This window comes from Gossypium hirsutum, chromosome A11, assembly GCF_007990345.1.
Source record: "Gossypium hirsutum isolate 1008001.06 chromosome A11, Gossypium_hirsutum_v2.1, whole genome shotgun sequence".
Lineage (NCBI taxonomy): Eukaryota > Viridiplantae > Streptophyta > Magnoliopsida > Malvales > Malvaceae > Gossypium > Gossypium hirsutum.
Genome location: NC_053434.1, coordinates 118,398,280 through 118,470,368, shown reverse-complemented (window position 1 = coordinate 118,470,368; position 72,089 = coordinate 118,398,280). Strand labels below are relative to the sequence as shown.

General features: G+C 34.7%; 3 protein-coding genes, 1 non-coding gene and 1 pseudogene across 4 annotated transcripts; 4 read left to right on the top strand and 1 right to left on the bottom strand.

Moving 5' to 3' along the window:
* Nucleotides 1-16,144: 16,144 nt before the first annotated feature.
* Nucleotides 16,145-18,418, top strand: LOC107902547 (indole-3-acetic acid-amido synthetase GH3.17). Its single transcript, XM_041080077.1, has 4 exons — nt 16,145-16,502; nt 16,618-16,719; nt 16,873-17,672; nt 17,748-18,418. Exons 1-4 carry the CDS (start codon nt 16,207-16,209, stop codon nt 18,302-18,304), a joined length of 1,755 nt encoding a protein of 584 aa, XP_040936011.1. The 5' UTR covers nt 16,145-16,206; the 3' UTR covers nt 18,305-18,418.
* An 11,209-nt stretch (nt 18,419-29,627) lies between these two features.
* On the top strand, nt 29,628-35,030 carry LOC121210095 (uncharacterized). Its single transcript, XM_041082196.1, has 6 exons — nt 29,628-29,924; nt 32,750-32,899; nt 32,979-33,156; nt 33,265-33,404; nt 33,547-34,483; nt 34,690-35,030. The coding sequence occupies exons 1-6, from the start codon at nt 29,628-29,630 to the stop codon at nt 34,731-34,733; spliced, it is 1,746 nt and encodes a 581-aa protein (XP_040938130.1). The 3' UTR covers nt 34,734-35,030.
* Nucleotides 35,031-44,212: 9,182 nt separating this feature from the next.
* Nucleotides 44,213-46,720, top strand: LOC107902538 (indole-3-acetic acid-amido synthetase GH3.17-like; annotated as a pseudogene).
* An 11,570-nt stretch (nt 46,721-58,290) lies between these two features.
* LOC107906082 (indole-3-acetic acid-amido synthetase GH3.17) lies at nt 58,291-60,702 on the bottom strand. The gene is made up of 4 exons (XM_041082195.1): nt 60,449-60,702; nt 59,948-60,049; nt 58,965-59,764; nt 58,291-58,829 (listed from the first exon to the last, which is right to left on the bottom strand). Exons 1-4 carry the CDS (start codon nt 60,700-60,702, stop codon nt 58,291-58,293), a joined length of 1,695 nt encoding a protein of 564 aa, XP_040938129.1.
* A 10,011-nt stretch (nt 60,703-70,713) lies between these two features.
* On the top strand, nt 70,714-70,819 carry LOC121210466 (small nucleolar RNA R71). The gene has a single exon (XR_005905582.1). It is a non-coding gene; the product is annotated as a small nucleolar RNA R71 (small nucleolar RNA).
* The last annotated feature ends 1,270 nt before the right edge of the window (nt 70,820-72,089 follow it).

Below are 72,089 nucleotides of genomic sequence, written 5' to 3'. Positions count from 1 at the left end.
GATAAATAAATAAAAATAGATAAAGAAAACAAATAAAACAGCTTGTAAAAAAATAAAAATAAAATTGAAAGTAAGCAAATAAATAAAAGAATAAAGAAATGTTAAATAAAATAATTTAAAAAGATAATAATAATAATAATAATAATAATAATAATAAATATTGAAAATTAATATAACAATACAAGCATAAAGTGCACCGTAGATAAAAAAAATACAAATATAAATAAAATAAATAAATAAGTTAAATAAAGTAGAAATAAAAATAATAATCTAAAGAACCCAAATTAAATGAATAGGGACTTAATTATAACCAAAATTAAATTAAAAGAATAAATTAAGATACAAAAAATGAATAGCGGACTAAAATGAAGACTACGAAAACTATTGAGGACTAAATGGGAAAATAACCCGAACCCCAGGAAAAATAAAAAGTTTAATTTTTTAGTTTTTTTGGCTCCCGAGCGGAATACATCGTTTTTCATCAGAAACGACAAACCTCGACTACCCCGGCGGCGCAAAACACAAGAAAATGTGAGTTTTTGGCTCATTTTTGCTCTTTGTTCGTTTCTTTCAAAACTAAAAGCAAAAATCAAACGAAAAAAATAAAATAAAATAAAAAGGAAACCTTTAATATGCTGAATGTTTCTTTTTATATTTTCGAAATAGTGTATTCGTAAAAAAAAAAAAAAGACCATACATTGGTTGTTTGTGGCTTTTTATAGTCGAAAGAAGAGAAAAAATACAATGTTTTGCTATTTTTTGCTACTATTTTCCTCTTTCTCTGTGTTGTCCTTGTAGGTACTGAGCCAGCTGTGGCATGCGGTGGTAGTACGGCGTGTTGACGTGGAGGCATAAGCTGCGACGACAGCTAGGGTGCTGTCTTTTTGGCTGAAAATTACTTAAGCTGTTGGGCCATTAAGCTTTTAGAATTTTTTAATTTTGGATTTGTATTGGAGTTGGACATTTTATTTATTTTGGGTTTTATTTTATAAATTGGGCCAGGTCAAAATTGGCCTATTACATATACATATCAGCTTACTTTGTTCATTGAGTGCAACTATATAGAATCTGCCATGATCAAGCTTGGTAAAATGTGAAGGAACATGTATGAAGAAACAAAGAAAAAGAGAAAAAAAAAAATCTATCATATTGCAAGCAATGGAGTTGTTATCTCAGTATCCAGCATCAATCCAGCTAAGAACACAAGAATCTAAAAAGCAGAACATTTGAACATAAGGAGAAGAAAAAAAAGCACAAAGATGAGCCTTATTGCTAAATATGCTAGGCAATTTTAGACATAATATGGAAACAGGATACGAGCATAAGACATTTCAATAAACACAACATGCCAAGTTTAATATCACATCAACATTTAGGATTTTGAGACATTAAATCATTTATGTTGTGGATTTATATTTACATGGTTTAAATGAAAATAAAGAACACGAGATGCTACATACATACAAAGATTTCCAAGTTTACTATTCAAGTTATATGAAAAAGGATGAACTAAAGAACAAGATTTTGAAACACTCACCAAACTGTTGCTGAAGAGGGAAGGCCAATTTCAAGTTTCCGAAGATGTAGTGAAATTATTCAAGAGAGAATCTTCTTCATATTGAAACTGAAGCTGCCTTGGCAGCTTATTTGAAACCAAGACTTGTCTTATTCACCAAAGAGTACACCATCCCAAAATGAATGCCCAATGGAACCAAAGACAATAAAAGAAATGCCAATGTCAGTAATGAAGTGCTCCTTTTTATCTACCAGAACCTGAAGAAGTGCTCCAAAAGAATCTTGGCATCAGGATGATCCCATTCCATTGATTCCCACCGCTCCTTCGGCTTTAGATAACAACGAAGAGAGAGACCTGCAGATGTTCGAACATGATCAAGTTTGGGAAGATTAATAGGCATTCTTTTTAGTGTCGGACAATTTAGTACGCAAAATTTTTCAAGGAATTCCAGCTTTTTCAATCCAGCAATCTCTTCTCCTCTTATAGATGTTTCATTAATATTAAAGCATTGGAGGCGAGTAAGTTTTGATAATATTCCACCAGGGATCCTATTTAGTTCTGAGTATCAAACATATTTAGGTATTTGAGATTCAAATATTTTTTCATCCCATGAGGGAGCTTCTTGATATTTGTTAATTCAAGATTCTGTTAGAATTTATAAAATAAATCTACAATATAACTTAATAAACCAGGCTCTGTCATGTCAAATCATTAAGAATAAATCAAGAACAAAATTAGATGCGGAAGCGCACCTGAATCTATGGATTCCTTGAAACTTTTTGGAACTTGGGAATTTGATCTTCCAAATTAGCACATAAGAAATTTATAGAATATCTGCTCTCTCTTTCCTAATGATGGGATATTAGAAAATATATCTTATGTATAATTTGGGGACCATAACCCTAATATTTATAACCTTAGCATATTAGTTCTAATCGAATTCTAATTAGCCTATCATTAATTAGAATTTGATTAGAATAGTATCTACTCATATTTGACCCATATTTTATTTAATAATTAAAAGCCCAATAAAATTCTAACCAAATTAGATAACTTTTAATTTGGGCTAACCTATCATGATAGTAAATAATAACATGTAATTATCCTTATTATATATGTGATGTCCAAATTTTCCAACAATCTCCCACTTGGACCACATATATGTTGAATATTGGCAATATCCCACATTAGGAAAAGATAGAAATGGAGGGGGTTTGGTTTGTTATATATAGAACCCCTCCCCCTTTGGTTGTATCATCCCAAAATCTTCTCCTTTGTAATATTTCTAGAAGAAATATTGATTTGGTAGTGTCCGAGGACGTAAGCTAAATTGGCCGAACCTCGTTAAATCTCTGGTATTTTATTTCTTATTTGTTTGCTTATATTTAATAGCTTTATGTTGGTTATATTTATTTAGTTATTATTGCTATAAATATCTAAGTGAGTTCTGTCTAGTTGTTGGGTTTTAAGCGGGACCATTTGTGACCCCTCCAATTTAACTGGGAATTTTCTTAGTATAATTGTTGGCATTATAATTATCTAAATATTTCTGATAATATTGTTATTAATATTATCGTCGCTTCCGCAACAATTGGTATCCGAGCCAAGGTTTTGTAGTATGCTCTGTGTTTGCAGCTTAGTCTGATCTTACACATCAGAAACATTTCCGAAAGCTTGTGGGTATTCCGCATTTGGTGGCTATTAAATAGAAGCTATGGCAAAAATGACAGAAGAAAAACCATCCATATCAACAACTTCCACCTCGTACATCTTGTCGAGGGTTGGAACTGCAAATACGAGATTTGTAGTGGAAATTTTTGATGGAACAGGTCATTTTGGCATGTGGCAAAGTGAGCTTCTAGATGCCCTCTTTCAACAGGGTCTAGATATTGCCATTGAGGAAGAAAAACCAGAAGGGGTTGATGATAAAGAATGGAAGACCATCAACCGATTGGCATGTGGTACAATTCGATCATGTCTTTCCAGAGAGCAGAAGTATACAGTTAGTAAAGAGACTTCTGCAAGTAAATTGTGGAAAGCATTGGAGGAGAAATTCTTGAAGAAGAACAGTCAAAATAAGTTGCATATGAAGAAAAGACTGTTTCGTTTCAATTATGTTCCTGGTACCACGATGAACGAGCACATTACCAATTTAATCAGCTGGTGGCTGATTTGTTGAATTTGGATGTGACTTTTGAAGACGAAGACTTGGCGTTAATGTTGTTGGGATCGCTTCCTGAGGAGTTTGAGTACCTTGAAACTACTCTACTTCATGGAAAATCGGAAGTAACTTTCAATGAAGTAACTGCTGCATTGTATAGCTATGAACTACGCCGAAAGGATAAGTTGAAAGGTTCAGGTGAAGCAGCAGTGGAAGCATTGGTAACAAGAGGTCGTCAGCAAAGTCAGTCTAAGGGGAAGAGTAGAAAGTCCAAAGGTCGAGCTGTTGCCAAAGATGAATGTTCCTTTTGCAAAGAAAAAGGACATTGGAAGAAAGATTGTCCAAAATTGAAGAAAAAAGGGAAGACTCCGCAAGATGCAAATGTTGCAGAATGCAATAGTGAAGCAGAGTCAGACTTTTCTCTTAGTATGACATCTTCAACATCACATGCAGATGAGTGGATCATGGATTCTGGTTGTTCCTATCATATGTGTCCCATTTGGGAATGGTTTTTTGAATTTCAAAAACTAGATGGAGGGGTTGTTTACATGGGTAATGATAACACATGTAAAATAGCCGGGATAGGTTCAATTAAACTGAGGAGTCATGATGGATCTACTAGAATTTTGCGGGATGTACGATATGTCCCAAAGTTGAAGAAGAATCTCATCTCTTTGGGGTCGTTAGAATCTAAAGGCCTAGTTGTGACAATACGAGATGGAGTTCTTAAAGCAACTTCAGGAGCATTGGTGATGTTGAAAGGCATAAGAAAGAACAATCTGTATTACTACCAAGGTAGTACAGTGGTCGGGACAACAGCAGCAGCAATTACGAGTACCAAGAAGGACGCTGAGGCAACACAGCTGTGGCATATGCGTTTGGGCCATGCTGGTGAAAAATCCTTGCAAACTCTAGCCAAGCAAGGATTATTGAAAGGTACAAAGACTTGCAAACTTGAATTTTGCGAGCATTGTGTTCTGGGAAAACAACGAAGGGTGAAATTTGGCACTGGGATTCACAATACTAAAGGTATTCTGGATTATGTGCATTCTGATGTATGGGGACCGTCCAAGACTCCATCACTTGGAGGAAGACGTTATTTTGTCACCTTTATTGATGATTTTTCCAGACGAGTTTGGGTGTTTCCTATGAAGAACAAAGATGAGGTGCTTGAAGTTTTCCTTAAGTGGAAAACTAAAGTTGAAAATCAGACAGGAAGGAAGATTAAGGTTCTCCGATCAGACAACGGTGGAGAATATAAAAGCGATCCTTTCCTGAAGATATGCCAAGATTGTGGCATAGTAAGGCACTTCACCGTAGGTGGAACACCGCAACAGAATGGGGTGGCAGAGCGTATGAATCGAACGCTTGTGGAGAAAGTTCGATGTATGTTATCTAATGCTGGATTAGATAGAAAGTTTTGGACTGAGGCTGTGACGTACGCTCAACATCTCATCAATCATTTGCCATCATCTGCTATAAATGGCAAGACTCCTTTGGAGAAATGGTATGGAAAACCTGCTACTGATTATGACACCTTGCGCATTTTTGGTTCTATTGCATATTATCATGTGAAAGAATCAAAGTTAGATCCAAGAGCAAAGAAGGCTCTATTCATGGGCTTCAATGCTGGTGTTAAGGGATATCGTTTGTGGTGTCTAGAGGCAAAGAAGACGATAATCAGTAGGGATGTTACCTTTCATGAATCTGCCATGTTGAATAAGGTAAATCCAGAAGGAGTGAGTAGTACTTCGCAGCAGGTGGAGTGTACTCCGCAGCAGGTGGAGTTTGAGCAGAGTGTGGTAATTCCAGCAAAAGGTACCACTAGTGATTCTTCATTGGCAGATGCAGAGTCAGATGAGGAAGAGGTTTCTACCCAAGAACCTCAACAGCAATCAGAGCCAATTGCAGTCAGAAGGCAGAGACGAGAAATTCAGAAACCTGCTCGTTTCACTGACATGGTAGCTTATGCACTTCCAGTTGTTGATAATATTCCATCCACTTACACCGAAGCCATTCAGAGTTTAGAGAATAATAGATGGTTAGGTGCAATGGAAGAGGAAATGCAATCTCTAGAGAAAAACAAGATGTGGAAGCTGGCACAACTACCAAAAGGGAAGAAGGCGATTGGTTGCAAAATTGAAGACACTATTGAAGTTTGTGTTATGAGAAGATGTTCGAAGATGTGGAATATCGCCAAGGTGGAGATTTGTTGAATATTGGCAATATCCCACATTAGGAAAAGATAGAAATGGAGGGGGTTTGGTTTGTTATATATAGAACCCCTCCCCCTTTGGTTGTATCATCCCAAAATCTTCTCCTTTGTAATATTTCTAGAAGAAATATTGATTTGGTAGTGTCCGAGGACGTAAGCTAAATTGGCCGAACCTCGTTAAATCTCTGGTATTTTATTTCTTATTTGTTTGCTTATATTTAATAGCTTTATGTTGGTTATATTTATTTAGTTATTATTGCTATAAATATAAGCAAACAAATAAGAAATAAAATACCAGAGATTTAACGAGGTTCGGCCAATTTAGCTTACGTCCTCGGACACTACCAAATCAATATTTCTTCTAGAAATATTACAAAGGAGAAGATTTTGGGATGATACAACCAAAGGGGGAGGGGTTCTATATATAACAAACCAAACCCCCTCCATTTCTATCTTTTCCTAATGTGGGATATTGCCAATATTCAACAAATCTCCACCTTGGCGATATTCCACATCTTCGAACATCTTCTCATAACACAAACTTCAATAGTGTCTTCAATTTTGCAACCAATCGCCTTCTTCCCTTTTGGTAGTTGTGCCAGCTTCCACATCTTGTTTTTCTCTAGAGATTGCATTTCCTCTTCCATTGCACCTAACCATCTATTATTCTCTAAACTCTGAATGGCTTCGGTGTAAGTGGATGGAATATTATCAACAACTGGAAGTGCATAAGCTACCATGTCAGTGAAACGAGCAGGTTTCTGAATTTCTAATGCTGGGGTGGCAGAGCGTATGAATCGAACGCTTGTGGAGAAAGTTCGATGTATGTTATCTAATGCTGGATTAGATAGAAAGTTTTGGACTGAGGCTGTGACGTACGCTCAACATCTCATCAATCATTTGCCATCATCTGCTATAAATGGCAAGACTCCTTTGGAGAAATGGTATGGAAAACCTGCTACTGATTATGACACCTTGCGCATTTTTGGTTCTATTGCATATTATCATGTGAAAGAATCAAAGTTAGATCCAAGAGCAAAGAAGGCTCTATTCATGGGCTTCAATGCTGGTGTTAAGGGATATCGTTTGTGGTGTCTAGAGGCAAAGAAGACGATAATCAGTAGGGATGTTACCTTTCATGAATCTGCCATGTTGAATAAGGTAAATCCAGAAGGAGTGAGTAGTACTTCGCAGCAGGTGGAGTGTACTCCGCAGCAGGTGGAGTTTGAGCAGAGTGTGGTAATTCCAGCAGAAGGTACCACTAGTGATTCTTCATTGGCAGATGCAGAGTCAGATGAGGAAGAGGTTTCTACCCAAGAACCTCAACAGCAATCAGAGCCAATTGCAGTCAGAAGGCAGAGACGAGAAATTCAGAAACCAGCTCGTTTCACTGACATGGTAGCTTATGCACTTCCAGTTGTTGATAATATTCCATCCACTTACACCAAAGCCATTCAGAGTTTAGAGAATAATAGATGGTTAGGTGCAATGGAAGAGGAAATGCAATCTCTAGAGAAAAACAATACGTGGAAGCTGGCACAACTACCAAAAGGGAAGAAGGCGATTGGTTGCAAATTTGAAGACACTATTGAAGTTAGTGTTATGAGAAGATGTTCGAAGATGTGGAATATCGCCAAGGTGGAGATTTGTTGAATATTGGCAATATCCCACATTAGGAAAAGATAGAAAGGGAGGGGGTTTGGTTTGTTATATATAGAACCCCTCCCCCTTTGGTTGTATCATCCCAAAATCTTCTCCTTTGTAATATTTCTAGAGGAAATATTAATTTGGTAGTGTCCGAGGACGTAAGCTAAATTGGCCGAACCTCGTTAAAACTCTGGTATTTTATTTCTTATTTGTTTGCTTTTATTTAATAGCTTTATGTTGGTTATATTTATTTAGTTATTATTGCTATAAATATCTAAGTGAGTTCTGTCTAGTTGTTGGGTTTTAAGCGGGACCATTGTGACCCCTCCAATTTAACTGGGAATTTTCTTAGTATAATTGTTGGCATAATAATTATCTAAATATTTCTGATAATATTGTTATTAATATTATCGTCGCTTCCGCAACAATATATATACTAATTACTTTATAATTACATGTCATTATATAACCTTATGAGCTCAAAATTTTACTATCATATCCAAAAGGCATTCCGTACAATCTCGTCCATTAATTATGTTAACATAGAACCAAGGTGACTTTCGTTACAAATATCGTAACTAAATCCATCCATGATCACGTACATTAACACAACCAAATAACATAGATCAAGTATGGATGTGTAGCATGGAAATTACATGCAATATGATCTAAACATGTCTATTTCCAATTGGTCCTCCTTAAACTTAAGTGAGGTCAATTTCAAAATAATAAACAGAGTGAATAAACTGAACACTTCATTTCTGATCAGAAAATAACCAAATACAAAAATGTTTGAAATATAAACTCCCACTAAATCATGATATCCTCAAACAATGTAACACCCATGTGAGCAGTGTACTCATGAAAGACCTTGGGTGGTAAACCTTTTGTGAGCGAATCCGCTATCATGGAGTTTATCCCAATGTGCTCTATTTATATTTGACCATTTTGTACTCTTTCTTTTACAACTAGGAACTTTATGTCAATATGCTTTGACTTAGATGAACTCCTGTTGTTATTGGAATACAGCACTGCTGACTTATTGTCACAAAATAATTTGAGTTGTCTTTCTACATTCTCCAAAATGCGTAGCCTTGTGACAAAGTTCCACAACCATATTCCATGGTTTGATGCCTCATAGCATGCTACAAACTCTGCTGCCATAGTGGACGAAGCTACAAGTGTCTGTTTGACACTTTTCTAAGATATAGCTCCTCCGGCTAACAGGTAAATATAGCCTGATGTAGCTTTCCTACTATCTTGGCATCTAGCGAAATCAAAATCAGAAACCCTATGACCTCCAAAAGATCTGATCTCTTATAAGTAAGCATGTAATCTTTTGTTCTCTGAAGATATCTCATAACCCTTTTGGCTGCTATCCAATGTTCTATACCAGGGTTGCTTAAATATCTGGCTAACATCCCAACAATGTACGCAATGTCCGGACGCGTACATACTTGAGCATACATTAAACTCCCAACAGCTGATGCATAGGGAATCTTTTGCATTTCCTGAATTTCAAGGTTACTTTTAGGGCATTGAGTAAGACTAAATTTGTCTCCTTTAGCGACAGAGGTGTCACCTGGTCTACAATTCTGCATGCTAAACCTTTTGAGTACTTTATCGATATAGCTCTTTTGTGATAATCCAAGAATACCTCGGGATCGATCTTGATGTATCTAAATTCCTAAAACAAAAGAGACGTCCCCAAGATCTTTCATCTCAAAATTCTTGGATAAAAATCTCTTGGTTTCGTGCAATAAGCCTATATCATTAGTGGCAAGCAAAATGTCATCAACATATAGAAGCGGAAATATGTACTTACTCCCATTAAATTTGTGATACACACAATCATCAACAATATTCATCTCAAAACCAAATGAAACAATTATTTGATGAAACTTGTGGTACCATTGACGGGAAGCTTGTTTGAGTCCATAGATGAATTTTGTCAATTTGCAAACCATATTCTTTGAGTCAAAATTTTTTGGTTGCACCATATAAATTGTTTCTTCAATGTCGCCATTAAAAAACGTAGTCTTAACATCTATCTAATGTAACTCAAGATCAAAATGAGCAACAAGTGCCATGATTATTCTGAAGGAGTCTTTCAATGAAACTGGAAAAAAGGTCTTTATAAAATCAATGCCTTCTTTCTAAGTATATCCTTTAGCTACAAGACGTGCCTTATACCTTTCCATATTACCATTTGCATGTCTCTTGGTTTTAAATATCCATTTACAACCAATTTGCACCTTTAGGTAATGGGACAAGTTCCTAAACTTTATTGTCTTGCATAGATTTATACTTATCTCTCATGGCATCAATCCACTTTTGAGAATTAGAACTTTTCATGGCCTGATGAAAGTTGATTGGATCATCTTCCATCATTCTATTATCATCCTCATGTTTTTGGAGAAATACAATATAATCATCTGGAATAACATTTCTCCTTTCTCTTGTGGACCTCCTTAATGGCACTTGTTCTTGAGGTTGTTGAGTTTGTTCTTCTGAAACAATTACCTCATTTTGAATGAAAAATTGTTCAACATTGTCTTGTAGAGGTTCTGGATTCACTTTTTGATCAATGATAGGTATAAGAACCTGAACATCATTAAAAGTGATAGTAGGAATCAAGTTAGAATCCAATTCCTCCTCAAAAGCAATGTCTCTAACCTTATTTCTCCCTCTAAACTCAACATCCTCAAAAATTGTTGCAGTTCCTGTCTCAAAAATATTCCTTATTATGGGATCATAAAATATATATCCCCTAGATCGCTCAGAATAGCCAATAAAGTAGTTACTTACTATTTTGGAGTCTAATTTCTTTTTATGTGGCCTATAAGGCCTTGCCTCAGCTGGACATCCCCAAATGTGAAAGTCCCTTAGACTAGGCTTTTGACCTGTCCAAAGCTCATAAGGTGTTTTTGCAACTGCTTTATTGGGTACTCTATTCAAAATGTAAGCTGCTGTCTTTAATGCTTCTCCCCAGAGGGAATCAGGTAAGGTAGAATGAGCAATCATGCTTCTTACCATATCTTGAGTTTTGTTTCGTCTTTCAGCTACACCATTCATACTTGGTGATCCTGGAATGGTGTACTGTGGGACAATACCACATTCCTCTAGGAATTTCGCAAATGGTCCTGGACATTGTTCACCTGAGCCATCATATTTACCGTAGTACTCACCACCACGATCAGATCTGGCATTTTTAATTCTTTTCTTGAGTTGATTCTCAACTTCAGCTTTATAAGTTTTGAACACGTCCAAAGACTGAGATTTCTCATGAATGAGATATAGGTACCCATAACATGAGTAGTCGTCTATGAATGTTATGAAATATTGTTGACCGTTCCATGATGCCGTAGGAAATAGCCCACAAATATCTATATGAATTAATTCTAAGACGTCTGAAGATCTGTTGGCACCCAATCTCTTGGTTTTGGTCTGTTTTCCCTTGATGTAATCGATACAAACATCAAAATCTATGAAGTCAAGGGACTTTAAAATACCATCAGACACAAGGCATTCAATTCTAACTTTTGAGATATGACCTAAGCACCTATGCCATAATGGTGCTGAATTTTCCTTATTTAATTTGCGTTTAATACCACGTAATTCCACATGCAAGGTTTCATTATAGGATGCAACTGTTTCTAGCAAATAAAGGTTGTCATAAGTATTTAAATAACCGGTTCCAATAATATTTGAATTTAAAGACAAATTAAATTGATTGTTTCCGAATGAACAATAATATCCAAATTTGTCCAATGAAGAAACAAAAACTAAATTCCATCTAAATGACGGTACAACAAAAGTGTTTTTTAAATCCAAATAAAAACCAGTTCCTAATAACAACCTAAAATGCCCAATTGCTTCCACTTCTACCGATTTTCCATCACCCACAAAGATGTATCTTTTACCATCACTTGGCTTTCGGTAACTCAGGCAACCCTGCATAGAAACACTTATGTGAGTAGTAGCACCAGAATCTATCCATCAAGTGTTTCTAGATACTGAAGCTAAATTTATTTCAGAACATACCAAATTAAGAATTATACCTTTCTTTACATGCCAAGCATGATATTTGGTACAATCTTTCTTTACGTGTCCAGACTTATTACAAAAGAAACAACTCTCTATAGCTTGTTGTTGTTTCTTTTGAGCTGGACCCTTAGCAACTTCATTATGATATTTTCTTTTCTTGCCCTTGTCCTTAGGGGCATTGGCCAAATGAGCACTTTCAGACTTATCACGCTTCAACCTTTCTTTCTCTTGCATACAATGAGAAATGAGCTCATTTAGGGTTTATTTCTCCTTTTGACAATTATAACTAATTTTAAATTGGTTAAACTGTGCAGGAAGCGATACCAAAACCATAAGAACAAGAAATTCCTCAGAAAGCTCAATCTTAAGTGCCTTAATTCTTGAAGCAATATGGAACATCTCCATAATATACTCCCTTACATTTCCTTGACCCTTATACTTCATAGACATCAAAGAAGTCAAAAGTGATGTCATCTCAACCTTATCGTTTTTGGCAAAGCCTTTCTCAATTTCATCAAGGAAACCTTTGGCCTGAGTAATCTCTTCAGATTCTATGCCCCTAAAGGCTTTTGGAATGCTGTGTTTCATGATCATTAAACTCATGCGATTTGAACGATCCCACCTCTCAAAGTCCCTCTTAATATCAGGGGTGTTTTCCGTAGTGAGAGGTGCAGGTTGTTCTTTCCTTAGTGCAAGGTCTATGTCCATACAACCAAGCATTATAAGTAAATGCCTTTTCCATTCTTTAAAATTAGTTCCATTAAGCATGGGTATAGAATATATATTAGCAGATATTGTGGCAACAGAAGATGAATTAGCTGAATAGAGAACAAAACAAGCTTCATAAGTAAACAATAAATTCAAGATAATGGCTAATCCCATCTCAAGATACCAAATACTACATTAATATCAAGTCTTTGGACAGTAATATTAACAGTAAGCGGTACTCTTGTTGTAGCAATCAAACATTGACAATAAACTATGTCAAGCAATGAATTAATCTTTGGACTAACTTAATACTCACGTAAAATACCTTATAATTGTCACACATTTATCACCACAGATGTCGTTGAAATTCTGCCAAATATTAACTTACCTTTGGGTCAATCAATAAATGCATGAATTAAAAAAACATATAACCATCTTAATATTTCAAATAAACTAGTCTACACAAAAGAGGTCACTTTGGCGGCATTTTGTTTCAACTAATTTATTTAAAATATTAGATATCCTTAATTAAAAGCCAAAATCTAAATTTATTTATTCCAAAATATTTACCTTAATTTCATCTTTCAATCAAATTAAAAGATAAAACATATATATATAATTTTCCAAAACATTAAACCAATCAAAGCATGCATATGTTATATATTTATATAAACAAACAAAACATATATATGAATCAATTTCTTTATATATATTTATATATATATATATTTAAATGTCATATGGATTAAAATAATAATAATCACATGCCTTGCAAATACACAGGAACTGGATCACAATATTTTCAAATAAAGCTTAAAAACGTAGGTATCAAATAATATTACACAAATATTTTAAACTTTATAATTGAATCTATTAATTTGAAAATCACCCAATTTTTATTATTATATAAATTCAAGATAATAAAAAACTTTAATATAAATCTTCAAAAAACAACATATATATCTGAAATATAAAACCCATGAAATTTCATGAATCAATTATTCAAATAAAGAACCTGAATCAATTCCCAATGATTTGATATGACGAGGCTCGGATGCCACTTGTTAGAATTTATAAAATAAATCTACAATATAACTTAATAAACTAGGATCTGTCATGTCAAATTATTAATAATAAATCAAGAACAAAACTAGATGCGAAAGCGTACCTGAATTCATGGATTCCTTGAAACTTTCTAGAACTTAGAGATTTGATCTTCCAAATTAGCACACAAGAAATTTAGAGAATATCTGCTCTCTCTTTCCTAATGATGGGATATTAGAAAAGATATATTGTGTATAATTTGGGGACCATAACCCTAATATTTATAACCTTAACATATTAGTTCTAATCAAATTCTAATTAGTCCATCATTAATTTGAATTTGATTAGAAGAGAGTCTACACATATTTGACCCATACTTTATTTAATAATTAAAAGCCCAATAAAATTCTAACCAAATTAGATCACTTTTAAATTGGGGCTAACCTATTATGATAGTAAATAATAACATGTAATTATCCTTATTATATATGTGATGTCTAAATTTTCCATTAGATTTAACACCTTTAAAACCCTCAAGTTTTGACAATGATGGTACATTTTCTAAATTTTGACAGTAAGCAAGCAATAATGCAGTGGGATTCTTCAAATTTGATACGGAACTTGAGAGATTCTCTACAGGATTTTCTGAAAGATCAAGAACCTTGAATCCATGCATATGCATAAAGAAGCCTTCTGCAATACTCTTAATATCGCAATCAGACGACAACAATGTTGTGATCATCGGACATCTTGGCGGTGGTTTTTTCAAGGGATAAAGAACTTGTAACTCCCAATTCTTCATCAATGAAATCTTCTCTAGATCCTCCTTCCATTCTTGCACATCGGGTGGCTCCATTAATCTCATGCCAGCTTCTACCAAGAACCGAGGTGTTCCACTTGTGATATGTAATGTCATGTCCCTTACACGACCATGCATCTTTACACATTTTTTAGATATCTATGCCTTGCTTATGAATTTGGTTGTTAAAAATGGCATAATATCATAACGATCCTGAAGTTTATAAAATATATGAATATAATCCCTGCACTTTAGAATTATATATGAATATGTGTGTTGGAATATTAGAATCTATCTTATTCAAACGGCTAACCACAAATCTCCAAAATGAATAGTTTTTTTATATATTGTAAAACGTATGATTATACAAAAAAAAAAATTCAAAATCAGGTTCATTATTTAATATTTTTTTGGTTATAGAAAAATTAAATTTCATTAATTTTCTACTAAAAATTTAAAATGAGATTATTTAAATTTTTTATAAAATAGTATATTACCATTTAAAATAGGTATAATTAGTGACTTATTTGCTCCTCCAACTTTATAAAAAAAAAATCATTTTATCCCTCTATTTATTTTTTTGCCCTTAAACTTGTATTGTTTATCAAATTACCCAAAATAGATTGAAAAGTTAATGAATGTTAACTTTGTTGACATGACATCCACATGTATGCCACACCAATAATTATTTTTTAAAATTCAAAAAAAATATAAAAATCATTAAAAATATAAAGTTATTAAACAATATAAAAATATTTAATAATGAAAATTATAATAATATTCTATAGTTTTTGAAATTTCTTTAAAAATATGAATTAATTGCTAACATGACATATATGTAAAATGCTATGCTAGTGAGATATATAACAAAAGAGATAAAAAAAATTAAAAATAAAAAGGTTAAAATAAATTTTTTTAAATTGGAAGGCCAAATATGTCTTTAAAATATTAATTTTTATATTTTTTAATTAATTAAATAATATATTTTTATCATTTCAAAAATATATATGTATACTAAAAGTAAAAAAAAATTGATAGAATAAAATAACACTTTAAAAATAAAGGTAAAGTACAAGAATATTCACTAAACTATTTGGTTTGTTTTATTATGATCACTCAATTATTAATTTTTCATTTTAGTCACTATTTCATTTCATTAGTTGTCTAATAGAAGTCTAACATATGCCTTGTTTTATTGGTCTATTAATAAATTTAACTCTTCAATGTTTACACATTCTATGAATTTAATCTTAAATCTAAAAAAAAATTTAATAAATCTATCTCTCAATGTTTACAAGATTTGTCAATTTAATCCTAATTATAAAAATATTTTAAAAAAGAATAAAATATTTTAACAAAAATGATATTCGAAGTATTTTTGTTTTATTTATTTAACATTTGCCTTTTGGTTGAATAAGGTGATGTAAGTTTTGTTGGACTAATTTGGCTTTTCGTTTTCATTTGATGGAACTTCAAGATTTTTGGTGGCACTAAAATTAGCCATAATGATTTCTATTTCAACCCAAAAAAATTATTCCATCCAAAATACTAATACCAAAGTCTAACCCAATAAATTGAAGAAAATTCCAAGTCCAACCAACAATTATGTGAATGATGGTGTTAGGTTTGGAAGTTTATATTCTCTTAATTTAACTTTTTTATATAAATTAATAATTTGGGGGATGGCTGTGTCCTTTGGGTCTTCTCCAAATATTTTTAAATAACCTAACTTCGTCGCCATTAGCAAAGTGATGGAGGGAAGGCCCCATAAGAAGCAATCATTGAAATAACATGATAAGATTGAGAGGTAATAACCAATAAATATATTCTTTTAATATTTCTCTAATGGCAATGGGACATATATTACTTATATCTTGAATTGATATGTTCTTGTCTAAATCTAAATTAAATATTTCAAATTTATTTATATATAAAATCAATATAAAAAATAAAAAATAGTATATTATCTTATATATTAAATATTAATTTGTTCTTACATTTGTTTTCCTTTTCTTCGAGTTTTCCTCTCCGATGTCTTCTTTGTTCTTTTCACTGTCCCAACAACTGTGATGGCTAGCGAGAAAGAAATAAAGGAAATATATGAAAATGGAATGAATATTTTGGAAGATTTAACCAACAATGTTCAGGAAATACAAGAACAAGTGTTGGAGGAGATACTGAAGAGCAATGCAGGAACAGAATATCTAAGCAGATTCTTCCCCAATGGCGAAGCTGACAACCAAAGCTTCAAAACAAATGTACCCATTATTACTTATGAAGATATCAAGCCTTACATCGATCGGATTGCTAACGGAGAGACCTCATCTATCCTTCTGGCTTATCGCATCATCCAGTTCCTCCTAAGGTACATATATATATATATAATCCAATTCTGGCATTCAAAATTAAAATTTGTTTCCTCTCTCTCTTGGAAAGAATTCCATAACTTTTCAAAGTAAACCATTTAATTTATGAAACAGCACTGGTACTTCTGGGGGGCAGCCGAAGTTGATACCTATGACAGCTGAAAGTTTTGAGAAAAGGATGTCCGATCTTCTTCTGTCTGACCTTGTGACCAGAAAGTAAGTACATTCAATCAGCTATCATTACAGTGAAGTACCAATAGCGGTCGTAATTCGATAATAATATCTTTTACTTCATGTTCTTTTTTTTTTCTTCAATATTCAACATAATCAAACAAATAAGTAATAAACGTTTTTCCATTTTCTTGGCAGATGTTTTAGCGGTTCAGATGAAGGCAAATCGTTGTACCTATATTTTATCAAACCAGAGATGGAAACTCCATCTGGATTAAAAGCATCATTCTTCACAACTTTCTATTTCAAGACCGAAAGCTTCAAAAATGGCCTGGCTAAGTTTTTCACAAGTCCTATCGACACCATCTTATGTTTGGACAACAAGCAAAGTATGTTCTGCCAATTGCTTACCGGTTTACTACAGCGCGATGAGGTCGTACGGTTTGGTTCGACCTTTGCATCGGTTTTGGCAAGGACCATCAAGTTCTTAGAAGATTATTGGAGAGAATTATGTTGTAACATTAGAACAGGTTACATCAGTGATTGGATTATTGACCCTGGTTGCAAAAATGCCATGTCATTGATCCTTACTAGGCCAAACCCCGAATTGGCTGATTCGATTCAACAAATATGTGAAGATAAATCATGGGAAGGGATCATTGTGAAACTTTGGCCTAAAATCAAGTATATCCATTGCATCATTACCGGTTCCATGAGCCAATATGTTTCATTACTTGAATTTTATGGAGGAGGGATCCCTTTAGTTTCACCAATTTATAATTCTTCGGAATCTAGTTTTGGGATCAATTTAAAACCACTAAGCAAGCCCTTTGATGTCTCTTACACCTTTCTCCCAAATACGGCTTACTTTGAATTCCTCCCTGTGGGTAAAGATGGTGAAGGGAAGACTCAAGAAACTTGGACCGACGACGAACCGGTCGATCTTGCGAATGTGAAGCTTGGTCGATATTACGAAGTTGTGGTCACAACTTTGGCTGGTAAGGTTTCTTTAACTCGGCCTCAATGCTACTAGTGGTATGCACCTAATAAAAGTGTTGTAATCGTCTTTCCAGGTCTATACCGATATAGAGTCGGAGATGTTCTCAAGGTAACCGGATTCCGTAATAAATCTCCTCAGTTTCAATTTGTGGAACGACGAAATGTGGTTTTGAGTATTGATGTGGACAAAACAACTGAAGAAGACCTTTCAAAAGCAATCATGAAAGCAAAACTCATCCTCGAACCACTCGGCATCATGTTAACCACATGTAGTAGCTACGCCGACACCTCGTTGACACCAGGTCGATATGTATTATTTTGGGAGCTGAAGATGAAAGGCAGAAATGATTTACCAAAACTCGATGCAAAGATAATGGAACAATGCTGCTGTATAGTGGAAGAATCCTTTGATTTTACGTATAAATCACATAGGAAAGGTGGTGCAATTTCAGCTTTAGAGTTAAGGGTGGTTAAACATGGAACCTTTGATGAACTCATGGATTTCTATGTATCGAAGGGAGTTTCCGTTGCCCAGTACAAGCCACCTAGTTGCCTTAAATCTGAGGAAGCCGTAAAGATATTAAATTCAGGGATGGTGGGGAAGTTTTTCAGCCCCAAAACTATGTTTTAAGCTGGATATTGCAGGTATGGCTTGACAATACTTAAAATGTTGTTTTTTGTTAGATTCAAAACAACCTTTGGATTAAATACTATTTATATTTGAATTAAATAATGGAATACGATTTAAATTACATGCGTTAATAAATTTATGTTAAAACATATTGAATCAATCTTTCAACAACTTACCAATCATACTGGCGAATGCGCATAGCAAAACGATAATAATACTCCTGAATGCGTACAGCCATTTGCACATTAAACAATAGTAACAAAGAAAATACCTATATTCTTCGACATGTTGACTATGCATACATATTCGAACATTCAGCCAACATGTACCGTCTAAACATAGAGTATGCCTTTCATACCATTTATGCACCATACATACAATTGCATCTATTACACAACATACATCAGGCCAAAACACTCATCACTTCAATCATGATCAGATTCATTCAAACGGTATTTGCATTCAATACCCCAAATACACGTAAGGCATAAACACTTCTCCACAAGTTGATTCACTATTGGTAAAACATTACTTCATCATATCTAGTATATTAATGACACAAAATACATCCATTTAAGATTTGAGTCCGAGAATTCACCTGTGCGTCATCGCCAATTCTATTTTCTAAGTCTTTTTCCTTGCTACACGAGCCTCCTTAATCAATACAACACAACAACTATATTAAAATCTAACTGAGACCATTCATTATCACAAAAGTCATAATTTATTTGCATGCAGATGCCATTTGAATGATTATTCGCCATTTTATCCGAAACAAAATAGAACCAATAATTTACTAAAATCATTAACTACCTTCTTTTTTGTCTTGAATATACTAATGCAAAGAGATTAGAAAACTTACCTGTTGAGTATGACTCCTATTTCAGTCAAATTTGAGAAATAATTTTTGAGTTAAACTCTTGTTATTTATTTTAATCAAACTCTGATTAGTTTAGATTATTTTATTATTATTTGACCTATGAATTTAGCCTATAAATAGGCTATTTTACAACATTAGAAAATACACCCATTAGAGATTACAACTCATAACGCTTTTAGAGAATTTTGTATTTATGTTTTGAGGGTTCTTTGTTTTTGGGTTTTTGGGGTTTAGTTTTTATCTCCATCTTTTGTACTCTTCGTTTTTTTGTCATTATAGTAAAATTATCTTTGCTCTTGGTTTTTTATCCTCTTTGGAGGGGTTTTTTTCATTTTAAATTTGTGATACGGATAAGTCCCAAGAGCTACCAAGAGCTGACATGGATCCACTCGAGCTACCTTTAGGTCCAATAACCCGAGCTCGGGCTAAGAGGTTCAAAGACGCAATAGTAGCCTTAGTTGATAAAGTGTGGGGCGAAACTGTTGTTGGCATTCTTGAAAGCTCTTGGACCAGCGAGTCAAGCAAGCCTTGCAATCTCCTTCAAGCTCAACCATCTCAATCTTAGCTCAATAAGCTCGTTTTTAGTTTACTTTAGCTTGCGTTTATTATGCTGGAATAAGATATTTAATTTGTCTTTAGTTAAAATTAGTTATTTAGTTTTAGTTATTAATTTATCATAATCTGGACAATATAATTAATTAAGTGTTTAATTATGTTCTAATTAAGTACTTAATTAATTGTGAGTTTTTAATGTGTCTTAACCTATTACAAGGCTTAAATATACTTGGCCGAATTTATAGTGCAGGTTTAATGTGTTTTATGCTGTCGAATTAATTTGTCCAAAAGGAACTTAATTTGCTGATTTATTTGGTGCAGGTACACCCCCCTTTGAACGGCATAGGTGCATGAATGGATTATGAAGGTGTGCTGATCCTTGGTGTCTCCCAAATGACCATTTGGCCAAGCCCTTCAACTCTCCAAGATGGCTGATTGATTGCCTAAGGCAAATTTATGGCTTTTCACACCAGCCGATTATTCCTTTCACACCAAGAACTATTCAGTTTTGCTTGTTCACACACATATGACTACTCAATTAAGCTTGTTGACACCTCATGAACAATGAAGTGACCTAAGTAGCTCATTTACTCCCAAAACCATTCGGCTGAACCAAACAACACAATTAAAGAACATTCAAGCAAATGGCCGAACCTACTTAATGCATTTTAGCTCTCAATCATTCCATTGAATTTTTCCAGTTGAATTAAGGCATCTAGAAGCTGCCATTGCCGTTCTCTATGCACAAGAAACTTCAAGGAACCTTCCTAAAGAATTCTGGAATTTTTAGCTAATCATTTAGCTACCTTAAGAGCCTATTCGGCTATCCCATGTATTGACTATAAATTTCGGCTCATTTTACATTGTGAAAGACTTTTGACCATTTTATGAATGAAACTAAGTATTTTGTGAGATTAACTTCTCTCAATTTCGTCCAAAAACTCTGTTGACTTATTTACGTAGCTAGTGGCGTCAACCTAGTTCTTTAAACCGAACTCATCACTTTAGCAATGTGGCATTCGAACCTTTTATACCAAGGTTTCTATCTTTTCCTTCACCAAGCCATCTTAAGAATGTATAAGTTTTGGGTCAGCACTTAAGTATAGTGTTGGTTCACTCTTGTTTCTTAAGCCTCTTTTATTCCATTTTCCATCTTAGCTGAATTAATGTCAACTTATGCTAATTCTTCCTTAATAGTTGAACCTAAAACATTAAACCTAACCCCTTTTGAACGTAATTGCACATCAATTCCCATCAATAGTCAAATATCCTCCTACTTTTACAAAATAAACGAAACTTCATCATTAGGCGATCGGGCAATTAAAGTAACTCAAATCACTAAACCGAGGCTAGATCCCATCAATTGGTATCAGAGCTACCCAAAATAAGAAGTTCAGACGTTCAAAACAACCTTGGATTAGGTTCGTAAAAAAATCGTGTATTGAGATTTTACATTGTAAGTAATCTTGTACTTAAATATATATATATACAAGAAATTAAAAAAATAAAAAAAAGAGTTCGTTCAATTCTTTGATATTTGACATTCCGAAGTCTCTCGATGTGTTGCAAAGTTTGGATTCAGCATTTGTAGTTCCCGATCATCCATCTTTGCCATTACCCCTATTTACCTTTCACTCCACACTCTATAACCCATTTTTGTTTCTTTCAGCCAATCTTACACCGGAAACAACATTACCTTTGTTAACCAATTGAAATCGACCCTCTAGGCTAGAGATAAAATCTCATCGAGTCTTATACGAATTACGAGAGAAGAAACAAGCGGGAAAATGAACTAGTGTATGAGCACATTAGAGAGGAGGTAAAAGCCGAAAAGAGTACAAACACGAGCGTGAGTGACATCTGCTCTTTCTTTTCAAGTGGGCATGAGAACTTGTGGTGAGGTTAAAGAATTATATCAAGAAGTCCCGACTACAATATGGCAGACGGAGGCGTTTGACAGCCAATAAGGAATGTTGCACTCAGAAGGGGTAGAGTACCTGATTTAGGCCAACAAGCCCTCTTACGGGAATTTCATTGAATGCTCAGAAACGAGCTCAAATCCATCAATGAACATTTAGATCGAGTCGAGGAAAGGGATCAGCGGGAAAGAACGCCCCAAGGTCTAAGACAAGAGCGGGGGCGAGCGAGACTCCATGATGATGATCTCTACGACCCAAGTGAGATGGAGAGTGGCCAAGCATCAAACCAAAGTGAACGACGACGTGGTCAAAGGAATCGGGGTCTTAAGGAACAAAGATGTGTTGATGACGACTTGAAAAGTATCAAGCTATCTATACCTCCATTCCAAGGTAAATACGACCCAGAGGTGTACCTTGAATGGGAGAAGAAAATAGAGTTGGTCTTCGAGTGCCACAACTACTCGGAGAGTAAGAAAGTAAAGTTAGCGGCGATTGAGTTTTCTGACTATACCATGATCTGTTGGGATCAGTTAACTATAAGTCAGAGAAGGAACGGAGAGCGACCAATATCCACTTGGGTCGAGATGAAAGCTGTAATGTGTAAGAGATTTATCTTTTCCTACTATCATCGTGAACTTTATCAGAAACTTCAAAACCTTATACAAGGTAATCGAAGCGTGGAGGACTACTTCAAAGAGATGAAGATTGCCATGATCCGTGCGAATGTGGAGGAAGATCGAGAGGCGACCATGGCCAAATTTTTAGCCGGTCTTAACCGTGACATCGCTAACGTGGTGGAGCTTCAATATTATGTCGAAGTAGTCGACATGGTGTACTTTATCATAAAGTTCGAGAAGCAATTAAAGAGAAAAGGATCCATCCAGACCTTTCTCAACTCCAACGCCACTTCAAAATAGGGTTAAGGAATGGGTAAGAAAGATCTACCAAATTGTCCGAAAGTCCAAGCGGTGTTTGCAAAGCCTAGCAAGCCTATTAGCGAAACTAGCAAGGGCAAGGACGTAGCCTTTCCAAACCAATCAAGAGATATCAAATGCTTCAAATGTTTAGGGATGGGGCATATCGCCAGCCAGTACCCTAATCGAAGCAATATGATTGTGAAACCCAATGGTGAAATTGAGTTGGAAAAAGAAAAAGACGAAGAATCAGACGCAACCACCGACGAGGAGGAAGAACTTGAATACACTGTTGATGGTAAAATCCTCATTATTAAATGAAGTCTAAGCCATTAAAGCGTGGATAATGAGCAGAAAAGAGAGAATATCTTCCATACATGTTGCCATGTCTAAGGCAAGATGTGTAGTTTGATCGTGGATGGCGAAAGTTGCACAAATGTAGCCAGTACTTTGATGGTGGAAAAACTCAGTTTGCCAACAACTAAGCATTCTCATCCCTACAAACTTCAATGGCTCAACGACGGTAAAGAATTGAAGGTGACCAAACAAGTCTTAGTTTCTTTTTCTATCGACAAGTACAATGACGAGGTTCTTTGTGACGTGGTACCCATGCATGTCGGTCATCTGTTGTTGGGGCGTCTGTGGCAATTTGATCGCAAAGTTATCCATGATGGCTATACAAATCGCTACACTTTCAAACACCTCGGGAAAATATGACTTTAGCTCCATTGATGCCAAGACAAGTTTATGAAGATCAATTGAAGCCAAGATATTCCATTAAAAAATTTAAAGAGAGTGAAAAAAAAGAGAAGAGTGAAAAAGAGATAGAAAAGAAAGGAAAACAAGTGAACAAACCAAGAGAAAAAAGCAATGAGCGTGAAAACAAAACGAGTGAAGAAAAAGAGTTCAGCAAAATTAGTGTTTATGCAAAGAAGAGTGATATTCGAAAGTCTTATTTGTTGAAGCAACCCATACTTGTACTCATGTACAAGGAATCCCTTTTGAACACTAACGATTTAGATTAAAATATTCCCTCTTCGATTGTATCTCTTTTGAAGGAATTTAATGATGTGTTTTCAAATGAAGTCCCTAGTGGGTTGCCACCCATTCGAGGGATTGAACACCAAATTGACTTCATTCTCGAAGCTGTCATACTGAATTACCCGGTTTATCGTAACAACCCCGAGGAAACCAAAGAGTTGCAAAGGCAAGTGACCAAGCTTATGGAGAATGGGTACATATGAGAAAGCCTCAGTCCTTGCGTCGTACGAGTATTATTGGTGCAAAAAAAAGACAAAATGTGACGCACGTCCGTGGACTGCCACGCGGTGAACAAAGATAACTATCAAGTACTGACATCTAATACCGCGTCTAGATGATATGTTAGACAAGTTAAGTGGTGCGCAACTGTTTTCTAAGATCGACCTTAAGAGTGGGTATCACCAAATTTGGATGTGCGAATGTGACGAGTGGAAAACTGCATTTAAGATGAAACATGGTTTGTACAAGTGGTTGGTCATGCCATTCGGCCTAACCAACGCACCCAACACCTTCATGCGACTTATGAATCATGTTTTACGTTCTTTCATTGGAAAAATTTGTGTTGTCCATTTTGATGATATACTTATTTATAGCAAATCATTAGATGATCATGTGTTGCATTCGAAAGCTGTTTTGAAAGTCCTTCAAAAGGAAACTTTGTATTCTAATATTAAGAAATGCACCTTTTGCACTAATAAGGTTGTTTTCTTAGGGTTTGTAGTCAGTTCGAAGGAATTTGAGGTAGACCAAGACAAGGTGAAAGCAATCCAAGAATGGCTTAGACCAACAAGCATAAGCCAAGTGAGGAGCTTCTATGGCTTGGCGAGCTTTTATAGGTGATTCGTCCTGAACTTTAGCTCCTTGGCCACACCTTTAATGAGTGTGATCAAGAAGTCTTTAGCTTTTCATTGTTCTATTAAATATTGTTTAACTAATGCACATTTGCTTATTTTGCCAGACTTTTTTAAAATGTTTGAAATTGAATGTGATACTTTAGGTGTCGGGATAGGAGCCGTGCTAACTCAATATGGGAGACTTGTGGCCTATTTTAGTGAGAAGTTGAGCAGAGCCCCGTTAAACTACCCGACACATGACAAAGAGATGTACGCCCTGATTCGAGCCTTAGAAACTTGGCAGCACTATTTGTGGCCCAAGGAGTTCTTAATCCATTCGGATCATGAAGCATTGAAGCATCTCAAGAGCCAAAATAAATTGAACTAGCGACATGCTAAGTGGGTAGAATTTTTAGAATCTTTTCCTTATATTATAAAGTACAAGAAAGGTAAGGAAAAAATATAGTGGCTGATGCGTTGTCAAGACAATATACTCTTTTATCTTATTTAGACTCTAAATTGCATGGATTTGTTTTCTTGAAAGACTTGTATACTATTGATGTTGATTTTGGGAAAATTTATAGATCTTGTGAAAATATCACTGTTGATAAGTTTTACAGGTGTGACGGTTTCCTCTTTCGATAAGGCAAGCTTTGCATTTCGCAAGGTTCAATTTGAAACTTACTGGTGAGTGAGGTACATAGTGGCAGCCTCATGGGCCATTTCAGAGTAGCCAAGACCTTGGCCATGCTCCAAGAGCATTTATTTTGGCCGAGGATGAAGAGGGACGTCCGGAAAATTTACACCCAATGCGTGACGTGCAAGAAAGAAAAATCCAAGATCAACCTACATTGACTATACACGCCACTACCAATACCGAAGAGCCATGGGCCGACCTTTCCATAGACTTTGTCCTTGGATTACCTAAGACTAAAACCAGAAAAGATTCAATCTTTATTGTTGTAGATAGATTTTCCAAGATATCTTATTTTATAGCTTGTTCGAAAACTGATGATTCTTTTAATGTTGCTAATTTGTTCTTTAGGGAAGTTGTAAGGTTGCATGGAATCCCAAGAACAATTGTCTCTGATCGAGACACAAAATTCCTTAGTCACTTCTGGAGGTCGTTGTGGGGAAAGCTAGGAACGAAGCTACTGCTCTCAACAACTTGTCACCCTAAAACGGATGGCCAAATGGAGGTGGTGAATCGCGTTTTGTATACCTTGCTGCGAGCTATCATTCGGAAGAACCTTAAGTCATAGAATGAGTGTTTTCCATACATCGAGTTTGCTTATAATAGATCCGTTGATTCAGTAACTAAACACTCACCTTTCAAAATTGTTTATGGTTTCAACCCTTTGACTCTCCTTGATGTAATTCCTTTACCTAATTATTAGCTTGTTCATGTAGATGTTAAACGGAAGGCTGAGTACGTGAAGCAACTACACCAAAAAATAAGGGCCAACATTGAGGCGAGAACTGAACAATACATGTGCAAGGCTAATAAAAGAAGGAGGCAAGTCGTGTTTGAACCCAGAGATTGGGTTTGGGTTTACATGAGGAAGGAACGGTTTCTAGCTCAATGGAGGTCGAAACTATTACCAAAAAGCGATGGACCCTTTCAAGTGTTGGAACGAATTAACGAGAATCTTTACAAGCTCGACCTTTCAGGTGAGTACAACATAAGCACGAGCTTTAACGTATCTGATTTATCTCTATATGATGTAGGCGATGATTTGAGGACAAATCGCTTTGAAGAAGGGGGAATGATATAGCTAAGTCTTAAGAGCTACCAAGAGCTGACATGGATCAGCTCGAGTTACCTTTAGGTCTAATAACCCGAGCCCGGGCTAAGAGGTTCAAAGACGTAACAACAGCTTTAGTTGATAGAGTGTGGGGTGAAACCGTTACTGGTCTTCTTGAAAGTTCTTAGACCAGCAAGCCGAGCAAGCCTTGCAATCTCTTTCAAGCTCAACCATCCAATCTTAGCTTAATAAGGTTGTTTTTAGCTTATTTTAGCTTGCGTTTATTGCTGGAATAAGATATTTAATTTGTCTTTAGTTAAAATTAGTTATTTAGTTTTAGTTATTATTTTGTCATAATCTGGACAATATAATTAATTAAGTGTTTAATTATGTTCTAATTAAGTACTTAATTAATTGTGAGTTTTTAATGTGTCTTAACCCATTACAAGGCTTAAATATACTTGGCCGAATTTATAGTGCAGGTTTAATGTGTTTTATGCTGCTGAATTAATTTGTCCAAAGGGAACTTAATTTGCTGATTTATTTTGTGTAAGTACACTCCTCCTTGGACGGCATAGGTGCATGGATGGATTAATGAAGGTGTGCTGATACTTGGTGTCTCCCAAATGACCATTCATCCAAGCCCTTCAACTTTCCAAGATGGCCGATTGACTGCCCAAGGCAAGTTTAAGGCTTTTCACACCAGCCAATTATTCCTTTCACACCATTGACTATTCGATTTTTCTTATCCACACACATATGACTACTTAATTCAACTTGTTCACACCTCATGACCAATGAAGTGCCTTAAGTAGCTCATTTACTTCCAAGACCATTCGGCTGAACCAAGCAGCACAATTAAAGAACATTCAAGCATATGGCCGAACCTACTTAATACATTTCAGCTTCCAATCATTCCATTTAATTTTTCAGCTGAATTAAGGCATCTAGAAGCTGCCATTACTGTTCTCCATGCACAAGAAACTTCAAGGAACCTTTCTAAAGAATTCTGGAATTTTGAGCTAACCATTTAGCTACCTTAAGGGCCTATTCGGCTATCCTATGTATTGCTTATAAATTTTGGCTCATTTCACCTTGTAAAAGACTTTTGACCATTTTATGAATGAAACTAAGTGTTTCGTGAGATTAACTTCTCTCAATTTCGTCCAAAGACTCTGGTGACTTATTTACGTAGCTAATGGCGTCAACCTAGTTCTTTAAACCGAACTCATCACTTTAGCAGTGTGGCATTCGAACCCTTTATACCAAGGTTCCTATATTTTATAGATAGCGGGTCAAGATTTCTATCTTTTCCTTTACCAAGCCATCTTAAGAACGTATAAGTTTTGGGTCAGCACTTAAGCATAATGTTGGTTCACTCTTGTTTTTTAAGCCCCTTTTATTCTATTTTCCATCTTAGCTGAATTAATATCAACTTATGCTAATTCTTCCCTATAGCTAAACCCAAAACATTAAACCTAGCCCCTTTTGAACCTAATTGTACATCGATTCCCATCCATAGCTAAATATCCTCCCACCTTTACAAAATGAACGAAACTTCATTGTTAGACGATCGGGCAATAAAAACGACTCAACTTACTAAACCGAGGCTAGATTGTATCAATTTGTGTGTTCAATTTCTTAATTTCTTTCACTATTTTTACTTGTTCGTTACTTAATCAGGTCAATCCCTAACATTACCAACATCCATGATTTCCAATTTCTAAAACTTAATCCTTAGTCTTTCCCCTTCATGCACGGATATTCCTCAATCTTTCTCTTTTCCATGGCAAATAAGAGAGAAAAGAAGAAGAACATAAAAATAAAAGAATTGTCCTTAGAGAAGAATGCTTCTCCTCTGTAACACCAAAACCAATTTACTGCCACTTGGAAATACCTTAACCATCATGTCTCCCACTAATATATTTAGTTCAATACTAACGGAACTATGGTTGAAACCCAACCTTTTTCAAAATCAATCTACTAATTAACCTTAATTACTAAAAGAACCTGCCAGTTTAGAAAAATTTTGAATTTAATTCATAATTTTCCCAAATAACTTAGGACTTAACAAATCCGGGTGTGACAGTATATGTGTAGTGTGCTTAGGCACCTTTTGAAACATGTTTGTATGACTTAAAAGTGTTTGTTTTTTACAATTCTATTTATAAGTCTCGAGATAGGATGAACAATTTGTGTATATGTCTTAAAACATAGGGAGCATGTTTGGAGACATGAAGGGTAAAGTCTCAAGATATGGCAGCTGAGTCTCATGAAATTCAAAGCCAATTGCTAAATTAGCTTCAAGGGAGGCATGTCTCGAGACATGGGTTTAGTATTTTTGTATTCGACTCCCAATTGATGTTTTAAGACCCATTTGAGCTTGGTTTTCATTTGTAATGATTTATAGATATTTGAAATAATTTAATTGATATTCATAACTTACATGTTAATGTGTGTTTGATCATATGATTGATCAATTGGATCATCGAGCTAAGACCAATGTGACGCTCTTTGTCTAATTGAGTCTTTAGATTGGATAAGGGGTGTTACAAGTTTAATTTGTCTCCTCACTCTTCTAGTGGAAATGTTATATTATTGTTCTTGAGATTTCATGCCTTCATGAAAATCTAGCACCTCATCATGATTCATCTTGGGTTGACATACCTTCCATAAAAATAGGAGTGTCCACCTAACGCTCCACCTATTTCTTAACACCGTGATCTCTGATTTTATCTAACTCTTTTTATTGGGAATTAGTGATGGATCAAAGCATGGATGGCTCATCAAATGTCACATCTCTGCTGATTATAAATTCTGGAGACCCCAGATTAGGACACCACAACCTATATCGCTTCACCCCTTGGGCATATTGTTGAAAACAACCAACCATGCTACTATTATGTTTTTGTTAAAGTGCATGCTGCTATGATGATTTTTTGAGCGCATATAATTTGCATGCATGCTTATAGCAATTGTGCATGCTGCAGCAACATATTTTATGTTTTAGTTACAAATTAATTTAGTTTGGCTAAAAATGAACTTAGTTGTTAATGTTTTGATGGGTTTAGCTGATGATTGAGCTGATAAGTCAGCTTATTCATGTGTACAAGCAATGTTTTCATATTCCCAATGATGATTAGTGGAATTAGTTGAATATTTGGAAATGTATTTTGATTATAAATATAATGTTTTCATATTAAATGAGAAAACATATCAGTTGTGTAAAATAGATTGCTTCTTTGCTACACGTTTATGAGCAAGTAAATTATGTCAAGCTTCTTGCTCCTTTGTTCTCTGTCTTGTTCTCTTCTTTTGCTGGTATCAAAACCTCAACAAATTGTATCATGAGCGCAAGTCTTTAAGGGATTTTTTTTTTGCTTCTATTGCTTGTTAAAAAAGACAAGAGGCTATTAAAGTTTGTTATCTTTGAGGGATGCTTGTAAAAGAGAGAGCAGAAGTTCACCCCTGTGAGAATCCTAAACAAGCTTGGGATAAGCTGAAGGAGGAGTTGATGGGGTATGTGCATGAAGACACTCCACAGCAAGAGAGAGTATGTGCAAGAAGAAATAGGATTGTAATAAACAAAGAAACGAGGCAAGATGTGTTTGAAGGAAAGTTTCCAACCAAGGCTGTGAAGGAGGAGAAGACTACATTTGATGAACAACTCTTTGGCACAAAAGAATGGAATTGTCAAGTGTGTAAGTTAGATTTGGTTGAGAATGAAGCCAAGGTTGAAAATGAATTGTTTGAGCAGAGTCAGCTTGAAACAAATCATCTAAGGACTGCCAAACTAAAAAAAACTTGATGAATGATTGGTATTTTCAACATAGAGGCCAAGGAGGAGTGTTGAAAATAGCCAACCATGCTGCTATTATGTTTTGTTAAAGTGCATGCTATTATGATGATTTTGTTGAGTACATATAGCTTGTATGCATGCTACAGCAATTGTGCATGTTGCGGCAACATATTTTCTATTTTAGTTGCAATGTAATTTAGTTTGGTTGAAAATGAACTTAGTTGTTAATGTTTTGATAGATTTAGGTGATGATTGAACTGATAAATCAACTTATTCATGTGTACAAGCAATGTTTTAATAGTCCCAATGTTGATTAGTGAGATTAGTTGAATATTTGGTGATTTATTTTGATTATAAATGTATTATTTTCATATTGAATGAGAAAGCATATCAGTTGTGTAAAGCAGATTGCTTCCTTGATGCACTTTTGTGAGCATGTAAATTATGTCAAGCTTCTTGCTCCTTTGTTCTCTATCTTTTTCTTTTCTTTTACTATTGTCAAATCCCAACACATATCCAAGAAATATACATTTTTGTTCACTGGGTTTAGGTTGGCCCTTATTAATATGAATATAAGCAAGGTAGCCAAACACTCCTAAACTAGAGTAATCGGCAAGAGAACTAGAGCATACTTCCTTAGGTGTCTTTTGCTCAATAGATGTAGATGAAGATATATTTATCGGATAGTATGTAGTATTTACAACTTTAGTCCAAAAGTCTTTGCCAAGCTTAGCATTTGATCGCATAGAATGAGCTCGCTCCAAGAGAGTCATGTCCATGTATTCTGCAACTCCATTTTGCTATGGTGTATGACGAGTAGCCCGATGTCTCACCTCTTCTTCATTTTGTAGAACTCATTAAGTTCACCTAAGCAATACTCTAAGCCATTATTCATTTGAAGTCATTTGATTTTCTTCCTTGTATTGTTTTCGATCAAAGCCTTAAATTGCTTGAAATTGACAAACATTGGTCCTTGTGCATCAGGAAATACACCCAAACCTTTCTTGAGTAGCTATCAATAACATGTTAGTAGATATTTGTAACCACCCTTTGAAATTATTGTAGAAGGGCCCCAAAGATCGAAACGGATATAATCTTCTGTACCTTTGATTTTGTGAATCCTAGAGCTAAACATGTCTTGGGTTTGTTTTCCAAAGACATAGTGCTAATAGAAATCAAGCTTCTCCTTATACTTGCCAGGCAACAAACCTCGTTTGCTTAGCATTGTTAAGCCTCTCTTGCATATGACATAACTTAGTGGAATCAAAATTTGGATCAGTTGATGGTGACATTACAGTAGCACTCGTAACCGTGGAACCATCCAAGAAGTAAATGTCTCACTCTAAATGTTCACGCATCACAACCAATGCACTTTAGAATTCTTCCATCACTCCTTTCATCAGTGTACCGAAAGCCTACCTCAATGGGCAAAGATGATAAAAATTTTCACTATAACAAGGTGATCATTAAACGTACTTTAAAACTCAAAATACAATCCCAAAAGCTTACAACTCGCACCCAAAAAGATACGCAAGAGCTATTACACAATTGCTCTCAAATTAGCCACTCATGACCTCGCACCCAAGTTGGTGCATGCAATTGTTGACGTTGCATTAATTGGTTTGGGAATTTGAGGCCAATTTCTAAGGAGCAAAGATGAAGTAAGGAATTTTGAGTTAAGGGTCGAGATATAATTAAAAGGTTTTAAGGTCAAAAATAATAATTTTATGCAAAGTGAATTTAACCTCCATAATATTATTGATCTTGTACTAATCATATTGAGGATTATCCTTTGGACATTTGTAGGTTAGTAATTGCTGATGTAGCAAACTCTTTCATTAATTAATAAAATGCTATAATAGTTACTCTCAGAAAAAAAATAAGTTTAAGATATAGATTGATTCTACTTAGTCCCAACACCATCCACCCCATTAAAATCAAATAAAATGAATAAAAAGACCTTATAATTGTGTTTATGTATATTTGGTGACGGATTAAGTTTGGAAGTGGCTCGATTGTTCTCAAGTTCTTGCAAGACGATCATAAGTTAGGAGACATTAGAGTTTATGCTCCTGGACATTTTTCGATATTTAAGTCTATGAGAAAGCATTATAACAAAGTAAGTAAATAAGGTTGCAAAGAATATGAAATGAGATAAGGAGATGATCCTCATGAGGAATAAGTTATTTATCCTTTATGCTTAGTCCCTAAGGTTTGCTTCGAGGGCTGAAGTAAGATATTTTGTATTGGGAAGTTAAAAGTATAATTAAAATTTTTTAAGGGGGCAAAGCTAAAAAATTTGGTGTTAAAATGGTTTAAATTAAATTTTTATTTTTTAAGAGGGACCAAAAATAAAAGCTTTCATTTAAATAAATGGTTAAAATGGACTAAATTAAAGTATTATATTTTAAGAGAGGCTAGAAGGCTATCTCTATTTTTGATTAAGCCGTTGATTGCCCATTATTGATTGGTTTGCAAAGTGGTCCCATATTATATCAAATTGAACCTGTAAAATCGTCAGTGATTGTTAGAGAAACGATATATTAGTCAGTTAGGTTGTTAGTCCAGCTGTAATGCAGTTGGAGTTGGTAGCTTCAGTTATTTCACTTTTCACGTGTATATATTCTTGCTTGTATCAGCAAAGAAAAAAAATATCAATTTCAGATTAAAAGATTCATTTTCTGCTTTCATTCTCTTCATTGTCTATACTTTCTTTCTATTATTTTAGATCTTCTATCATGGTATCATTCGCTTGGTAGTTCTTGGGCATGGCCACCGTACACTCCGCTGACTCTGAGTCGATTGAGCCGAATGGTTCAGTCTTCGCCGGTGATCGTGTTATCACTTCGTTTCCCCATCATGATGTCATGAAGCTTGACGAACGGATGTTTCTTCAATGGCAACAGCAGGTGCATTTTCATTCTTGCTGGATACGGCCTCCTTGGTTTTCTTGACGGCTCCTTGACTGCTCCGACGAAGTTTGTTCAGTCATCCGACGGCACACTTAGTGTCAATTCGTCTTCCTCTATTTTTGAGCAACAAGATACTCTTCTCACGTCGTGGCTTCTCTCTACCATTAGCTCATCTTTTCTGTCATCTTTCACGGATGTTTGTACGGCTTGTGATGTGTGGATCGTGGCCACCAGTTTGTTTGCTACTGATACGAGTGTGAAGTAGTCGCAACTTCGACACGAACTTCATTCTCTCAAGAAAGGTAGTCTCTCCATCCGATCCTATGTTGATAAAATTAAAGGTTTGTGTGCTCTCCTTACAGCATCCAGTTCTCAGATTTCAGAGGCTGAGCAGACGGCAATTTTGCTTGCGGGTCTGTCGTCTGAGTATGACGCTGTTGTTTTGTCTCGCTCTCCTCGGAGTCTCTTCCGTTTCAACGTGTTGTTGATACTCTCTTTGAGTGTGAAGTTCGTCAAGAAAGGACTGTTCAAGATGTGCTGATGCGGTGAATCTTGTTGAAGGATCACAGTCGCCGGTGGTTGATGGCTCTTCTCGTGGTGGACGGTCTTCTTTTCGTGGTCGTGGTCGCGGTTTTCAGCCCTAGATACAGTGTCAAATATGCAGCCGGTTTGGTCACCTTGCTCAAAGGTGTTACTACTGTTATTCACGAGATGAGCAATCGCCGGCTGAAGATTCGCTCGCACAACAAGGAGTATCAACGTTTGGTGGCTCTCGATTTCCAACTAGTAATGGACAAAATTGGAATGGCAATGATGGTAATGTTCAAAATTGGCAGGCTAATGGTACTGGTCAAAGTTGGAATGGTACTGGTCAAAATTGGCAGGCTAATTTTAATGGTCAAAATTGGAATGGTAATGGTCAAAATTGGCAGGCTAATGGTCCAAATTGGAATGGTAATGGTCAAAATTGGGGTGTCTTTTCTCCTGGCTATTCTAGGCCGAATGTAGGGATTCCAAGTGTGGATCCACGTGGGCTACGTCCAGTGCATGACTCCTTTGGGCCAGCTTTGTTTGTGCCAAATGGAGGTAGGCCACCGAATAATGGATTTCGTGCACCTATTGGGCCTCAAAGTTTGGGCCAGCAAATTGGTAATATTGGTGGTACATCTGCAAAGGCCTATGGGCCACCTGATGCCAGCCAGGTTTTTGAACCTCGTGGATCTGTTCGACCTCAACTCAATGATGGACCTATTTCTTCTGAACCCAATGTTAATTGTGTTAATCTTGACAGGCCTTTGCAGTATCATGCTCCTACGGTTCCTTGGCGGACAAAGCCACGTGCATGCGTATTTGATGTCGACTCCTCTTCGTATGATTCCTCTCAGTTCGTTGGGATAACCCAGCTTCCTGAGTTTCATGCCTCTGATTTTTCTGAAGCCACAGCTTATGATTCAAATTTTAGTGGCAATGATTCGTATGTTTCGTTGCCGGTCAGGAGCACATCTTGGTGGCCTAATTTAGGGGCTACACACCATGTCTATCAGAATGTTGCAGGATTAGATGCCTCTGTTCCTTACTCAGGTAAATCTTCTCTTCTAATGGGAAATGGTGCATCTACTAAAATTCACTCTGTTGGGAACACGGTTCTATCTACGCCGAATAAATTGTTACATCTCTCTAATGTTCTTTGTGTGCCAAGTATTCGAAAGAACCTTATATCGGTCTCTCAGTTTGCCTCTGATAATAATGTATTTTTTGAATTTCACTCATCACATTGTGTTATTAAGGATGCCCAGACACAGGAGGTCTTGATGAGGGGCCAAGTTCGTGATGGTCTTTATCACTTCACAGTTGGTCATTCGCTTCCCTCTGCTCTAGCTCCGTCCATTCATAATTCTGAAGTTGTGTCTAGATCTGTGAGTGATAATGTTTTTGATTTGTGGCATAAACGCCTTGGACATTCGTCTGCTGCTGTCGTTAAAGATGTCTTTAATAAATGTAATATTGTTTCTACTAAGAAATGTTCTGAAAATGTTTGTGTTGCTTGTCAACAAGGGAAAGCACATAAATTGCCTTTTGTATCTTCTACTACTGAATATTTAGACTCATTTGAATTGATTGTTTCTAATTTGTGGGGTCCCGCTTCGGTTTCGTGTGAAGGTAATCTGTACTATGTTTCTTTTATTGACATGAGCAGTCGATTTACTTGGGTGTATCTTCTTAAGCGTAAATCTCAGGTGCTTGAGTGCTTCCTTCAGTTCCAGAAAATGGTTTTTACTCAATTTGGCAAACACATTAAAAAGTTTCAGAGTGACTGGGGAGGAGAGTTTCGGGCTTTTGCGTCCGTTCTAGCAAGTTAAGGAATTTTGCATCGTTTGTCTTGTCCACATACCTCCGAACAGAATGGTGTTGCTGAACATAAGCACAGGCATGTTGTGGAGACTGGGCTTACTCTCTTAGCTCAAGCTAATCTTCCCATGGTTTATTGGGGATATGCCTTCTGTAGTGCTTTTCATCTTGTCAACCGGTTTCCCACGCCTGTACTGAAGGGTCGCTCTCCTTTTTAGGCCTTGTATCGGACCGAACCTACATATCGTCATCTATATGTTTTTGGCTGCTGTTGTTTTCCATTCTTGAGACCTTTTCTAAAGCACAAGCTAGAGTTTCAGTCCCAACCTTATACATTCTTAGGTTATAGCTCTCAACATAAGGGGTATTACTGTCTCACACCAGATGGTAAGGTGGTTGTTTCTCGTCATGTGGTATTTGATGAAAGTCGGTTTATGTTCTTCTCATCTCCTGCTATAAGATCTGACACTAATGGTTCAACTCTCAGTGATTTTGTTTCTACTCATGTTCCTGTTGTCCGATCGTCTGCTGCTCAGTCATATGCAACTCATCCACCTGGTCCGCCTCTAATTTGACACTCCCTCACTCCTAGTCCATCCATTCTTGTTGACTCTCATGCTACTTGTAGTACTTCTTAACCCGTTGCTGTTGCTGAAACACCTGAGATTTCTGCCCCTCCCCTTATCAACACTCATCGCATGGTAACTCAGTCTAAGGCAGGAATTTTTAAACCTAAGGTTCTCTATGTGGAAGCGGATGATTTTGAACCTCGCACTGTGAAGGATGCTCTGGCTCATCCAGAATGGAAGTTAGCTGTGCAAGCTGAGTTTGATGCTCTTTCTGCTAATTCTACCTAGACCCTAGTACCCTTACCCCCTGGGCGAAAAGTCATTGGGTGTAAGTGGTTGTTTAAGGTTAAAAGACATCCTGATGGGACTATTGATCGTCGAAAGGCTCGTTTGGTTGCTAAAGGTTGTTCACAGGCCCTTGGATGTGATTTTAAAGAAACGTTTAGTCCTGTGGTCAAACCTGTTACTATTAGACTCATATTATTTGTGGCTATGTCTAAAGGGTGGACACTCCGTCAAGTTGATGTGAATAATGCTTTCTTAAACGGTGATATCACGGTTGAGGTGTTTATGCAGCTACCCCCGGGGTATGTTCAGACTGGTCCTAATGGCGAGCGTTTGGTCTGTCGTCTGACCAAAGCATTGTATGGCTTACGTCAAGCTCCCCGTGCCTGGTTCGACAAACTGAAATGTTTCTTCTTTTTACAGGGTTTACTTTGTCTAAATCTGACGCCTCGTTATTTGTCTGTGTTATGACTACTTCCACTTTGTATGTTTTGGTTTATGTGGATGATATTATTGTTACTGGTAATCTACCAGATAGCATTGATGTTTTTGTTCGACAGTTGCATTACGAGTTTTCCCTTAAAGATATGTGAGATCTCTACTACTTTCTTGGCATTGAGGTTACACATATGTTTGCTGGTAGTCTTCATTTGTGTCAACGGAAATACATCCGTGATCTTCTTGAGCGTAGTGGCTTGGCGAACGCAAAGAGTGTAAACACACCTATGGTTAGCTCATCTGTTCTTTCTAAAGATGATGGTGATCGTCTGAGTGATCCCACCGAGTATAGAAGCTAGCTGGAGCTTTACAATATATAGTTTTAACTCGCCCGGATATTGTTTATGCCGTGAATAGGGTTTGTCAGTTTATGCATTCTCCAACTTCTGAACATCTGGTCGCATTAAAGCGCATTTTGAGATACTTATGTGGTACAATTAGCTATGGGCTGGTTTTTCGACCCTCTGATCGGTTGTCTCTGGTGGGTTATGCTGATGCCAATTGGGGGCTTGATGGTGACGATCGTTAGTCCACAACAGCGTACTGTGTTTTTTATGGTCAAACTCCTGTCTCTTGGTCCTCCAAAAAGCAACAAGTCATGTCTCGATCTACGGCTGAGGCTGAATATCGGAGTTTGGCTGCTGCTGCTAGTGATGTTACCTGGTTGTTGTCGCTTTTGCATGAATTACATCTATCTTCTATTAATGTTCCTGCTCTCTGGTGTGATAATTCTAGTGTCGTTGCTGTTGCTGCCAATCTTGTTCTTCATTCTAAATTCAAACATGTGGAGTTAGATCTATTTTTTGTTCGCGAGGAAGTCGCTGATGGCTTGCTTGTGGTTGGTGAGGTTCCGGCATGTGACCAGGTTGCTGATGTTCTCACCAAGCCACTCTCTTTTCCTCGTTTGTTCGATTTCAAAATTTTCTTCGGGTGTTTCCAGTAGAGAAGATGGGAGCATAGTAGAGAAATGATATATTAGTCAGTTAGGTTGTTAGTCCAGCTATAATGCAGTTGGAGTTGTTAGCTTCAGTTATCTCACCTTTCACGTGTATATATTCTTGCTTGTATTAGCATAGAAAAAATATCAATTTCAGATTAAAAGATTCATTTTCTGCTTTCATTCTCTTCATTGTCTATACTTTCTTTCTATTATTTTAGATCTTCTATCAGTGATAAATTTGTAAGTATTAAAAATTTAATGACTTAAACATAAATTTAAACAAAATTAAGTAACTATTTAGGTAGTTTACACCATATTAATCATTATAGCTATGAAGCGTTAATGAGATCAATACAAAATCAATTAGAATACTTAGAAACAATAATAAATAAAGAGTAGCCTTGGATTAGAGGGGCAAGGCACATGCATTATCTCTTCAACACGCCTCTCTCCTTCCTCTCAGTTTCTTTCTCTGCCACCTTACTTTCATTGTGTTTTATTATTATTATTATTATTATTATTATTACTATTATTACAAAGCCTTTGGATTGTTTTACACGTCGACACCCTCTAGCCTATTTTTGTTTCACAAGACTCTAAAAGCATCTGACTTTCATACTAGGTCCATTCTTAAGCCTGATCTATCATTGACTATACATTAAGAAAAGTGAATAGCCTTTTAATTTATTTTTTTATACAAATTAAAGATACGGGGATGAGTGGGTTCACTTGGCCATTTTTTAATTTTTTTGAATAACATAATTTGGTTGCCATTAGTCAAGGAGAGAGAGGGAAGGCCCCATACGTCACCTTTAGGATTAGTAAGCAATCATTAATATAATTTAAGTACATATTTGTTTTGAAGATAACCCATTTGGTTATAACATGTCTAAAATATAAGGATTTTCAATGTAGTTTATTTAATCTTGTTATGATATTGATTATTTTTGGTCCAAATCCAAACGGGTTTGGGTTAGATTTGAGTCTAATTCTGTTGAGTTCACATGATGTGTCCACAGGTCGAGTTTGCGTGATGATGTGTGATCACAATGTGTGAACTGTAATCCCCTGCAAGGTTGCGTGTGGAATTGTGCATGGAGCCGCATAAACACATGCTAAGTCTAAGATAAGATATATGTTTAAATGCATGGAGATTACCCAATATGTCATGTCAGTGAATAGTATGCGTATAATATAAATAGGTCAACGCAATCCTTTAAGAGGACAATAGAGAAAATATCTCAACAAAACTCTATTTGTTTTTTACTTTTGAAGGTAATCACTTGCTTAGAACAAGTAGAAAATAGGAGGATTTTCAACATAGTTTGTTTCAACTGGAATGAGATTGAGAGATAATAAGTTAATAACCAACAAAATTTTCCAATGTTTCTCCAATGGCCAATGGGACATATATTAATTATTACTGATCAGAAAAGTTACATTTTTTTCACCTTGATTATGATTTTGTAATAAAAATGAAATAATATTATAATGGTCCTTGAAATTTATTAAATTTATGAATATGATCTTTGCACTTTAACATTATGTTTAAATATAGTATATATATTTATTTAAATGAATTAAAAAATAGATTATTTAAAATATTAAATTAAATTATTTTAATTTTCCTCGCCTCTTTGATAAATCTAAATTTACAAGCTTCTTTGTGTTACTGTGGTAGGTTTGGAACTCGAGGAATGATGTTGTACTCAATAATAATGATCCGAAATTTTGAGTTAGGGGTAGAGATAAAATTAGAAATATTTGGAAATCAAAGATAATAATTTTGAGATATAATGATTTTTTTTAGCCATCCAACTTTACAAAAAAGTTATTGTAGTCATTTATTTAAATTTTTACATTTTTAATCCTTGAACTTGTAATTTTTATCAAATCACTCTAAAATAGATGGAAAAGTTGACATTTTTAACTTTATTAACATGACATACATGTGGATTGTCACGTGTATGCCACATCAGCATTTAATTATTTTTTTTTTTAAATTTTTAAAATATTTAAAAATATATTTATAATTTTTATACTTTGTAAAAAAATTAATTATTTTAATTTTAATTTTATTTTATATATTTTTTAATTTTAAAATTTAAAAAATGGTTGTCCAGATTTAGAGGTGAGCATTAGCCGGGCCGAGCTCAACTAAAAATTCAGGTCCGTTTGCTAGCCCGGGCCCTGCTCGACCTGACAAATGGGCCTAAAATTTTGCCCAAGCCCGACCAGGATAAAAATGTTGAAACTCGGGCCACCCATATTAATTTTTATATTATTTTTATATAATTTTAAAAAATAAATAATACATCAAAAATACTAAAAACATCAAAATAATATTTTTCAAAAAATTGAAAATAAATTTTAAAAAATAGATATACTTAAATAACACTAAGATAGATGCAACTTAACAAGCAAATGTCTCTAAAATAATAACAAAATTAACAAATGTCTTTAAAATAATAACAAAATTAACAAAAAAATAAGTTTTATACAACATCCAAACAATAACAACAAAATAATAGCAACATAATAGTAAAATGGTAACAAAATAGGGAGAAAATAACAAGAAAATAATATAAAAAAGTAATTTTTTTTTGTGCTTTAGTGGATTCAGGCTGGGCTGGGCCGGGCTCGAGCAAAAAATGCCTTACTCGAGGCCCGACCCATTTTTAAAAACTGGCTCTTTTTTTTTTCAAGCCTATTTTTTGGGTCTATATTTTTGCCCAAACCCTCCCACATTTCGGGCTGGCCTTCGGGCGGGGCCGGGCCATGATCAGGTCAAGTCCAGATTCCATCTAGATTTAACTTTTAAATGGTTTTTTTATTTACTTTTTTTAAAAATTTTTTGACTTTATTTAATATTTTTTACAAATTTTAATAATTTTTTTACAAATTTATAAAAAATATTTTTTTTTATTTTTTAAATATATAAAAAATAAGCTTTGAAATGAATGAACTCAGAAAATCATATGTCCTAGTTCATTTCGGTAATATTCCTTTTAAATTTTTTTTATTTTTTTTGTTAACATGGCAACTGACGTGGCACTATCACGTGAACAATTGTCGTTGACATGGAACGCCATGCTAGTGCTATTAACAATCATGTCAGCGTTGTAATGTCAACATTAGTCAAAAGTCTCTTTGTCCAATTTTATTAATTCAAAGGTTGAATTGGATGTAAATAGATCGCAGAAACTTAATTGATTTATTTGAAAAAGCTCAAACACCTTTTAAACTATTAAACCTAAATTAAAATATAAATTTTCAAGAAGAGTAAAATACAGTTTTATCATATGGATGAAGATCATAAGTGACAGTCCATAACAAACCTTGATTCGGGCACAAAGCACTCAAAGTGAATTTAGCCTCCATATAATATTACTGATCTAGTCGTATTGATTTTTGCTTGGATTATTCTTTGAGAATTTATGGGTTAGTAATGGTTGATGCAGCAAACTCTTTTCATAAATTAATAAGAATTCTCATGGGTTAGTAATGGTTAATGCAACAAACTCTTTTCATAAATTAATAAAAATTCTCATGGGTTAGTAATGGTTGATGCAGCCAACTCTTTTCATAAATTAATAAAAAAGTAAACTACTCCCAAAGTCATTAAATTATTAATAAATTTATGTTTTGTTTATTCATTTTTGAAAAGTTACAAAATGATCGTCAAACTATTCAAAAGTTTATTAATTAAGTCATTGGACTGTTAAGTTTTTTTTTAAAGTCTAATTAGCGAGCTCTAAGCGACAATTCGATGACTAGTACGGTCGTTCAGTACCCATCTAGGAGTAGAAGAACATATTTTTGGTCCAAGTCAATCTGGAGGTTAGGTCGGAGATCAGAGAAAAAAGTTGTTTGGATTTTGGTTCATAGATTTGTAATGTTCAAAGTTGTTACATAAAAAACTGAACTGTAAAAGAGAAGGGAAATGAAGACTTTTGATTGGTGCAAGCGAAGCGAACAGAAAAGGCTATACAATAATGATTTTAACAATCTAGTGACTTAAATGAAAACTTTTAAATAGTCAGTGACCATTTTGTAACTTTTTTAAGTCGAGTGACCAAAATGTAAACTTACTAATAGTTTAATGACCTTATATGTAGTTTAACCTTATTAAAATGCTGTCGTAGTTACTCTCAAAAAATGTTTAAGATATAGATCAAGTTTGGAACAACATAAGTTTTGAGACGTTGAAATGAGAAAATTTTGGAATCGAGGAAGTAAGCAAGCAAGGTTGTAGAGAATATGACCCTTGTGATGGAATTAGTATTTGTCTTTTATGCTGAATCCCCAAGATTGCTCCCAAAGGCGAAGCAAGAAATCTTGTATTGGAAGGAAGGGGTATAATTAATTTTTATTTTTATTTTGGAGAGGTGCAAAATTAAAAATTTGATGTTGAAATAAGTTAAATTGAGTTGCTAATTTTTAAGACTAAAAATAGAATTTTTCATTTTAATAAATGGTTAAAATGAATAAAATCAAAGTATCATATATATTTTGGTATAATTATGATTTGAACTCAAGTTATCTTTAAGGAAAATAACACTCAATCAATAAATCACAACAATAAAATTAAAGTATTATATTTTAAGAGAGGTTAGAAAATTCTATCTACCTTTGACTACGTCCCTGATTGCTCATTATTGATTAATCTGTAAAGTGGTCCCATATTATTGTAAGATGGACAGCTAACCTTGATAACACCTTGGTGTAACAGAATGAATGGAGTTTTATATATGGATAGTAGTTTTGATTTGGATTTTGAACAATAGAAAATTACCTGCGCACATGAAGCTATTTGGTATATGCAATGGCCAAGCATGCCTTTAGTCTAATCTTATGGTAAGTTATAGTATTTGTTTAATAAATCCAAGAAATTTATCGCCTTGATAATTGGATCTGTTATTGGATCAGCCAGATTAAAGGCATTATTTGGTTTCCGGACTTAAATCGGGGCATGTTTCGAACTAATTTATGTTACTATAATAATAAGCACTATATTAATTAAAAATAATCCTACCAAAGTTGAGGTGATAAACTGATAATAGACTAAGTTCCAGTAGAGTAATGTTAGGCTACCTCATCTCCTTTGTTTATTCCTTGGAAGTGTATAGTTTTTTATACACATTAGTAATTTGGGAATGGCCAGAATCATTGAAATCATAAAATTATATATATTTGTTTTGAAGGTGTCCACATGGTACTATATTTTAATCTTAACCTAAGCTATTCTTGATACTTAATTATTTTAAATAAGAGTGGTTCTAAATGGTGTCATTGTTTTAAACGTTGCTTGAATAATACTTATTGAACACAATAATTATTCTTCAAGAAGAAAAAATAATATTTAAAAAAATAGTTGTGGCTAAAACTAAAAATATATAAAAATATTATGTTTACTTTTTTTATAAGTAAATATTATTTATCCCCATCAAAAAGAAAACCATTGTTTTGCTACAAAAGTATACAAGATTATGTTTAAATTTTGCTTCAATACAACATTATTTTTTCACTTATGGGTAAACTCACAGTTTGTCACCCAACTTTTATAAGTTTTCATTTTGGGTATCGAAAAAAAAGTTTACAATATGGGCATAGCCGTTACACACTTTTATCATTTTAGTCACTCATTGTTAATTTTTCATTGCATACACTCATTTTAGTTACCTAACTTTACATTTTATCTTTTTAATTTTCTTTTTTTTACACTTATTTTAAGAATTAAGTTTAGATTTTTTTAGTAAAGGGAAAAACCCTTATAGAGAAAATTTGGGTTAGAAAAATCATTTTATCTTTTTAATTTTATTTATTTTATCTTTATTTAGAATTGATTTCGGTTTTTTCTTAGTAAAAGAGAAAGAAAAACTTGGGATTTTATAGGGAATTACTTGGGTTTTATAGGAAAAACTTGAGTTTTTACAAGAAAATTCAATTTATTTTTTTCATTTCATTTCCTTTTTATCTTTTATTTTTTAGAATTAATTTTAGTTTTTTAGTAAGAGGGAAAAGCTTAAGATTTTACCGGAAATTACCTTAAGTTTTTATTGTGAAAACTTGGGTTTTTACAAGGAAAAATCATTTTATCTTTTTAATTTTTAAATTTTTTTAGAATTAATTTTAGTATTTTAGCTAGTAAAAGTAGCTGAATATTTAAATTCCCCATAACCTAGGTTTTTTTTTAAAATAGAGTTAATTCTAACAAAGAAAATAAATGACCGAAATGAAAACTTATTAAAGTTGGATGACTATGTATTGAAAAATTAACGACATTTAATTTGTAAAGTGACTAAAATGAACAAAGCATGTAACAATAATGCCCGTATTGCAAACTTTATTATTTTTGGTGTCGAAAATAAAAAAATATAAAAGTTGAGCCCTTCACTTGTAAAAAAGACATTTTAATAAATTAACCAATGATTTTCGTGTTTTATAGGATTAATTTGTAGCTTTCTTGTGGAAGTTTGACAAAATATTTTAATATGATTGGTCATTGACTTTGCAAAATATTTTAGTCAAATTTGTGAATTTGGAAAAAGAAATATTTTATTCGGTAGGTGAAAAATGATTGGGAACCACTTGTATTAATATATGTGAAATAATTTGGTTAATATAATCAAAATAAATTTCAAGTAAGAAATAAGTTAAACTTTTTTCTCGAGTTTCTTCTTCATTCTTCTCACTCTGCCAATAATTCTCAAGGCTGGTGAGAAAGAAATAAAGGAAATATATGAAAATGGAATGAAAATTTTGGAAGAATTAACCAGCAATGCTCATGAAATACAAGAACAAATGTTGGAGGAGATACTAATAAGAAATGCAGGAACAGAATATCTAAGCAGATTCTTCGTCAATGGCCAAAATCACAAGCAAAACTTCGAAACAAATGTACCCATTGTTACTTACGAAGATATCAAGCCTTACATCGATCGGATTGCTAATGGAGAGACCTCGTCTATCCTTTTTGCTGATCCCATCACACAGTTCATTCAAAGGTATGTATGTATATATAATTCTTCATCAATTTCTTTCCTTGGAAAGAATTCCATAATATTTCAAAGTAAACCATTAACTTTGGATACAGCACCGGTACTTCTGAGGGGAAGCCGAAGTTGATACCCATGACATCTGAAAGTTTTGAGAAAAGGATGGTAAAACCGCTGCTGGTTGACCTTGTCATGAAAAAGTAAGCACCAGGGATTTAAATAGCGGTCCGTTACCAAAATAGCGGTCGTTATATAGCGGTAACGGCACCGTCCGAAACCGCTACTGCCGAAACCCGCTATATCCGCAATACACAATAAGTAATGTAAAATTCACGACCGCGATACCTGCAATGACCGCAATAGCATCCGTTATGTCCGCAACCGCGATAAACGCAATGCGACCGAAAACGCGACCGCGATCGCAATTTAAATCCCTGGTAAGCACTATTAATTTGCTGTTGTTACTTCATGATCTTGGGTCCCTTTTGTCTCTCCAATATTCACTGCAATTAAAATCTCAGATCAAACAAATAAGTAACTTAAACTTATGTGTTTTTACTTTTGTCTTGGTAGGTGTATCAGTGGGTTAGACCAAGGCAAATCGTTCTACTTATTTTTTGTCAAACCAGAGATGGAAACTCCGTCTGGTTTAATGGCATCACTCTACACAACATCCTATTTTAAGACCCAAATCTTCAAAAATGGTCTGGCTAAGTTTTGCACAAGTCCTATTGACACCATCTTATGTTTGGACAACAAACAAAGTATGTACTGCCAGTTGCTTACCGGTTTACTACTGCGCGATGAGGTTGTACGGATGGGTTCAAGCTTTGCATCGGTTTTGGCAAGGAGCATCAAGTTCTTAGAAGATTATTGGAAAGAATTATGTTCTAACATTAGAACAGGTTATCTCAGTGATTGGATTGCTGACCCTGCTTGCAGAAATGCTATGTCGTCCATCCTTATTAGGCCAAACCCTGAATTGGCTGATTTGATTCAACAAATATGTGAAGATAAATCATGGGAAGGGATAATTAAGGAGCTTTGGCCTGAAGTTAAGTGTATTAGTTCCATCGTCACAGGCAGCATGAGCCAATATATTCCATTACTTGAATTTTATGGTGGAGGGATCCCTTTAGTTTCGCCAAACTGTGGTTCTTCGGAAGCTTGTTTCGGTATCAATTTAAAACCTCTAAGCAAGCCCTTCGATGTCTCTTACACCATTCTCCCAAATATGGCTTACTTCGAATTTCTTCCTGTGAATAACGATGGTGGAGGGAAGTCTCGAGAATTCAAACTTCGTGGTGCATCAGCTACTGAGTCCTCTGAAAGCACAAATGAGACTACCACCGTCAACAAACCGGTCGATCTTGCAAATGTGAAGATTGGTCGATATTAAGAAGTTGTTGTCACAACATTGGCAGGTAAGGTTTCTTTAACTCGGCATCAAAGCTATAGGCTGGTTCCGTTAAGAGCCATGGTTAAAAGTCTCACATTGACTACCTCTTGTATGAACCTAAATTGTCTTTCCAGGTCTATATCGATACAGAGTCGGAGATGTTCTCAAGGTGACCGGATTCTATAATAAATCTCTACAGTTCCAATTTGTGGAACGACAAAATGTGGTTTTGAGTATTGATTTGGACAAAACAACTGAAGTAGACCTTTCGAAAGCAATCACGAAAGCAAAACTTGTCCTTGAACCACTCGGCATCATGTTAACCACATACAGTAGCTACGCTGACACTTCATTGACACCAGGTCGATATGTATTGTTTTGGGAGCTGAAGATGAAAGGCAGCAATGATTTACCAAAACTTGATGCCAGGATAATGGAAGAATGCTGCGGTATAGTGGAAGAGTCATTTGATTTTACATATAAATCACTTAGGAAAAGTGGTGTAATTTCAGCTTTAGAGCTAAGGGTGGTTAAACATGGAACCTTTGATGAACTCATGGATTTCTATGTATCAAAGGGAGCTTCCATTTCCCAATACAAGCCACCTTGTTGCCTTAAATCTGAGGAAGCTGTAAAGTTATTGAATTTAGGGATGGTGGGGACGTTTTTTAGCCCCAAAACCATGTTTTAAGCGGCATTGTTTGACGATTAATCAAGCATTGTGGAGATAATCCTGCAAGGTGAAAATATTGCAGGTATGAACTTCACCTTTATTTTAAAGGTTGTTATTGTTTAACTGAAAACACCTTCCAAAAACCATTTCTGAAAAATAATTTTAGTTTTTTTGAAAATCTATATTTTTCTGATGTTGAGATGATTTTGAGTAATTTGACAAATTTTTTAAAAATCATTTTTTAAAGTTATTTTCATTATAACAAACACATAAACTTTAGTTACATATTGTTTATATTTGAATTAAATAATAGAATACTTTTTTGAAATTGATTATTTAAAATTGAATCAAAATCTCTATACCTATAACATAATATTATTGCCACTAAATTAAAAGATTATTAGCGGAATGCATAATTATTGCGTGCATTTTACTAACTAAATATATCTTAAATGCATCAATTAAGCAAATATTAAACTCAATTATATGTTGGAAACATACCACAATAATATAATCATACAATAACTTTCATACCAATTTGGCATATATTTTTTTTCTCGAAAGATAAAAATTGGCATATCTTTCTTCTTCTACTAAGCATAAGCTAGCTGCTCTCAACTTTAAAAAGGAAGTTGATGAGATCACCATGTAATAGTGGAACACTTGAAGTTGAATACAGCAGAGAAAGAAATTGGTTGCAAGGCTTTTGGCTTCTGTCACAAGTTTTCTTTTCATGAATATAATGTTTGGTCAAACTCCAAACAATTTCTTTTGAATTGAGATTTAGAAACAGAACAGTGAAGGTGACAGCAAAATCTCATGATAAATTAGACAAACATCTAAAGTGCAAATTGTTAAAAAGATGAAAATCAAAATCAAAACACTTTGAAGTGAGAAAATAGAACATCATCGATTCAATTTAAGTAAAAATCTGTATCTATCAAGAGGAAAGAAAATAATGCCATTACCTGAAAAACTTGCAATTTGTTCATACAACTAAGGGTGAACACGATCCATCGAATAAGACTTCCCCAGGAATAAGGAAGCAATATTTATTTGCACAATACCTGGACCTATTAAATTGTAACAAACCTGTTTTTTTTTTAAAATTATTTGCGCCTTAATTTACAACATATTTTCATTAGATTAAGCTTATAGTTTGATCAAGTAATCACAAAATAATTAAAATTATGATGACCAACAAAGTTTTCTCTCAAGACTGAGTCTTACTTACTTTAGTCGGTTATTATTTTTTATTTTGTTATCTCTTAGTTTCTCTTCTTCTTTTTAGCTATATATATATATTTGAATAGTTTGTACATTTTATCTTATTTGTAAGTGAGTTGTATATGAGTGTTTTTCATCAATAATGATGTAGAACAGTTTTCTATCTTCTTCTAAAAACCTTTTAAGTTGGCATACCTATTAACATAATATCTTGGAAATAAAAAATTGGAGCAAGTTTAACTGCATAATATCTTCTATTTAAAAGTTGACCAATAGGCAGTAAATCAAGCATAATCGTCATCAACTTATAAATTTGGATGCACCTTTGATGATGATGCAACAAGTTATAATCGATTAAGGATAACTTTTTATCAAGGAAACTTGAAAGTGCTAGAAGGGTCATTATCTTACCTTATTTATGAGATATATAATCAATTGACTTTATGGATAAAAAATATCTACCTTATCATTGTTATACTCCTACATCAGCAATGACATGTGGTGAGATATGGAACAACCTACACAGGATCTTTCACTTAGAACAGTCCGTATACAACTTCTCGTTGAGAACTGTCCATGGTGACCCCTAGCTTAGGACGGTCCATAGAGGACCTCCCGTATATCCCATTTGAACTAGCTTAGAGACGACCTGCTATGCATCCTCTGTAGTGTTGAAATATTTTCAAATATTTATAGTGTTCTAATAACTATAAATGAATGGTTGTAATCAATTGGTCAAAAGTTATATAATTTGATTTTTGAAAAAGAATACAATATTACTTGAATAGTTATAAAATTAGATGAATAATAATTATTTTTTATTTATTCAAAAAGACACCTATTGAAAGATGTCTCTATGAAGAGACATGAAAATTCCTATAAATAGGAATGAGATTTCATTTGGAAATCACACCAACAAATTTTAAAATTCTTTCTTTCATTCCTCCATTTTCTAATATTATTAGATTATTCTATAAAGTATTACTGCAGAAATCCTTTGTAGAAATTGAGTTTCTTGGTATACATTGCTAAGTACTTAGTGGACTATTATCGTCAGTGCAAAACGTAAATAGTCATTGCCTTCATTGTATCATTGAGGTTAATTTGCCTGAAACTATTTTGCACACTGAAGATAGGTGGGTGTGAATATAACCTTAAAGATAGTGGCTTGATACACACCTTGGAGCCTTGTCCTATTTCTTCTTTTTCTGTTCGAGTTCCGTTCATATGTTCGAGATTTTTCTCACCGGATAATTGTACTAACAATTTTAAGGTTATATTTCATGATGATTACCACAACACATGAAAGTGGAACATTAAGGGAGTTGGCTTCCAACTTTGTCAAACTTGATCGGTTTGATGGTGGCAATTTCTGACGATGGCAGAAAAAGATGCACTTCTTATTAACAGCTTTGAAGATTGCCTCTGTTTTGGATAGTCCAAAACCAAAAGAGAATGAAAACAAATCTATTGCTGCAACTTGAGAAAGGCAAAAATGGGACAATGTTGATTACATGTGCATAGGCCACATATTGAATGATTTATCCGATGGTTTGTTTGACACCTACCAAAACAAGGTCACCGCTAATGATTTATGGGATAAATTGGAGACAAGATACATGATCGAAGATGCTACAAGTAAGAAATTTCTTGTTAGTCATTTCAATAATTATCATATGGTTTATGGTTGTTCAATTATGGAACAATTTCGTGATATTGAAAAAAACGATGAATCAATTTAAGCAATATGGTATGAAAATAGATGAAATGATTATTTTATCCTCCATAATAGACAAACTTCCTCTATCTTGGAAAGACTTTAAAAGAAGTTTAAAACATAAGAAAGAGGATATATCTCTTGAGGCTTTGGCAAACCATCTTTGTATTGAAGAAGAATATCAGCAGTAAGATTAGAACCTAGATTCTGAAAATGCCAAAGTGTATGCTACGGAGGAAGTATAGACTGCTAAATCATCCAAGAGAAAGTTCAAACAGATTGATAGAGCACCTAAGTTCGAAAAGAAACAAAAGGGCTCATGCTATCATTGTGGTAAGCCAGGACATCTCAAGAATGAATGTCGATTTTTAAAGAAATCATCTTTTAAGGCTGATAATAACGAAAAGTTCATTGCAATGATATCTGAAATTAATATGGCACAAGATGATAAAGCATAGTGGATTGATACTGGAGCAACCAAACATGTGTGCAAAGACAAAATCATGTTCACAAAGTTCACACAATGTGAAAATGACAATGTCTTGTACATGAGAAATTCTTCCATCACGGCAATTAAAAGCAAAGGGCTTGTTGAACTACAATTCACTTTTGAAAATTTTTTAACCTTGAATGATGTATATTATGTACCAGAAGTTGGGAAGAATTTAGCGTCTAAAAGTTTGTTGAATAAGTTTGGTTTCAAACTTGTTTTTTAGGCAAATAAGTTTCTATTGTCTAAGGGAGGAATTTTGTAAGGAAGGGTATATGTATGAGAGAATGTTCAAACTCAATATTATTCATAAGAATAAAAATACTATTTCTGCTTATATGGTTGAACCTTCTTGTTTATAACATTATAGATTAGGTTATTTGAATTATAGAAAATTGAATAGCATGCATAAGTTAGATTTAATTTTTGTTTTTAATAATAATATTGAAAAATACAATACATGTATGTTAACTAAAATTACAAGAAATCATTTTCCTAAGGTTAAAAAGAAAACAAAGTTGCTTGGTTTGATACATTGTGATTTATGTGACATGCATAATACTCCTACGTTAGGTGGAAATAAATATTTTGTTATTTTTATTGATAATTGTTCTAGATATTGTTGTGTATATTTATTGCATTCAAAAGATAAAGTGCCTGATAAATTTAAAGTTTATAAATCTAAAGCTGAACTTCAGTATGAATCATTTATCAAATGCTTAAGATCGAATAGAGGTGAGGAATACTATAATCCAAGTTATTTTGAATCTGTTGGGATTATCCATCAAGTTTCAACCTCTTACACACCACAACAAAATGGTGTAGCTAAAAGGAAAAATATAGTCTTGACTGAAATGGTAAATTTAATATTATCATATTCAAGTTTTGGACAAAGTTTTTTGGGAGAAGCTATTCTAATAGCTTACCATATAGTGAATAGAGTTCCTAATAAGGAAACTAAAATAACCCCTATGAACAATGGATGAAAATGAAACCAAACCTTAATTATTTGAAGGTTTGGGGTTGTAAAGCTATTGTCAAAGTTCCAACACCTAAACGAAAAAAGTTAGGTGAAAGAGGAATTGAATGAATATTTATAGGATATGCACATAATAGCAAGACATATAGATGGTAATTGAACTAAATGATTCAAATTCAATTAATACTGTTATTGAATCAAGAGATGCTATTTTTGATGAAAATAGATTTCATTTTATTTCAAGACAATTATAGCCACAACAATTGATTCATTCTTCAAATGAGAATGAGATTCCATTGGAACAAATTGATAATAATGATAAATCTTGTCAAGAATTAAGAAGAAGTAAAAGGATTAACAAGTCAAAGATTTTGGACCAGATTTCATTATGTTTCTTGTAGAAGGAAAATGAGAAAGTGTATGCAATAAGATATCTTATTGTTATAATACAGAATCTAATCCTATTACATTTGTAGAGGCAATGAAATCTCAAGACTCTGCTTTTTGGAAAGAAGCAATAAATGATAAGATGGATTCAATAATGGGAAATCAAACTTGGATCTTAGTTGATTTTCTACTGGGTTCCAAACCAATAGGTTGTAAATGGATCTTCAAAAAGAAAATGAAGGTCGATGGAACCATTGATAAATTTAAAGCAAAGTTGGTAGCCAAAAGTTTTACACAAAAACAAGGTATTAATTACTTTGATACATATGCTCCAGTAGCAAGAATTGTTACAATTAGACTCTTAATATCACTTACCTCTATATATAATTTGGTTGTTCACCAAATAGATGTTAAAACTGCATTTTTAAATGGTAAATTGGAAAAGGAAGTGTACATGAAACAACTGAAAGGATTTGTTGTTCCAGGACAGGAGCATAAGGTATGTAAGGTTGTGAAATCTCTGTATGGGTTTAAACAAGCACCAAAGTAATGACATCAAAAGTTTGACAAGGTTGTTTTAGCTAATGGCTATAAAATAAATGAATCCGAGCATATATAGCAAATTTGAAAATAGAAAAGGTGTCATAATTTGCTAATATGTAGATGACATGTTTATTTTTGGCACGGATTTGGAACAAATAAAAAACACAAAGAAATTCTTGTCAAATAACTTTGCTATAAAGGATCTGGGTGTAGTAGATATTATTCTTGGGATTAAAATAACTTGAGATGAAAGCACTATAACTTTATCACAATCACATTATATTGAAAAGGTGTTTAAAAAGTTTGACCTTTTCAACTATATACCAGTATTTACACCTATGGATCCTCCAATGAAATTAGTATCTAATGTTGGTAGGAAAATTGATCAACTGAAATATGCAAGTCTAATTGGTTGTCTTATGTACATAAGGACCTGTATAAGACTATATATTGTATATGTCATTGGGAAATTGAGTAGGTACACAAATAATCCAAGTAGTTTGCATTGGCAAGTTTTGAATAGAGTACTTAGGTACTTAAAGAAAACTATTAACTATGGATTGTGTTATAATGGATATCCTTCAGTTTTAAAAGGGTATCCAGATGCTAGTTGGATTACAAGTTTGGAAGATCATGCATCTACTAGTGGATGGATCTTTATTCTTGGTGGAGGAGCCATTTCGTGGGGTTCCTAGAAACAAACATGTATTACAATTCCACCATGGCAGCAGAATTTATTGCATTAACCACTGCATCTAAAGAAGCAGAGTGGTTAAGAAATTTGCTTTATGATGTACCTCTATGGCCTAAGCCAATTTCACCTATTTCTATCCATTTTGATAGTAAGGCTTCTCTCGCAAAGGCACATAGCCAAGTATATAATGGAAATTCTAAACACATTGGATTAAGACATAGCTATACCCGACAATCAATCTCTGATGGAGTAATCACTATTAATTATATGAGTTCAAGTGAAAATTTTTGCGGATCCTTTGGCAAAAAGTCTTGCTAGAGATATAGTCAACAAGACCTCAAAAGGGATGGGACTCAAGCCTATTAATTAGAGTCACCCATGATGGAAACTCGAATCAACACTTGGTATAATGTCAAGTCTTGATTTTAATGAAACAAAATACATCATTAGTATGTGATTGTGAGCACTATAAATAAATTTATCCTACGATTAAAGTGCTAGGTACTCGTAATGATAAGAGAAGGATGAGTAATGTACTCTTAATGGACCCATACCATAAATACGTTAGATTATTATAATTACGGGAACACTCTGGATGAGATTTACCTTTGTGAGTGGAAGTGTGGTCGCTTCTAAGAGCTCAAGGGCTTGGCTCTAACATCACTCATGAGAATAGGACACAAACACATGGCAATAATAGTGTCCCTGCATACTATGCACAGACCGATGTTGAAATCATTGTGTGAGATGTGTTCGGTTAATCATATGGAATAGCTGGTTCAAAGCTTAGTCTACCATGCAATTTCGATTAACTTTAACATGTTTTCACTAAGTGAAGGTTCAATCGTAAGACACCTTCATTTATGCAAATTGATTTCCAAGAATATCACAATCTAAAATATTTTGAAAATGGGGGAATATTGTTGGAACATTTTCAAATATTTATAGTGTTCCAATAACTATAAATGAATGGGTGTAACTAATCAAAAGATAAATCTTTTGGTCATTGGTCAAAAGTTATATCATTTGATTTTTGAAAAAGAATTATAACTATTCAAACAATATTACTTGAATAGTTATAAAATTAGATGAATAATTATTATTATTTTATTTATTCAGAAAAGCGCTTATTAAAATATGTCTCTATGAAGAGATATGAAAATTCCTATAAATAGGAATGAGATTTCATTTGTAAATAACACCAACAAATTCTAAAATTCTTTCTTTCCTTCCTCCATTTTCTAATATTATTAGATTATTCAATAGAGTATTACTATAGAAATCCATTGTAGAAATTGAGTTTCTTGTTATACATTACTCAGTGCTTAGTGGAGTATTCTCGTCAGTACAAGACGCAAATAGTCATCGGCTTTATTGTATCCTCGAGGTTAATTTGCTTGAAACTCTTTTGCACACTAAAGATAGGTGGGGGCGAATATAACCTTAAAGATAGTGGCTTGCTACATGCCTTGGAGCATTGTCTTATTTCTTTATTTTCTGTTCGAGTTTCGTTCATATGTTCAAGATTTTTCCTCACTGGAGTTTTGTACTAACATGATTTGCCTTCATCCGAGCTACTAAAACATCTGACAAGGAAAAGGAAAAGAAACATTAATTAGTTGTTTGTTTGATTACGTGTATTGTGGTTGTGGATCTAATAGTTATTGCATAGAATATAAAATTAGGATTGTTATGAATACTTCACTGTAATGACGGCTCTTTAAATGTACTTACCTTTTCATCACAAGGTTAGCCAGAAGAGCTTCATACATCTTTTTTCTCAAAACTTTCAACTATCATAGGTATCAATTTCGGCTGCCCCCAGAAGTACCAATGCTTTGGATGAACTGGGTGATGCAATAAGCCAAAAGGATCGATAGGGTCTCTCCGTTAGAAATTTGATCAATGTAAGGCTTGATATCTTCGTAAGTAATAATGGGAACCCTTATTTTGAAGCTTTCCTTGTTGTGTTGGCTATTGGGGAAGAATCTATTTAGATTTCTATTCGTGCATTGCTCTTTAATATCTCCTTCAACACTTGTTCTTATAGTTTATGAGCATTGCTTGTTAAATTTTCCAAAATTTTCATGACATTTTAATATATTCCCTTTATTTCTGTCTCACCATCCATCACAATTATGGGGAAAGTGAGAAGAACAAAGAAGAAATTGGAGAGGAAAACTTGAAGAAATTGAAAAAAAGAAAATTTTAGAATAAATTAATTCATTTCGTACTTGGAATTTATCTAGATTGCATCTATCAAAAGTTAGTTACACAAATTTATAGGTATTTTCACTGTTTTTATAAGCATTTTAAAAAAAATTGTATATAAAAACACATAAAAATAATAAAAAAACTCTTAAAATAATATAATATACTTTGTAAAATAAAAATATTTTAATCATTACCCAACTGAGTTGGTGCTTATTAAAATGTGACACAAACTTAATTAAAAGCTTAATATATAATATAGACTAGTTTTCTTACCTGTGCTAAGTGTCATGGGTTGCACATGGGAGCCCTTAACCATGGCACATTTGTGTGATCCATCAAGTTCAAGGGAGGTCATTTGGCCCAATTGGTCTGGCCCATTGTTTGGAGAGATTGAAGATCCATCTACAAAGCTTAGCAAATATGGAACGTAATCTTCGAAGATATACAATCTTAGATATGATGTGTAAATATTAGAAGATATGATTTTGAAATCTTAGAGATATGATTTGTAGATAGATTTTAATATTAGCCATTGATGTACTTTGATCTGCATCGTTGAATTTGGGAAGGCTCAACTATAAATAGAGGTCTTTCCCTCTTATTGTAAATTCCTTCATTCTTGAGAGCATTCACTCAAAACTTTCTCCCTTCTGTTCTTAGCTTTTCTGTGGCTTTATTTTTGTTTTGTTCTTCATTCATCTTGAGTTGCTTCTGTTTTGTGTTTGTGCCTTAGAGGAATTCTATTGAATCCTCAATTGTTGAGAGTTAGGCTGACTTAGGCATTTTTGGAGTGAAGAAATTACTTAAGGCCGTATGGATTGGGTGGCAAAAATTTAAGTCTGTGACAGTTTGTATCTGAGCTAGAGTTGCGTTCAAGATGTCAAAAGAAATTGTTGATTAGAATGAACCAATGGAGACACGTAGGAGGGCTAGGAAGGCTAGTTGATCGAGGGACATACTATTGAGCTTGAAATATCAGGTGGTCAATCTCGAAGAGTCTGTAGGGGACATGAAGGAGACACTCGAGATAGTCGTCGATTGTATCAAGGATCTGAGCTCAATAAGGGAGGATTTTAAAGACTTTGTATGGGAAACTCTCAGATCCACTTCAGACAAGCTGACGATAAGAAACGATGCTCTTGAGGTCATGGTGACGGCTATGAAGGAAGAGATTGCTAAGCTCAATGAGAAGCTTACTATCTACAAGGCTGCCTTGGGAAGTGGGATGTTGACTTCAAGACTGAAGCAATGCAAGATGAATGTTCCAAAACCTGAGAGGTTCAAAAGGGCTAGGTCCGTGAGAGAAATGGATAACTTCCTATGAGAATTAGAACAATACTTGATGGGCATCGAGGATGATGCCAATAAGGTAAACACTACTTCAATTTATTTTACTAATGTTGCTCTTTTATGGTGGTAGTGTAGGTCCACAGATGAGAAATGTGGAGGAACAACTATTAAAACGTGGCCCGTTTTATACGCTAAAAAGGGCTTTTGGGCGAATACTACTTCGCCAATAGTACTTTTTTACTCTATGCGCCATATTTATATATATACCTATATACATTCTCACCAGTACTCCTTGATTCGTCATACTTACCCTTCTTCAGAGTTAGCCATAAGCTTTGTTCTTTTAGAATATCCTATATGCCTTTTTATCAGGGTTCATCATGGGTTCCTTTCCTTTTGTTCAGAATTCGCCAGACCAGGGCATCACTAGTGCACTTAGAAAGTCCTTACACTTAATCGAATCCTAATGTTGGCACTTGAAACTTACCCTTAAGCTTTACTTTTATAAACAACGCTTAAAGAGTCAGGACTTCACCAGGCAAGATATTACATATTTTTTCTCATCAACCATACTCATTTTCTCATCAACTAAACATGTGAAAAAGAACCTAAAAATTAATCTTATTTTCTTATTTCAATCTTTTTTTATTTAGTCCTTTTTTTTCTTTTTCTACATTATTTGTCTCAAACGCTTAATTAAAACCTAGAAAGAAACTCCAAATTAACAAATTTATAAACTCAGAAAAATGGTTGGGTTGAGGATACCAATTCCAACAACCTTCCTTTTTACTACGAAGATAGTACCAATTTCAGACTCTAGTGTTCTCATGTCTCTATCATTTCTAGCTCAAGCATTGGAGAGAGGTTGTAGGTTAAGGTCATAGCATTTGATATTTCCAATGTTGTCAATTGAATAAAAGAAGTACCAAAGTGGAAGATACGGTTGAAAGTCATTTAGGGTACAAAAATCTTAAAAATATTTTTATATTTACTTTTTTTTTAATTTTAAAAATTTTAAGATATTTTTATAATTAGGACTAAAATGATAAATCTTGTAAACATTAAGGGATAAATTTGTTGAAACTTTTAGATTTAAAATTAAATTGATAGAAAATATAAACATTTGAGGGCTAATTTTTTTTATTAGATCAATAAAATAAGGCCCACATTAGACTTTTATTAAACAACTAATGAAAGAGTAACAAAAATATTTAATTTCGAAAAGTTGAACAATTAAAATGAAAAAATTATTAGTTGTGTAACCAACATAAAACAAGCTAAATAGTTGGGTGAATAATCTTTACTTTACTCTTATTTTTAAAACGTTATTTTATCCTCTCAATTATTTTTTTCAAAACTAATTGATTTTTAGTATAAATTAAACTAATCCTCATTTAATTAGCACAAATATATATATATTTGAAATTATAAAAATATATTATGTAACAATTTAAAATTATATAAAAATTATGTGCAATGTATGTGACATTGAAAACTAGTACCTTTCAACTCATAGACATGTTCTTCATTTAATTAATTAGATTAACTTGATTTTTTTAATAATATTAATTTTGTTATAAATAATATTTTATTATGAATGTCCATTACAGTAAAAGTTATAAAAAGTTATGAGACTTTTATATTATAATTAAATCTCTATTTTTTTTAACTTAAAAAGTTGTATCATGTTAGAAGACTTATAAATAGAGGCATACAGAAAGCTTATAGAGATATACACAAGGAATTATAGAGATATACCGAAGGAATGAAATAAAAAATTATCTCATTTATCTTTCCTTTCATTAGATTTAATTATTTATTATTAAATGATGAGAATCAGTACATAAACTACTTACATATTAAATAGGCACTAAACGACCTTTTTATTCGTTTACGTTTTGATCCAGCTCAATGTCGAAATAGTTTGACTCTAACGTAGCCATCGGATGGATAAAAAGAAAAACTCAAAAGTACTAATATTAAGAGAGAGTAAATAATATATAATTGCATAAATTTTGAAACTGTAGGTTTGGTGATTTATCATTTCATGAAAAGATCCTTTGTCAAGTCCACGCCTGCAATTTCACCCTGCAGGATTACCTCAACAATGTTTGATTAATCCTCAAACAATGCAGCTTAAGACATAGTTTTGGGGCCGAAAAACTTCCCCACCATCCCTGAATTCAATATCTTTATGGCTTCCTCAGATTTAAGGCAATAAGGTGGCTTGTATTGAGAAATGGAAGCTCCCTTTGATATATAGAAATCCATGAGTTCATCAAAGCTTCCACGTTTAACCACCCTTAGCTCTAAACCTGAAATTGCACCACCTTTCCTAAGTGATTTATATGTAAAATCGAAGGATTCTTCCACTATACAGCAGCATTGTTCCATTATCTTGACATCAAGTTTTGGTAAATCATTGCTGTCTTTCATCTTCAGCTCCCAAAATAATACATATCGACCCGGTGTCGACGAGGTGTCGGAATAGCTACTGTATGCAGTCAACATGATGCCAAATGGTTCGAGGATGAGTTTTGCATTCGTGATTGCTTTCAAAAGGTCTTCTTCAGTTGTTTTGTCTGCATCTATACTCAAAACCACATTCTGTCGTTCTACAAATTGAAACTGTGTAGATTTATTATAGAATCCGGTCACCTTCAGAACATCCGACTCTGTATCGATATAGACCTGAAAAAGATGATTACAACACATTTAGGTGCGCAGAAGAGGTAGTCAATGTGAGACTTTTAACTGTGTCTCTTGATGTAACCACCGTATAGCTTTGATGCCGAGTTAAAGAAACCTACCTGCCAAAGTTGTGACAACAACTTCGTAGTATTGACCAAGCTTCACATTCGCAAGATCGACCGGTTTGTCTATAGTCCTAGTTTCTTGAGCCTTTCCTCCACCATCTTTGTTCACACGGAGAAATTCGAAGTAAGCCGTATTTGGGAGAAAGGTGTAAGAGACGTCAAAGGGATTGCTTAGGGGTTTCAAATTGATCCCAAAACAAGCTTCCGAAGAAACATAACTTGGTGAAACTAAAGGGATCCCTCCTCCATAAAATTCAAGTAATGGAATATATTGGCTCATGCTACCTGTACAGACGGAACGAATATACTTGATTTTAGGCCAAAGTTTCTTTATGACACCTTCCCAAGATTGATCTTCACATATTTGTTGAATCAAATCAGCCAATTCGGGGTTTGGCCTAGTAAGGATCAATGACATGGCATTTTTGCAACCAGGGTCAATAATCCAATCACTGAGGTAACCTGTTCTAATGTTACAACATAATTCTCTCCAATAATCTTCCAAGAACTTGATGGTCCTCGCCAAAACTGATGCAAAGTTCGAAGCTAACCATACGACCTTGTCGCGCTGCAGTAAACCGGTAAGCAATTGGCAAAACATACTTTGCTTGTTGTCCAAACATAAGATGGTCTCAATAGGACTTAAGCAAAACTTAGCCAGTCTAGTTTTGAAAATATTGGTCTTGGAATAGAATGTCATGTAGGGCGATGCTACTAATCCAGATGGAGTTTCCATATCTGGTTTGCTAAAATATAGGGACAATGATTTGCCTTCGTCTGAGACACTAAAACATCTGCCAAGATAAAGGAAAAAACATCAATTAGTTGTTTGTTTGATTATGTGTATCGTGATTGCGGATATAATAGTTATTGCTGCGAATACTGTAGAGGAAAAAACACATGAAGTAAAGATCTTAGAATCGAATTACGACTGCTATTGATACTTCACTGTAATTACAGCTAAAGAAATTACTTACTTTTCAATCACAATGTCAGCCAGAAAATGATGATACCACCCTTTCTCAAAACTTTCAGTTGTGATAGGTATTAACTTCTGCTGCCCCCCAGAAGTACCAGAACTGTATCCAAAATTAATGGTTTACTTTGAAAGGGAAAAAGGTTTAATTCTAAATTTCATCCCTCTACTTTACAAAAATCAATTCCGCTATTTTAATTTTCCAGAATTTGATTATATATACCTTCGGAGGAACTGGTTGATGGGATCAGGGATTTAAATTGCGGTCGCGGTCGCATTTTCGGTCGCATTGCGTTTATCGCGGTTGCGGACATAACGGATGCTATTGCGGTCATTGCAGGTATCGCGGTCGTGAATTTTACATTACTTATTGTGTATTGCGGGTATAGCGGGTTTCGGCAGTAGCGGTTTCGGACGGTGCCGTTACCGCTATATAACGGCCGCTATTTCGGTAACGGACCGCTATTTAAATCCCTGGATGGGATCAGCTAAAAGGATCGACGAGGTCTCTCCATTGGCAATCCGATCTATGTAAGGCTTGATATCTTCATAAGTAACAATGGGAACATTTGTTTTGAAGTTTTGCTTGTCTGCTTGGCCACTGGGGAAGAATCTGCTTAGATATTGTGTTCCTGCATTTCTCCTTAATATTTCCTCCAACATTTGTTCTTGTAGTTCATGAGCATTGTTGGTTAAATCTTCCAATATTTTCGTGCCATTTTCATATGTTTCTTTTATTTCTGACTCACCAGCCATTAGAGTTGTTGGCAGAGTGAGAAGAATGAAGAAGAAACTCGAGAGGAAACTCAAAAAAGAAAAAGAGAAGGATAAAACTTATTGCTTACTTGAAATTTTGGATTATGTTAACCAAATTATATCATATATATTAATAAAGTGGTTCCCAATCATCTTTCCCCTACCCCATAATTTTTTTCTCCGATCAATATGGCTCACAAGTTCCCATAAAATAGTTTTTTCTCCAATGCACATGGCAGACAAGTTCCCATAAAATAATTTTTTTCTCCAATGCACATGGCACACAAGTTCCACATGTTGTCCCCATGTTGATAACTGATAGCATATTTTGCACCCGCAACAACAAAGAAATCGGAGAGGAAAACTTGAAGAAAAGGATTAAGTTAAAAAAAGAGTTGATTTTATGATTTTTTAAATTTTTTTACATATTTATAATTTTAAACAATATTTTATAGTTTAAAAAAATAAATAAATATTTTTTTAATTTTTAAAGATTTTTTTTATATTTTTAAAGATTTTTGATAACTTTTTTTTTCAAAATTAGCATTTAAAAAGTTGTGAAAGGACCAAATGGAATATTTTAACTATAGCTTTGGAGTCAAATTAGATATTAACCCTTGATTTAATGTGCCAACCACTCTTTCGTTAAGGCTGTAACGGGTGTTAACGGATAACTAACCAAAATGTTATAATTCAATTGCCTTAGAGACAAAAATGTAACATTTCATAGTTTAATGACACAAAAAAAAAACCAAAGTTGAGTGACCATTTTTGTAGTTTACCCTTTTCAAATAGAACTTGAATTAGGTAATAAATATATTTTTATAAAATTGATATAAGAGACAAATGATGTTTGGTTGGAATGATAAAGCAAAATTGATGAAAATCATAGTCAATATGTACAACACCCCCAAAATATATAGGGTTAGATGAAATAAATCACCAAGAAATGAGCTAAGCTTAATGGTTAAGTAGTTGGTAGACCCCTAGAAGTTTTAGGTTTTATCGATATTTCTCCCATTTTTTCCCTTTTTATTTTTAGCAACCTAAGATGAAAACCCTATTAGAACATGAATAATTTGGAGTGGAAATTTACTAAGTATCGGTAGCAGCCTAATAGGGGTGAGCAAAATCTGATTTTATTCAAAAAACTCGATAAAAAATTTAAATTTTGAATTAAATAGTTTAAGTTATTTGTGTTAATTGAGTTACTCGGATCAACTCGAATAAAAAATCAAGTTTTTTGGTTTAACTCAAATATGAATTACACAATTCGAGTTATCTAAAAGTCCAAATAAGAAAAGGCAAAACTACGTCGTTTGGATAAATGTTTACCTTTTGTAAAATTAAAAGTTAGAACCATTAAGTTAAAAGGCAAAACTACATTGTTTTGATAAATGTTTACCCATTAAGTTAAAAGGGAAAATCATTATATTGTTTATGTAGTTAAATAATCTTATACTTCATCTACTAGTTAAATAATCTATCCATGTAAATGCAACATTAGGTATAAAAAATAAGATTCATTAACTTGACTCGATTTGATTTGAAAAAATTTCAAACTGAGTTGTGTTGCCAAAATAGGCTTCGTCAACTCAAAAACTTGAAATTTTTTGACTAAAATTGAATACTCATCCCTACAACCTAATGGTTAAGCACTCTCCTTTTCCTTGCATTCAAAGTTCAAGCCATGCCTTTCTCCCCTATCTCTTTTTTATTTTTGGCAAAAGGGGTAATTTTTCCATCCAACCCCTCAAATTTTGAAAACCCTAGGTATTTAGCCTTTTTCTAATTACAATTGAACTAAAACTTCCTTTCTCCAAATTAGACTGAATTTTTACTCTCCTTTTCCCTATTTCTTCCCTCTTTTCTTTCGCATCCTCTTTTTTACAAAATATTTTAACTTTATTATTGAAATTATTTTTGCATCTTGAATCCAAAATCAATCTTCATTCAACTCGTTCTTCTTATTGAATTAGTGTAATGTCGCCAATATTATCTCTAATTTTGTCAAGAATCGGTAATTTCAATTCAATCCCGGTAATTAATCTTAAATTCTCGTAGAATTTACATCCGGTATAAATCTATTATTCGAAATAATGGATCTTCTACGAAGCTTGCCGACATTCCCAATAATCTTGATAAGTCTTGAAAATAGTTATTAATTCTTGTTCAAATGTCATTTGAAGGACTCGATTTAGGTACCTCGAACCAGATCTAAGTGCGAGGAACATTGTTCGAGATTTAAGAGACAGGTGTGTGTTTCTTTACAAGCGAATTGGGACAAACTATGCCTCGGGATAGGGCCACACGGCCAACCACATGACCCCCTCACACGGCCACGTTCCCCCTAAAACCCTAAGAAATTAGATTCTCACACAGCTGTGTACCCCCTCCACACGGTCGTGTCTCCTTTGCACCTTGATTTTTTAATTACCACACGGCCTCATTCTGTTACACAACCTAGCCACACGATCATGTACCCCCTCTACACTGTTTAGGGCTTTCCACATGGTCTAGTCACACTGTCGTGTGTCCCCTACTTATTAGAACTTACAGTTTTGCCCAAAATTTTATGTTTTGTGCAGATTAGTCATTGAATGGTTCTTGTACTATTTTTAGTGCTTACTTTTATTCAATTGAGTTCGTAATGATATGATTGATCGCGTTATTTCATGATAGGTTTTAAATATTTATAATTACTTATTCTTAAACTAACTATTATCGTGATGTAGGAAAGTGTACCTATCGAACAGTAGTATAGTTTTAGCAAGACTGGATTGTTGAACCCAAAGGAACTAAAAGTACTAGTAATGACTGTCTTTTTGTTATCTAGCCTAACAATAAAGAGGTTTTTGTTTTAATTAACTAATTATCTAAACTAAGAACGCACAGAGAAAAGAATTGGGGAATTGCTTTTGGGAAAAATCGATTGACTTAAGACAATACCTAAGGAAAAATCCACCTAGACTTGTTATTCTGGCTCCGAATCGAACGATTTATTCATTCAACTTGTTCCGTAGAGATCCCTAAGTTATGTTATTATCCCTATTCAAGACTAATAACGTCTAATCTCTAGATTGAATAACCGAGACTTTTCTCTGATTAACACTCTAGAGTTGCATTAACTCGATCTATGGATCCCCTTATTAGGTTTCACCCTAATCTGGCAAAATCTTGTCACCCTATTTCGAGGCGCGCAATCAACTCTGCTTAATTATGACAAAAGTACTCTTAGATAGGGTCTATTCCTCCTCTGAATAAGAGCTTGTCTTGAATTAGTATCCTGGGATATCAAAACAAGAATTAAGAACACATAATTAAGAACAAGTTAAATATTTATCATACAATTCATAAAATAATAACAAGATTCGTCTTAGGTTTCATTCCCTTTAGGTATTTAGAGGTTTTAGTTCTTAACTAAATAAGAAAACATCTCAGAAGAATAAATAATACAAAACATAAAGAAAACTCAAAACTCTTGAAGGGAAATTGAGGAGAGATCTTCAGTCTTGATGATGAATCCGGCTTCTGAGATGGATCAATCGGCTTCCTTGGAGTAATTCCTTACTCCTCCTTCTCCGTCTTATTTTTTCTTCCTCATCTAGGGTGTATTTATAGGCATTGGAATGCCTATGAACCCTCAAAAGTGGCATTTTCCGAATTGGACTCAACTTGGGCTCGGTAGGGACACGCCCGTGTGACACACCTGTGTGCGCTTACTTTAGGCCGTGTTCGAGCCTGCGAAATTGACACGGTCGTGTGGTCTGCCTGTGTGAATCGTGCTTCAATTCTGTCGAATTGACACGGCCGTGTGGGCTGCCCGTGTAAGGAAGCCCAGGTCGTGTTAAGTTCGTACTTTGGCCAATTTTCTTTATTTTTGGCCCGTTTCTCGTTCCTTTCGCTCTCTTATGCACTCTTAAGAATAAAACATGAAATTAAAGCATTAAGAGCATCAAATTCATCAATTCTAATGAGAAATCATCCATAAAATGCTTAAAACATGGGGTAAAAATATGTATAGTTTACGGTTTATCAAATACCCCCACACTTAAGCATTTGCTTATCCTCAAGCAAAATTCTCAACTCATAATCAAAATAATCTTCTCAACTTATAATTTCTATCGATAATATCTCATATTAATCCATAAGTAATCATACATTGAGAATTCAACTAAAAGAACATAAAAGTTTCAAACATTCCAAGTTAAGTATTTAGTCATGTAAACATAGGTGCCTCCCTTCGTCTAAGTAATTACCTTTGAGTCAGAATATCATAGAGTTTACATCCTCACTAAAGATTCACTCAAATCACTTAAGGTGTTTAAGGACAATTGAAGCACTCAATAGTCAATAATGAAAAGTCATTACCATAGGCTTGCATGAAAATCAAATCTCTGCCACTATAATTTAAGATGATACATCAATCAAAAGGTCTTTAGAGGGTTGTAATGAGGTTTGGTTAGGGGGTGTGGTCACAAGCTGAAAGAAAGGGTTAGAATCGAGATTGAATTGAAAAATTGCCTAACTAGAAAAAGAGTTAATCTTTACTTGCATACAACAGAGCTTCTCTTAGAATATAAAATTACAGATATGTATGCATAGTTCTTTTTTTTAAGAACAAGTTAAATATTCAAAGACTAACTTATTACAAACAAGACATAGCTAAACAATTTCTTCAACTCAAATCTCGACAAAAATAGGGATCAAATTAATTTAGGGGATTTCAACAATAATGGGTTAAGGGTTAATATTGAGGTTATTACAATGAATGGCTTGTTAGGCTCAAATAGGTTTACTAAGGGTTAATCGTAGGGGTAGGCTTTTCATGGCATGAGTGGGTTAATCCTAAGTGCCTTAATCATTTTGATATACCAAATCAAATGGTGTGGTCTCGATATGCATAATCAAGCAAGTTCTAGAATAACAGTTCAATACTGATGCACTCAAAGCAATAAGAAAAGTAAGCATGAAAGAATAAATAGATGCTCAAAAGGCTCAAAAATCTCACAAAAATTATGGCTTTTTGATGTTTAGACTCTTGAATTCCAATTCAAAGTAATACCTAAACTTTGGGGAAATAGCTTAAGATTCTAAATTCTTAAACTTATCATGCTTGATTCTCTAATGTCTTAAAGTTTAAACAATCAATGCATAAATCCCTATGTTTTAATTCAAGATATATCAACCAAAATCATAAATCAATTAAAATTTATCCTAAATATGATATGAGAGCTTTTCAAGAGAACAAAGCAATCATTCAGGGATTTTTTGATAATGAAATAAATATCGCCCCACACTTAAGATTGCCCTTAATGTACAAAGATTGATATTAGAGTATAAAAATAAGATAGGGAGAGAAGTGAAACTTCCTGTATAATGAATTCCTCGAACTGGAGTTCTAGAGAGGAATCGGTTCGAGAGTGGAGGAGGATACTCCGGCGATCGTAGAGGTTTATTAGGCCATAAGTCCTGTGCAAAAAGAATATTATATCTAGTGGTAGCTATGGTCATGGTCGAGTAGGACATGGCAGTCGTGGAGAACCTTTCCCGGTGAAGTTTTAGTTCTTATGTGATGATGAGCTTAAGAGCTCTATATAACTGTGATAAAATCAGGAACTTTTTAGGGGATATTAGGAAGAATAATTACTCGAAAAAAAATAACCGAAATTAATAATTAAAAATAAAATTCTAAAATTTAACAAAAATAAAAAGTAGTTTCAATAAAAATTAAAAACATAAAATAATAAATAAATATTTCTAAACATCTTCATCGCTGGATGGTTCGCGAGGTGGGACTGGCGATGAGATGTGGAGGTACTAACAAATCTGCTGTAAAGTAGCATCAATGTTGTCAAATTATTGAAAACACTGTTGCTTGAATCGGGTGAGGCGCTCAGAGATGTCAGCATAAGAAGTCGCCGCATGAACTGGATGAGAGGGTGGTGGTGGCTTAGTTGGTGGGTTCTCGTGCTGTGGGGGGACATCATTAGGAATGTCCTCGTAGGCCTCCTCCTCGGTAGATTGGGCGAGACAATACTAGGGAGGGTAGGTTCCTCGGTGCCTCTCGATCATCCTCATGCTAAGTATGCTCGAGATGCCTTGTGAAGACATCTGGCTGATGAGGGCGAGGGATGATTCTTGGGCTGCGGTGTTGAGGAGCCCGAAGTGTCGCACCAGCCTAGTAACGTAGGGGCCAATGGAGATGACCCTATTCCGATGCCACTTCGTCTGGTGCTGAATCGCAAAGGCTATGAAATAGTCATGGTCGATGACGTGCCCTTGCAACATGCACCATAAGAAGTAGACGGTGTGGCTGTTGACGACGCCAGTGCTCTCTTGCCTCCCTGTAATCGTGTGAGCTAAAATAGCGTGTAAGTACCTCAGGGATGGTAGGAGAACTGATGCCTTCGAGCACTTAGATTATACGAGGCCGTGCTAGGGGCCAAAGTGTGCCAGCACTTCGAGGGAGAGAAATGTATGTGGCGACTAAGAGCATGTAGTTCATTCTCCTCCCTGAACTCCTCCGTATATAGGCCTAGTGCAGCACCAAACTCTAGGACGCTTAGCTGGCTAATTAATCTGCCTAGGCGAAACTGGACTTTGCCGGGATCATCGTACCTTGTCATTACGGTCTGGAGATGGAACGTTGAGCAGAGTTCTATCGTGAGCTCGAGGTATGTTGGCTCGATAATCCCGAAGAACAGCTCCTACGGGTCGGTGGTTAAGAGAACCCAAATCGCGTCAGCCATCTGAACTTATTTTATGGTAGCCCAGTCGATGCAGTGGCCCACTGCTAAAGGTCAAGCCCATAGTATTTGAAACAGTTCTTTTTGGGGCCCGTTGGGGAATCGGAGGAAAGGGTGACGAATTTTCGCGGTAGGACTCGAGAAAGATGACGCTTCCTTCCTTTTCTTTAAAGCGGGGACAGCGAATTTCTTTCCTCATGAAGACGACATCGTATACCTATAATTTGTAAAGAAGAATAATAGTAAATACATGAATTTGGAAAGCCATGAACTTAAACTACTAATTTTAGCCAAAATATGAACCAAACTCAACCAAAAAAACTCTTTTTGGTAGCATAATTTCGTGACATTGTAAGGGCATGAGGATGGGCATAATAATGGCATGTGAATGGCAAAGGAATGAAGCTTTCCTAACAACCTACATTAACATAAAATGCATGATAAATAATTTAATAATGCAGGAAATAATGAACAAAATGAACATAGTATGATAAAAATAACAATTATTTTAAGAATAAGCATTAAAAATAAGTAGAATAGAGATGAAAAGAGTGAACAAATGCTAACAGAGAGAGGTTGGGCGTCAAAAATGGAGTGTGAAGCAGCGCACGGACGTGGCAAGGAGGCTGTGTAGACTTGCAGCGGATAGGGTTAGGGTTTTTGAGTGGGGAAGACAATGAATAGTGCAGCCTATTTATAGATTTTGGGACACACGGCCATGGGACACGCCCGTGTGCCCCAATTTTAGCCTGTGTGTTTCGTGTTTTTCCTATTTTGGCACGTTTGAAATTCGACACACGCTCATGTTCCTCTGGCGTGTTGGTGAATGTGGCCGTGTCGCATAGCTGTGTCTAGCTTCATTCGCTTCTCCTACACTCGTGTATGCAAGCCCCACGCACGTGTTAATTTGACAGGTTCGACCACGGGTGTTAGACAGGGCGTGTCACATGCCCGTGCTGTTTTAATAGGTTCATCCACGGTTTTCCACACGAGCATGTCGCACGCCCGTGTTGTTTTGGCAGGCTCGACCACGGCCATGTCGAACGGCCGTGGCGTTTTATCGTAGCCCGTGTTGGGGAAATCTTTCACCCTATTTTCACATGGCCTTAAGCACACTCGTGTGCTTGGCTGTGTCTCTGTGGAAACACCTGTATTCAAGATTTCTATTAGTAGGTTAGGAGTTAAATACCAAAATTTAAAGATATTAATAATGTTAGTGCTCGGGTTGCCTCCTGAGAAGTGCTTATTTATAGTCTAAGCTCGACTTACCTCTCTGTTGAATGGTCATGGTGGTTCAACGAGTTCGTACTCCTCGTTCCTGTTATCAGTCTTGAAAAAATAAAGTTTTAATCGGGTGTTGTTTACCTTAAAAGTGTCAAACTTGGGATGAATCACCTTCACCATACCGAATGGAAAAATACACAGTACCGTAAGGGGGACTTCCTCATTCGGTGTGGTAGTGACAATGTGGGGATCTACGGCATCTAATAAGACCTTATCACCAACCTTAAGTTGATTTGGAGAGGTATCAGGCTTGTTTTGGCGTAGTTTCAGTTTGTCGGGTGTTCTTGGTTTGTGCGTCCGCCATTCATCGAGTTCCTTGATTTGTAGTCTTCGATCTTCATGAATAAGTCCTCCTCTATTGCTTGAGAGCGACTCGTGTGCTTCCTTCAGACTCATTTTCTGCAAAGTAGGTTGCACCATATTGTTAGGTTTAGTAGAATGGTTTAAATGATCACCTTCAATTCCTGATGTGTTGCCAGAATTGTGAGCTTAAAGGGTGATTGTTTCGTCTCCCACTCGGAGTGTGAGTTCACTTGTGCCAACATCAATGATGGTTTTAGCAGTTGCTAAAAAGGGCCTTCCTAGAATTAAGGGAGTGTTGCTATCCTCTTCTATGTCTAGAACAATAAAGTCAACGAGAAATATAAATTTATCAATTTTAACTAGCACATCTTCAATAATACCTCTAGGGAATCTTATAGTTTTATCTACTAATTGAATGCTCATCCTAGTCTGTTTGGGTTTCCCGAGACCTAGTTGCTTAAACATTTTGTAAGGCATGACATTGATACTAGCCCCTAGATTAGCTAATGCATGATTAACATCTAAACTACCAATTAAGCAAGGAATAGTAAAACTCTCTGGGTCTTTTAGTTTGTTGGGTAGTTTATTTTGGAGAATGGCCGAGCAAGCTGTGTTTAGCTCCACATGCGATGCCTCATCCAACTTCCACTTATTTGCTAAAAGCTCTTTTAAAAATTTCATTACGTTTGGCATCTGCGATAGAGCTTCAATAAACGGTAAGTTAATATGTAATTTTTTTAAGAGTTTAAGGAATTTACCAAATTGTTCATCTGAGCGGTCTTTCCTTGTCACGTTGGGGTATGGCACACGAGGTTTATATTCGACAGGAACTGGTTTGTTTTTATTATAATCTACCTCACCTTGACCTTTGCTTACCACAATTTCTTGCCTCAGTTCTGGTTCAGGCTCAACGACTCCTTCGTCATCTTGGATATTAGTTGCGTTGAGCTGTTCCCTTAGGTTGGGTTCAGTATTACTTGGCAAACTACCTTGTGGTCGTTCAGAGATTAGTTTGAAAAGTTGGCCTATCTGAGTTTCGAGTCCTTGGATCGATGCTTGTTGATTTTTATGTGCTATCTCGGTATTTTGGAAATGGGTTTATGACACTGAGATGAATTTAGAGAGCATCTCCTTAAGGTTCGGTTTCTTCTCTTGTTGATAAGGTGGCTGTTGAAAACCTTGAGGATTTTGTGGCTTTTGATTCCCTTGACCACCCTAGGAGAAATTTGGGTGGTTCCTCCAACCAGCATTATAAGTATTACTATATGGGTTATTTTGAGATCTAAAGTTATTGTTACCCATATAGTTGACTTGTTCCTCTTCGGTTATAGAATTGAAGGATTGATATTTTGTATGCACACCTCCTCCACTTGAGTCACACCTCATTACTAGATGTACCTGCATAGAACCAAGTAAACCGTTAATCTTTTTATTGAGAAGTTCTACCTGATTAGAGAGCATGGTGATCGAATTGATGTTATAAATGCCGGTTGTTTTTGTTGGCTTTGTCCTCATGACTTGCCACTGATAATTATTCAGTGACATCTCCTTTATAAACTCATAGGCTTCTTCCGGTGTTTTATTGTTGATGGTTTCGCCAGCAATTGCGTCAACCATTTGCCGAGTCGAAGGATTCAGACCATTGTGGAATGTTTGTACTTGGAGCCAAAGTGGTAATCCATGGTGAGGGCACCTTCTCAGTAAGTCCTTGTATCTCTCCCGTGCATCATAGAGTGTTTCTAAATCCATCTGCACAAAAGAAGAGATATCATTACGTAATTTAGTCATTTTAGCCGGCAGAAAGTATTTTAGTAAAAAAATTTCGGTCATTTGTTCCCAAGTAGTAATTGACCCTCGTGGTAACGAGTTCAACCATTGTTTATCTTTGTTCCTCAATGAAAAAGGGAATAACCGAAGACGAATGGCATCATCAGAAACACCATTAATTTTAAATGTATCGCATAGTTCTAAGAAGTTGGCTCAATGATTGTTGGGATCCTCATCCTGCAAACTATCAAACTAAACAAATTGTTGTATCATCTGAATAGTGTTAGGATTTAATTCAAAAGTATTTGTAGCTACAGTAGGTTTAACTATGCTAGATTCAGTTCCTGTTAAAGAAGGTTTAGCATAACCATACATAGTGCGTGGAGCAGGATTTTGATTAGTCATAATTGCAGGAGGTAGCTAATTGCCTTGGTTTTCAGCCATCTCTTCGGTTGGGGGTTGAGTATCGTCTTCTTGTTCATTCGATGTATATCTTAAGCTTCGCCTTATTTCTCTTTGATTTCTACAAACTGTACGATCTATTTCTTCGTCAAAAAGTAATGGTCCTGCTGGGTTTATTCTAGTCATAAACTATAAAAACCTGCCAAGAGGAAGAAAAAATAAGTTAATAAATAATAATGATAATAAAATTAAATTAAATTAAATTGCAAGAAAAATAAATAGCTAAAGTAATAAAAATTGAGCATTCCTAATATTTCAGTTCCCCGGGAACGGCGCCAAACACTTGATCATGTTATTTCGTGATAGGTTTTAAATATTTATAATTACTCATTCTTGAACTAACTATTATCACGATGTAGGAAAGTGTACCTATCGAATAGTAGTATAGTTTTAGCAAGACCAGATTGTCGAACCCAAAGGAACTAAAAGTACTAGTAATGACTGTCTTTTTATTATCTAGCCTAAGAATAAAGAGGTTTTTGTTTTAATTAACTAATTATCTAAACTAAGAACACACAGAGAAAAGAATTGGGAAATTGCTTTTGGGAAAAATCGATTAACTTAAGACAATACCTAAGGAAAAATCCACCTAGACTTTACTTGTTATTCTGGCTCCGAATCGGACGATTTATTCATTTAACTTGTTCCATAGAGATCCCTAAGTTATGTTATTATCCTTATTCAAGACTAATAACGTTTAATCCCTAGATTGAATAACTGAGACTTTTCTCTAATTAACACTCTGGGGTTGCATTAACTCGATCTATGGATCCCCTTATTAGGTTTACCCTAATCCGGCAAAATCTTGTCACCCTATTTCTA

Bases quoted from the DNA above. Each gene is read 5' to 3' on its own strand.
- LOC107906082 (XM_041082195.1), bottom strand. From the start codon at position 60,702: ATGGCTGGTGAGTCAGAAATAAAAGAAACATATGAAAATGGCACGAAA. The intron at 59,765-59,947 runs GTAAGTAATTTC...TTATCTTGGCAG, and splicing joins GCTGACATTGTGATTGAAAA to ATGTTTTAGTGTCTCAGACG. The intron at 58,830-58,964 runs GTAGGTTTCTTT...ATATCGATACAG, and splicing joins TGTTGTCACAACTTTGGCAG to AGTCGGATGTTCTGAAGGTG.
- LOC121210095 (XM_041082196.1), top strand. From the start codon at position 29,628: ATGCTTGTAAAAGAGAGAGCAGAAGTTCACCCCTGTGAGAATCCTAAA. The intron at 32,900-32,978 runs GTGCATTTTCAT...AAGTTTGTTCAG, and splicing joins TTCTTCAATGGCAACAGCAG to TCATCCGACGGCACACTTAG. The intron at 33,157-33,264 runs GTGTGAAGTAGT...CTCTCCTTACAG, and splicing joins TTTGTTTGCTACTGATACGA to CATCCAGTTCTCAGATTTCA.
- LOC107902547 (XM_041080077.1), top strand. From the start codon at position 16,207: ATGGCTAGCGAGAAAGAAATAAAGGAAATATATGAAAATGGAATGAAT. The intron at 16,503-16,617 runs GTACATATATAT...TTTATGAAACAG, and splicing joins ATCATCCAGTTCCTCCTAAG to CACTGGTACTTCTGGGGGGC. The intron at 17,673-17,747 runs GTAAGGTTTCTT...TCGTCTTTCCAG, and splicing joins TGTGGTCACAACTTTGGCTG to GTCTATACCGATATAGAGTC.